The sequence below is a fragment of the Octopus bimaculoides genome, chromosome 1 (assembly GCF_046866305.1).
Source record: "Octopus bimaculoides isolate indiv1 chromosome 1, ASM4686630v1, whole genome shotgun sequence".
In the NCBI taxonomy this organism is placed as follows: domain Eukaryota; kingdom Metazoa; phylum Mollusca; class Cephalopoda; order Octopoda; family Octopodidae; genus Octopus; species Octopus bimaculoides.
In genome coordinates, this window is record NC_142928.1 from 1,136,833 (window position 1) to 1,207,160 (window position 70,328).

The 70,328-nt window shown below is 40.2% G+C and overlaps 2 protein-coding genes and 1 non-coding gene across 3 annotated transcripts in view; 1 reads left to right on the forward strand and 2 right to left on the reverse strand.

Moving 5' to 3' along the window:
* Positions 1-8,930: 8,930 nt before the first annotated feature.
* LOC106878069 (acetoacetyl-CoA synthetase) lies at positions 8,931-60,375 on the forward strand. The gene is made up of 18 exons (XM_089347412.1): positions 8,931-9,183; positions 15,315-15,418; positions 17,756-17,873; positions 27,421-27,534; positions 27,908-28,005; positions 29,199-29,313; positions 36,609-36,684; positions 40,806-40,962; positions 41,100-41,180; positions 41,853-41,977; positions 43,594-43,658; positions 46,738-46,860; positions 50,860-50,973; positions 51,574-51,699; positions 52,134-52,203; positions 53,895-53,953; positions 55,134-55,339; positions 58,232-60,375. Exons 1-18 carry the CDS (start codon positions 9,069-9,071, stop codon positions 58,367-58,369), a joined length of 2,004 nt encoding a protein of 667 aa, XP_089203538.1. The 5' UTR covers positions 8,931-9,068; the 3' UTR covers positions 58,370-60,375.
* Positions 30,365-30,474, reverse strand: LOC128250142 (U6 spliceosomal RNA). Its single transcript, XR_008266266.2, has one exon. It is a non-coding gene; the product is annotated as a U6 spliceosomal RNA (small nuclear RNA).
* Positions 60,376-62,704: 2,329 nt separating the features above from the next.
* LOC106878070 (endoplasmic reticulum resident protein 29) overlaps positions 62,705-70,328 on the reverse strand; it is a 15,430-nt gene continuing 7,806 nt past the window's right edge. Inside the window, exons 2-4 of the mRNA XM_014927163.3 lie at positions 68,886-69,024; positions 67,120-67,284; positions 62,705-64,606 (exon numbers count right to left, since the gene is read on the reverse strand). Coding sequence (XP_014782649.1) covers positions 64,278-64,606; positions 67,120-67,284; positions 68,886-69,024 — 633 coding nt within the window. The 3' untranslated portion in view covers positions 62,705-64,277. The remainder of the gene's footprint in view (positions 64,607-67,119; positions 67,285-68,885; positions 69,025-70,328) is intronic.

Genomic DNA, 70,328 nt, shown 5'->3' on the forward strand with positions numbered 1-70,328 from the left:
ATAAGAATTTCTAACTTCCGGTCAGTCATTGTTATGATCGGCCATTATTATGATTGACCGTTGACTGAACACTATTCAATTTTTTTTCTCCGTGTTTTTCTCCTTGTCTCCGTATTCTTTCTGTTGAAGAGCGTAGCTCGAAACGTCAAAGACTTTCCGTATTCCCGAGCGTCATACTAATATATACTTTTGTTATTTACACCACCTGTCCTCGTCTATTGTTATTATTTGTATATTCTCCCATATATATATATATATATATATATATATATATATATATATATATGGGAGAATGTACGAAAAAACAACAGACGAGGACAGGTGGTGTAAACAACAAAAGGATGTATTAGTATGACGCTCGGGAATACGGAAAGTCTTTAACGTTTCGAGCTACGCTCTTCAACAGAAAGAATACGGAGACAAGGAGAAAAAACACGGAGAAAAAAAATTGAATAGTGTTCAGTCAACGGTCAATCATAGTAATGACTGACGGGAAGTTAGAAATTTTACACAGGAGAGCTAAGAAAAGGGGGATATAACAAAGGGGGATATAACAAAGGGGGAGAAAGAACGGTGATCGAAGAACGAGGGGCTGTGTGTGTGAGAGATAGAATGCTGGTGATCTTGACGTACGTATGTATGAAAATGGGGAAGGGAGAAAGGAGTTGTTCAGTTGTAGTGTGTGCGTGGTGTGATGTGAGGGTGTTGGGAGGTGGGGAAGGCATGGGTGGAGTGTAGGTTAGGCTGAGGGTGGGGGTAGAGGTCGGGGTATGTGGGTGGGGGTGTAAAGAATTGGATGGGGTGGAGTGGGAAGGTAGAGTAGGAGTGTGTTGGGGTGTGGTGGGATGAGCTTATGAGGGGGGTTGACGATGAAGGGGAAGGGGAAGGTGGATGTAAGAGAGGGGGAAGGTGGGTATGGGAGGGGGAGAAAGAGAGGAAGAGAGGAGAGAGGGTGGGTATAAGAGAGGGAAGGTGGATGTAAGAGAGGGGAAGGTGGGTATGGGAGGGGGAGAAAGAGAAAGAGAGAAGAGAGTGAGAGAGAGGGAAAGAGAGAAGAGAGTGAGAGAGAGAGAGAGAAAGAGAGTGAGAGAGAAGAGAGTGAGAGAGTGAAAGAGAGAAGAGAGTGAGAGAGAGTAAGGGTGAGAGAGTAAGAGTGAGAGAGGGGAGAGTAAGAAAGATGAGAGTGAGAGAGAGTAAGAGAGAGGAGAGAAAGAGTAGGGGTGAAGAGAAGTGGGAGTGAAGAGAAGTAGGAAGAGAAGTAGGAGTGAAGAGAAGTAGGTGTGAAGAGAAGTAGGAATGAAGAGAAGTAGGAATGAAGAGAGGTAGGAGTGAAGAGAAGTAGGAGTGAAGAGACGTGAAGAGAAGCAAAAATGATCTAACAGAGATTACTGAAAGCGGCCAGTGACATGTATTTGAAAAACAGCGAAAGATACAGGTGTATCAAACACCATACAATATAAATTTTTGATTTATCAAAACTATCTTCGCTCCTAGATGTATTATAATTACCAAATGGCAATTAAAATGCCTCCACTTGAGAAGAGGAGATAATTTGGATATTTTCTATTTGGTTGTAGTGATGGATATAGTGGTGGTGGTGGCGGCGGCGGTGGTTGTGATGATGATGATAGCAGTGGTGATGTGAGAGGAAGGGGTGACGGTGGTGGGTGTCGTTGTTTGAAATATAAAAGAATTGTTTAAAATGTTTATCAAGTGTACTTAATGACAGGCGGGAAGGAGGAAATTGTCAAATAAAATGCCACGATTTCCAGCCATTCTTAAATGTCAAAGCATCAAAGAATTTCGTGCAACGGACACATGTACAAGTTGCAGCAGCAGCAACAGAACCATTGTCGTCACGTGGGAGAATTACAATGAGAGAGTGAGAATAAAAGAGCAGGAAGGCATTTCATAACCATTCTTATTACCTCAGCCTTCGCTAAGGCGGAGGTATTGTTTTCAGTCGCGTTTGTTTGTGTTTGTTTGTCCGTGGACAAGATATCTCAAGAACCACTGGATGGATTCGGATTCTGGATTATTTTTCCGGACAAAGATTCTGGATTATTTTTCCGGTTTTTTTACTTAATTTTTGAGAGCGGTCGGATTCATTTTTAATATTCTCGTTTGTGAGAGCAATCGAGTTGATTTCAGATATTCTCATTTTAAAATCCTCTCCGGCTAATCGTTGAGAGGACATTAGTGTTGCCTTGGTGGAGGCTTGTGCTCTCTGAGTACTCTTGTTTATTTATAAATTCATTTATTTATTACTATGTCCACCCTGTCATACAGCAATCCCAGGAATTAAATTTGTCGAGGAACCTTTACACCGTAATTCGCAACTGGAGTCCACATTATCCCTGGGGGTCCACATAAGATTTTGTTGTTAAAGTCTACATGCAGTTAACTGGTTATACAGGGTGTTCAAAAAGTCTCTTTGCAGTGATTTTTTTGAAGACACCATCAATCAACACCGAAAGATATTGCTCAAATATTGTCTATCCATTTCTAGGCCAACTCAATGAAAGTGAACGGATTATTTCGAAGGGACTTTGGCCACCAAAATCCCCTGATTTTAACACCGCCAGGTTTTTTGTACTGGGGGAGCAAATAAAGGATCAATGTACAAGAATCGCCCGGAAACCATTAATGAGCTAAAAGACCCAATCATAACTTTCACACGGTCCATACCGCGTCAGACACTCCAAGATGTACCGTAAATCCTCGAGTATAATCCGCACTTTTTTTTCCCCAAAATTTAAAGGTCAAAATTTCTAGTGCGTACTATATACGAGGTTAAAAATGAAAAATATTTTCTAAGCAAAATTTTCTAAGTGATAAATATGTAAAGGCAACTTACTTAATATTTATTTTTCACTGACGTTATTACTGTTATTTCTTTATTTTCTGCAAACAAAGTGCATAAAAAAGCTACACATTTGCATTATGTTATATATATACAATAATAATAAAGGACGTTACCGTATATATATTTACAAACCAAGGACGTTATATAGACCTCCTTGACTCAAGTTAGAGAAGGGGTGCGTATTATACACAAGGTTTAGGTTTTTCAGAGGTACGGCCCCCTAAAAATTCCCCTGCGTATTATACTCAAGGGCGGGCTATACTCGAGGATTTACGGTATTTCAAAACGTGTGTAGAAGGGTCAACTTCTGTATTGAAAATGAAGGACGACACTTTCAACACTTCTTATAAAGTTTTCTAAAGTCTTGTAAAGTCTAATATATTCGTTTGTAGTCTTCTTATACCATCTTAGAAATATTTATTTTGCAATAAAATACTTACTATGGAGAGACCTGCTGAACACCCTGTATTTCTACAATAAACAAAATATTTAAAAAGAATTTTTTTTAATACAATTCCTTATAATATTTTATTAGTTTTTTAATTGTTTCGGTAATTTTGACTGCAGCCATGCTGGAGCACCGAATTGAGCGGTTTTAGTCGACGCCAGGACTTATTCTTTGTAAGCCTTGTCTGACAAAAACAGCTGTAATAGATTCATTTATCTTGTGTCACGACTCAAACTGGGAGATACAAGTGGACCTCAAGGGCAGACTCACTTTTGTAGAAAAGGTGGCAGTAACATCACTTTTATCCAAGATCACAAAATTGATCAACATGGCCGAACTCGTAGATGATACCGACTAATCCCATTCTCTCAAAATGACTGGTCTTATTCCGAAATGTGTGTGTGTGTGTGTGTGTGTGTGTGTGTGTGTGTGTGTGTCTGAAAAGTGACAGAGAGAATACAAACACGGCAGCAATTGTAAAGAATGTATTTATATGAGAAGGTGCGTTTACAATTTACATGATGTAATCAACTCTTATCTTTACAACTGTTTCGAATAGTCGATAGCTGGTTGTTATAACGAAGCAAATATATGTGTGTGTGTGTGTGTGTGTGTGTGTGTGTGTGTGTGTGTGTGTGTGTGTGTGTGTGTGTGTGTGTGTGTGCGCGTGTAGCAGGGAGGCTGTCAAATTCTTTATTTAGTTATGTCATTTCCTGTTCGTTATGATATCATGATTTATGCGTGTGTGTGTGAGTGTGTGTGTGTGTGTGATGTAATCAACTCTTATCTTTACAACTATTTCGAATAGTCGATAGCTGGTTGATATAACGAAGCGACTATATGTGTGTGTGTGTGTGTGTGTGTGTGTAATGTAAGTGTAAGTGCAGTATGGTCGAACGCTTAAGAAGTTTGTTTCACAACCACGAAGTCTCGGTTTCGATCCAACAGAGTAGCACCTTAGGCAAATATTTCCTCTGCACTCGTGATTGAAATTGAGTAACCGGACACAGTACAAACACCTGTCGGGTGAATCATACCTGTAATTGAAAACATACACACTGTCACGCTCATCCTATCATGTAAGTGATGTTAAGGATATAACATGTCTGTCAAATACCCAACCACTTTGTCGCTATGGGTGTTGGCCATGTCGGGTTAAATGCTATTGTCTCTTTGGTTGCATGAAAAAGATAACTGAACACCTGGGAATATTTAACCGAAGTATTTATAGACGAACGTAAAGACAATCTGTGTCCGCCATTTACAATTAACAATAGCAATAATTACAGACTGGGAAAGATATACTGTTCTAAGATTACAGAAAGCTTCCGGTACGGTAACATGTGGTCAGCCCAGCATAGCTGAAATCAATCCAGTTATCTTCGTGTTGACGGAAGTCCTTGGTCGTCTGTCCCAGGCCGTCTACGTTGGTCGTCTACCGTTTAATGGCAAGAATGGAAGCAAATGTCGTTCAGCTATTCTCAACATTCTGTAATTAATTACCATCAGAAGCAGCTTTTTAAAGGGTACAAGCAAATTCTTGAAGACTAAATCACTCCATAGCTTGACGCTGATTAACTGCTAAATAAACCGATCACATGACACTGTTGTGACTCGAGATTTTAGTAAAGGAACCCGCCAAAGATACCACGCAGGATCGAACCAGACACCTCATGAGTGACAAGCCAACTTCTTCAATATTCAATATTCAATATGGCTGAGAAATTATATGTGTGGTGTCTACAAGTGCAGGCGTGGCTGTGGGATAAGAAGCTTGCTTCCTAACCACGTGGTTCTGGGTTCAGTCTCACTGCGTGGCACCTTGGGCAAATTGTCTTCCACTATAGTCTCGGGCCGACAAAAAAACCTTGTGAGTGGATTTGGTAGACAGAAACTGAAAGAAGCCCGTCGGGTGGGTGTGTGTCTTTGTGTCTGCGTTTGGACCCACCCCACCCCACCATCGCTTGACAAACGATGTTGGTGTGTTTACATCCCCGTAATCTAGCGGTTCGGAAAAAGTGACCGATAGAATAAGTACTAGGCTTACAAAGAATAAGTCCTGGGGTCGATTTGCTCGACTAAAGGCAGTGCTCCAGTATGGCCATAGTCAAATGACTGAAACAGATGAAAGAATATGTATAAATGAAGGTAGTTATATGCATCAACATATATAGATATGGCAGGAGACAGACAGACAGACAGATAGATAGACAGACAGATATCAACATATAAAATAACCGGCCATAGCCAACAACTATAATATATATATATATATATATATATATATATATATGTGTGTGTGTGTGTGTGTGTGTGTGTATATGTATATGTATATATATATATATATATATATATATATATATATATATATATATATATATATATATGTGTATATATATATATATATATAAAAGGATAAAGAGAGCAATGGTAAGGTTGGAAATATATTTTATCCTCCAATAGTAATAACTCACCCACCAGCATACGCAACCCTCAAGCCTCCTACACTTGTAACTGTCGCTCCGGGACTATCTGCCCGCTTCAAACACATTGCGTAAGATACAACGTAATATATAAATGCACCGTGAGAAATCTATTACATAACTCTACTGCTACATACATAAGTGCAACTAAAAACTTCAAACATCGGTACGCAGCCCATTTGCACTCTTTTAGATACGACAAACAGTAAATCTACAACATTAGCCAATCACATTCATCACCTCAAAAGCACAAATACCCAATATACTTTAAAATGGTCCATCTTAGATTCTGGAACTCCATACCAGGGCCAGCGCTCCAACTGCAAGTTTTGCCTAAAGGAGGCGTTCCATATTTTAAAATACAATTCTCCCACTCTACTTAATCGATATAATGAAGCATTTAGCAACTGCAATCACCGCTCTTTCCATACATTTAAATTTTATCACAAGCAAAATTGCACAAACGATCACGCAACATAATCGCTCGGCTCCCCATAGGCAACCTATTCGACCTGGCAAAAACATCCATCTTTTACCATCTTTTGAATAGACTTATTTCTTGTTCGATCCTATCACCACTATATATATATTCCCAAAATCTACTTTCTCTACACTATACTTGACAATAACATCACCACCACATACAGGCTACTTGGTTACTTTAAATCCCAATTCCACCGTCTATAAATAGGTTTAGCTATCTTTTAGAATATGATACTACTAACTACCTATCCCAATCCTCTCTCCCTCTATTACTGTTCCTGGTTTGTCACCCATACCCCCACCACCTTTATACTACCTCTGCGCATTCCTTCCTCTTCACTAAACCATCCCCCTCCCTCATTCCCTCACTATACTCATCCTCTCTATCCAGTCAGATCAACTGACCATAAAAATATACCACTACCATTCTACACCTGAATCTTTCCTCTATCCCCTTCCCACTCTGTCTTCAAGACTTGACCTACTTACCCTAGACACTCTTCTCACTTGACCTGGGCATCCTTCAAGTGAACACAAGCAAAATACATCGGACACAATATGGCATATATTCACCTCTGCTATCTCAGCCTTTGCTGCAGCAACTATTTCCGGATTATACCCACAGTGATTACTTTACACAGATACTGACTACTGGAATGAAACTACACTCCAAGTACTGTTCTCTCTTTCTTTCTTTTTTCAGCACATCACTCTCGCTATCACTTCATACTAAAACTCTCCGCCTATGGATATAATAATCGGTTCCTTTACTATTTCTGTCTCCGATGAAGGGAAGTACTGGATCTTCCCAGAAACAGCTGTAAGACTCTATCCATAAAATATATTTCCAACCTTACCATTGCTCTCTTTATCCTTTTATATATTTATATATGCACTCGCTAATACACGACTTATAATCCCCAATCCTGTTTATACAACGACTGGGGCAAAACTAGTCGGTATACAGCACTTACTCGGTATTACCTGTATCCTTTTGGGTTTGGTTAAATCCAATACCCTCCTCAACCTTATATATATATATGTGTGTGTGTGTGTGTGTGTGTGTGTGTGTGTGTGTGTGTGTGTGTGTGTGTGTGTGTGTGGAGAGAGAGAGAGAGAGAGAGAATTTTGCATGCATGAAGTGGATTAGATCCACCATAGCCAAATTTAAATTAAACTGCAATAGAACTTCTCCCACGATAGAACAATGGTTTTTCTCTGACAGCAGTTTTGCATTTTCCAGATGCCTTTAGCTAGGCCGAAATAATGTCTTCACCACTTGGCCGTTTCTAACCTCTTCTACTCCACCAAAAGCTAGAATAGAGATAACATAGTCTCGGGTTCGGTCCCAATGCGAGCCAACCTTGGGTAAGTGTCTTCTACTATAGCCTCGGGTTGACCAAAGTCTTGGGAGTGGATTTGGTAAGCAGAAACTGAAAGAAGCCCGTCGTATATATATATATATATATATATATATATATATATATATATATATATACCGGAGTAAGCACATGAAATGTGCAACAAGGTGGAAAAAAGAGTACTCAAATACCAGAGGTAGAGTAATATGCTTTATTTAAAAGCAGCAGAAATATGACAAAAGACTTACTCTGAGTTTCACGTTCCCGTTCATCGGACATAACAAAACTGTTCGATGAACGGGAACGTGAAACTCAGAGTAACGGTTTTTTTGTTATATTTCTGCTGCTTTTAAATAAAGCATATATATATATATATATATATATATATAACATAATAGGGTAAAAGTTTGATATTAATTAATATCAATTTAATACCAGGAAATTAGCACATTAAAAGAATCAGAAGGTTCAGTTTTTTCTGAACCTTCTGATATATATATATATAAGTATATATTTGTGCGTGTGTGTGTGTGTATTTGTGTTTGTCCCACCACCACCACCACCGTCGCTTGACAACTGATGCTGGTGTGTTTATTACCCCGAAACTTACCGGTTCGGCAAAAAAAACGATAGAATAAGTGCTAGGCTTAGAAAGAATAAGTCCTGGGGTCGATTTGTTCGACTAAAGGCGGTGCTCCAGCATGGTCGCAGTCAAATTAATGAAACGTGTAAAAGTGTGTGTGTGTGTGTAATTATAGAATTATAGGCGGTGTGTTATATGCATTGCGTCTCCTATATGTATGTGTGTTATCCGCAGACATGCGTGCGCACACGCACCGTCCACTCCACTCCACAAGGAGTCATGAATGAATAAAACAAAGTTAGAAATTCCAAATACACGTTCTGATATGTGGAGTAGGCCTTTCCTTCTGCTCTGTTTAACATTGAAAGGCGATAGAGGATGACTTTTTAACACCCTTGCAACAGTTACATCCGCGTTTTCAGGTTAGTCAGCACTCACGTTACTGTGGGAAGGCTCAAATTTGTTATCGGCGCTGCTCCGTCAACCTGTTACACGACTCATAAAGAGAAAATTAAATTAAAATACCTCGTGCACAAAAAAAAAAAAAAAAAAACCTTATCGTGATATCGAAATAACAGTTGATAATAATAATACGGGTGGCGTTGTTTCGTCAGCTGTGAAAATATAATCTGCAGTTAATTTATTCGTTGTAACTGACTCATCCTTCCATATTCTGCGCGTTCGTTACTTCCCGACAGTAACAATTGTCTGGTGTCGAAAACTGCCGAATGCCGAGCACCGACTGGCTTATAATTGACTTGACTGGTTTGACTTATTTGTCAATATTCAGTGTACTGTCGGACTAACCGGCTCGTGAAGGACGTTAAGAATTCCCCCTCTAATCATGAATAATGACTTACCAAATGATTCCAGGACCCAGTTGTTTAATCCCGGTGAACAAACTACTCAAATGGATCGCCTACGAGAGATTATCAACAGAAAATATAGCGTACAGTTAGGTAGGATGTCGGACCCTTTTTCTTTTTCAAAGCATAAACATGTGTTTTATACATGTTCGTTGACTGTATAAATAATATTGATGTAAGCTAACTATGTTTATATACACACCATAAATATTCATATACATTGTAAAGTATAAATTACTTCCAGTATTCATGGTATGTCACCGTGGTATAATGAAATGACGGGCTGTTTCTTTCAGTAAGGCATGAGAAAAAAAAGTGGGGTCTATTTTAGAGGCAGACAAGAATTAGGGGTACGCTAGTCGTGTTTTTTTTTTTTTTTTTCTTCTTTTTAAGGGTGTAAGTGTAATCGTGTATTGAAACCATGTCGTGTGTTTTACTTAGGATTAGCTCACATCTTACTGAAATTCCTCTATAAGAAATATTTCTCTGCAGACTGAAGGAATTTCAGTTGAAAAAATTTCTCGTGTTCATACACAACTTGGGCAAGTGTCTTCTACTATAGCCTCGGGCCGACCAATGCCTTGTGAGTGGATTTGGTAGACGGAAACTGAAAGAAGCCTGTCGTATATATGTATGTGTTTGTCCCCCCAACATCGCTTGACAACCGATGCTGGTGTGTTTATGTCCCCGTAACCTAGCGGTTCGGCAAAAGAGACCGAAAGAATAAGTACTAGGCTTACAAAGAATAAGTCCTGGGGTCGATTTGCTCGACTAAAGGCGGTGCTCCAGCATGGCCACAGTCAAAAGACTGAAACGAGTAAAAGAGTAAATACACGCGCGTATACGCCTCAGCATACGACCGCACATATACAATAGTTGTCGCTTTCTCTCTTTTTTACTCTCTGTTGATGTTAACGAAGACAAGGCTAACACCTCTTTTACTTGTTTCAGTCATTCGACTGCGACCATACTGGAGCACTGCTTTCACGTGTGTGTGTGCGTTTTTTTATTTTTTTGTTTAGTCGATCATATCGACCTCCCCACCCACATTTCTGCATATTTTATCGAACGCTATTTGTCGGCCTGTTACGCTTAGGGTCAAAAGAGACTCGACATGAAGACAATACCACATTTTAAACAATCTTAGGGGAAGCTGGTTGCTTCGATATTCCTAATGGATGAAACATTTTCAGCTCGTTCTAATTACATGGTACTACTAAAGCAGCGCGGACCCGAACGCGCAGTCGTGCAGTCGCGCACCCGAACGCGCAGTCGCGCACCCGAACGCGCAGTCGTGCGAGCTAGTCTTGAGTGGGCGACCCTAACCCTAACCCTAACCCGCGTGTGCAAATGAATACGTGTTTAGGGTTAGGAATAGGGTTAGGGTTAGGATCGACCACTCACGACTAGCTAGCGCGGACGCGCGACTGCGCGTTCGGGTCCGCGCTGCTTTAGTAGTACCTAATTACATGAGATTTACTACCATGTGTATAGATAGATAGATGGGGGTGGGATCGGGATGCCAACACCCGACCTCCGCCTATATATGTATGTTATACTAATGCACACGTGTGTGTGTTTTGTGTGCCCACACGCGCTTGTGTGTGTTTAATCACATTATCGTGAATGTGGCGGGACCTCACCTACGTTTAAATCGTTATTGCTATCTTCTGTTATGTCAAGCGGACCAATTTACAAAAGCGTCCCAGTCGTGACCATCCCGCCTTCTTCCTAGGTATGGTGCAGATCGGGATAATGTTTTTGTAGCAGGCGAATCCGTCTTCTACATTAAAGGATAGCTAAGTACTTGAATATATTTTAGCAGTGTGTCCCTGTCAGTGACGAGGTCGCAATTGGTGCGATGACAGTTTTGACACAAAGTAATGAATGTTCTAGGGTTAACCTCCAGGTCCTGACCCGGTCACAAAAATGAAAGCAAAAAATTGTGTAGTAAAAAAAATTTCTAGTAAAAAACGTAGTGAGTGAATATGAAAAAAATACGCGCTGGCGAAGGAGGCGGGAGAGGACCAGGGAAATTCACACGATCCGATTTTTTCTCAAGAAAACGGATATTCTTCCCAACCACACGGTTCTGGGTTCAGTCCCACTGCATGGCACCTTGGGTAAGTATCTTCAACTATAGCCTCGGGCCGACCAATGCGTTCTGGAGGCCGAATGTAGCATTTCAGAGGAAAAATTACCTATGCTATATTCGTTTACTACATGTTGTTTTACACCTATTTACACTAATTTTTTTTTTTTGTCCGGGTCAGAAAGTGTAGGTTAACCTGTTCTAGTGAAGTTGTGTGATTTTGAATGGCTAACGTGTCTTCCAAACCGTAATTCCTTTAGTTTCAAAACATGGTCTCAGATGAAATCATTTACCAGACAAGTATATTGCCGTGATATCTTTTCTTTGATCTTTTACTTGTTTCAGACACTAGAATGCGGCCATGCTGGGGCACCGCCTTTAAGAATTTTTAGTCGGATGAATCAAACCCAGTACTTGTTTTTGGCGGTCTTTCGGAGAAAGTCTATCGAAACTGAAAGTATTAGTTCCGCAGTTTTCGTAGTAAATTTATACTTCTTTAATTTTTTTTTCCTCGGTTGAATCGATTTATTTAATGGTTTTTTTGTTGTTGTTTTTTTGATAATTTTTCAGATTAACACCTGCACGATCTTCACTAGGGGGTTAGGGTTTAAGGGTCAGGGTTAGTGTTTAAGGTTACGGTTACGGTTAGGGACGGAATTCCCTAACCCAAACACTGAAATCCTAACCGTAACCCTAAAACCCTAATCCTGACCCTAACCCCAACACCCTAGTGAAGATCGTGTGGGTGTTAATCTGAAAAATTACCTTTTTTTTTTTTTCGTATGTATGAATTTATGCGCAAGTATGTCTATTTGTGTATGTATGTGTTAACGCGTACATACACACATATACATACATACATACACATGAACACATACATAAATATATTTACATTCACAAATATACATACATACAAGCACATAAACACAAACGTACACAAAAAAATACACAAACAAGCGATTGAGCTGATGAAAAAAATTAAAGAAATAATTTTTAAAAATTACGGAAATTGTCGAACAAATACTTTCAGTTTTGATAGACTTTCTCCGAAAGACTGCCCCCCACCTTTTTTTTTATCCTGGTACTTATTCTATCAATCTCCTTTGGTGAACCGCTAAGACATAAACACACCAACACAAGTTATCAAGCGGTGGTGGAAAACACATACGCATATATATACGACGGGCTTCTTTCAGTTTCCGTTTACCGAATCCACTTAAAAGCCTTTGCCCAACTTTTCATCCTTTCCAGGTCAATAAAATAGAAAATAACAGGGATCGATGGTGCCAATGGACCCTTGCACATACACATCTCAAAATTCCAGGCGTTGAACCTTAATCAAACACTCCTCCCCCCCCCCACGTCTTTTATATAAAATCTCACAAATTGTTGACTGTTCTTGGGATATCCCTCTCATCTATGCCCTCGTGGCAAATAAATCATCACCATTATTATTATTATTATTATGTAAGGCGGCAAGTTGGCAGAATCATTGACCCGCCGGGCGGCCGCTCCAATCTGAGTTCAGATTCCACCACGGTTGACTTTGCCTTTCATCATTTCGGGGTCGATAAAATAGGTACCAGTTGAACACTGGGTCGATGTAATCGATTCATCCCTTCACCCCAAATTGCTGCCCTTGTGGCAAAATTTGAAACCATTATTATTATTATTATTATTATTATTCAGTGTTCTACGCTGTTTGTTGATATTGTAATAAAAAAAAAAAAATCAGACCAACAGGTGTTTATATTTGATTTATTTGACAGTTTCGTGTTTAAAATACATAAAACTTGCGAAGGGAAATAACTCAAGCAAGCCAAGAGTGTAATATTATTAAGAGAGGTGGTCATGTACAGAAAGACGTATACAGAATTTTTTTTTTTTTTTTTTTTTTGTCTTTGTTGGAATTTCCCCTTTAGCTGGTGAGGTAAATTAAATCGTGGCTGTCATTGCTTGTGACTATCAAAAGAAAGAAAAAACCAATTCTTTCAGGTTTATGAACACAAAATGTAATTGAAAAACTATCGTAATATCCTTATTTTTCAACATTGAATCCCAGAAAATGAAAACTTTTCGAATAAAGTTAAAAACAAATTTATGAAGGTGAAGGATGGAACAGTTATACATTTGAAAAGCTTGGGGCTATTGGTACCACGACCTCGTTCACCCACTCAGCCTTCGTTCACGACAGATAGAGCGGCTAGGCTGACACTCTAGGCACCCCACCCAGCACAGCCGCAGTCTAATGACTAGATCAAGTACCAGATAAAAAGATATTCGCGCTTAAATCTGCCAGAACATATTAGGAATGAATAGATATATTATTGTTCTACATGCACCCTGTCAATTATTTATTCATTTGAAGAAGATAAGATTATGAAGGTGTAGGCATGGCTGTGTGGTTGAGAAGCTTGCCTCCCAACCATGCGGTTTTAGGTTCTGTCTCACTGTGTGACACCATGGCCAAATATATCTTCTATTGTAACCCTGGGCCAGCCAGAGGCTTCTGAGTGGATTTAGTAGATAGAAACTGAAAGAGGCCCATCATATATCATCATCGTCGTCGTCGTTTAACGTCTGTTTTCCATGCTGGCATGGGTTGGACGGTTCAACTGGGATCATCATCATTGACATCTAGACTTTCGTGTCTTGAGTACCAGGACTCCTGGGGGTGGTTTCCTGGCTTCCGTGGTATATAAGTGACTGAGATCCTGTTACTCCTGGATGGGACACCAGTCTATTGCAAGGCTCCTCCTTTTCAGCTGAGTGCACTGAAGCAACATGAAATGTTGCATTTGCTTAAGAATGCAATACACCACCCAGCATGGGAATTGAAACCATGACCTTGGGATTATGAGTGCAACACCCTAACCATTAGGCCAGGGGTCACCAAACATTTTTCATCATGGCAAACCAGATAGCTGAGAGAATAATGAGTGTAGGCCACATAACCATTTTGTTCAATTACAGTACAGTGAATACACAAAAAATAAAGACAACCAACGAATTTATTTACCAAAATGTTATCAATGAGGGTGACGTTAGCAAAAAGATAGTTATACCACACCCAGTGTACACATATCTGAATCTCACAAACTAAGCAGCAAAAATGGTGAGGTTTGTGAAACTGGTGTTTAGCTTTTAAGATATCATCAATATTTGCTTTGGAATTGCTGCATCCAACCAAGAGAATTGCTTCCAAATGTTCATCAGTCAACTTCGTTTGATGTGCTGACTTCACATTCTTCATTTTTGGAAATGTTTGCTCACAGACATAAGCTGAATGCAGGTACTTACACAAAAGGTACGAAAGACTGCGAGCTGGCAGAACCGTTAGGGGGCCGGGCGAAATGCTTATCGGTATTTAGTGTGTCTTTACGTTCTGAGTTCAAATTCCGCTGAGGTCGACTTTGCCTTTCATCCTTTCGGGGTCGATTAAATAAGTACCAGTTACGCACTGGGGTCAATGTAATCAACTTAATCCCTTTGTCTGTCCTTGTTTGTCCCCTCTATGTTTAGCCCCCCTGTGGGCAGTAAAGAAATAACAAAAGGTACAGAGCAGTGGAAGGCCAGATGAACTGACCTTGTGGGCTGGATCTGGCACACAGGCCATAGTTTGGTGACCCCTGCACTGGGCCATGCGCCTTTATTCACTGATCCACAAATAAAATGAATTACTGTAAGATGGTAAAGTCTGACTCTGAATATCTAATGAGAAGATGAAATTTTCAAAATGAAATATACCAAAAATGGCCACCCAGCTGATAGACTGATGTCACTTATCAACACACACCAAACTCCTTCATTTAGTTTCTGTGTACCATATCCACTCATGGGGCTTTGATATACCTGTGGATATATATAGTAAGAGGGACTTGCCCAATATGCCACAAAGTGAGACTGAACCCTAAACCACATAATTGGGAACCAAACTTCTTAACCATACAACCATGCTGTGTGTCATCATCATCATCATCATCATTTGGCATCCATTTTTCCCTGCTGGCATGATTGTACCTATGTGTAAGATATGATTTATTAAGATAGGGTTCTTTTTCTTCTTTATAATAATGTCTGTTTCCTAGGTTACACACATTATCAACAATCACTATTCTCCTCTCTTCTACAGCTAATTATGCTGATTTCCACAAGTGGTCATGTGACAATTATGCTGAATTTTGGGAAGAAGTTTGGCATTTTGCTGGTGTCGTCCACTCAAAGACCTATGATAAGGTAAGTTGTGTATTTGCTCCTGTACCCCAGAATCTTAGGATTAACCGGTTAATACAGGGACTTTATTGGTTGGTGGATTGACAAAGTCAGTAGAATTTCGGTCAAAATGCCTTCTGGTCTTTATTCCAGCTCTTTACAGTCTGAGTTCAAATCCTACCTAGGCCGACTTTGTATTTCATCCTTTTGGGGTTTGTTAAAATAAAGTACCAGTCAAACACTGGGGTTGGTTTGTCTCACACCCTCCTTTCAAAATTGCTGACCTTATTCCTTGGGGTGAAGTGAACTAGCAGAATCATTAGAGTATTGGGAAAATGCTTTACAGCTCTTTAGATTCTGAGTTCAAATCTCACCAGAGTCTGCTTTGCATTTTCATCTCTCCAGGTTCAACATTCACACAAATTCTTTTTCTCTCTCTACCCCATAGTGAACACATGTGGCTAAGTGATGGGGATGTTGCACTCACGTGCCAGGTGATTAGAGTGCTACGAGATCGTGGTTTCCATTCCTGGCATGAGCAATGCGTTGTGTTCTTGAGCAAAACACTTCCTTTCATTTTTGCTCCAGTCCACTCTGCTGTAAACAAATAACCTTTATCGACCCCGAAAGGATGAAAGGCAAAGTCGACCTCGGTGGAATTTGAACTCAGAACATAACGGCAGACGAAATACCTCTAAGCATTTCACCCAGCGTGCTAACGATTCTGCTAGCTTGCTGCCTTTGTTGTATTTTCTGCCTACCCTATTAGCAGAACATTGTCAGACTAAACAATCCGTATTTGAAGTTGAACTCATAATTCAATGAATTGATGACAATAAAAAGCTTTGCAGTTTAGAGAAGGAATAGTGATAGGGTTAATCCACTCCCTTGTTTTAACACCACTGCAACCTTGTCCTTGCTTCGGTCCCTGGCCACATTGCCCTGCAAATGTTCAGCCTGGGCACTAGCTGCCTCAGCACCACACCAGATCTGGGGACATTGTTTGCAGGTAATCAAAGGGACGTTGTTTGCAGGTAATCAAAGGGACGTTGTTTGCAGGTAATCAAAGGGACGTTGTTTGCAGGTAATCAAAGGGACGTTGTTTGCAGGTAATCAAAGGGACGTTGTTTGAGGGTGATCGAAGGGACGAAATCTCCCTGAGACCTACATTAAGGGCAAGCATGTCTGTGGAGTACTCAGCCACTTTCAAGTTAATTTCATGAGCAGGCTGTTCCATTGATCAGAACAGCTGGAGCATTTGTCATCATAACCAACAAAGTGCTCGTTATAAAACTGTTATATTTTGTAGAAGTAAATGATTTTTTCCCAAATATTTATAGAATATGTTGTTTACTTGTTTATGCTGTTGTACAAATGACTCATTTTAGATTCTATTAAAGGTCATGCATGGGCACTGCCCCTTCCTTCTTTAAAAAACTTTTTTTAAAAATAAAATGATTTTTGGAAATTTATTATTCAACACATTGGACATTTCCTTGACTCATCTCAATTATATAATAATAAATTTTCATCAACTGACACAAGATCACCTCCTCCAATGCCCCCTCCCCTCTCAAAAGAGGTTTTTTGCTTTGTCAGTGCCGGTGCCACTTAAAAAGCATCTGTTTTGGCTAGCTGCTAAGTTAGGGGATGTAAACATACCAACACCAGTTCTCACATGGTAGTGTCACACACATAAAGATATACATTTGTGTGTGTGTGTGTGTGTGTGTCTACACACATCAGACTTCTTTCAGTTTCCATCTTCAAAATCCTCTTGCATGGCTTTGGTTGGCCTGAGGCTGTTGCAGAAGACACTTGCCCAAGGTTTGACACAGTGGAACTAAACCTGGAACCATCATCATCATCATCATCATCATTTAATGTCCATTGTCCATGCTGGCATGGGCTGGACAGTTTGACACTAGAAGGCTGCACCAGACTCCAGTCTGATTTGGCATGGTTTTCTACAGCTGGATGCCCTTCCTGACGCCAACCACTCTGAGAGTGTAATGAGTGCTTTTATGTGCCACCGGCACAGGTGTCAATTTGCATGACACCGGTTTCTGCCACAACTACGATTTTTCTCAACTTAATGGGTCTTCTTCTTAAGCACAACATAATGCCAAAGGTCTTGGTCATTGCCTCCATGAGGCCCAACACTCAAAAGGAACTCAGGCACTATGCCCCCGTGATGCCCTAAGCTCCCAAGCAAACTTCCTACCACAGAGCCAGGCTTGTGCTGTGTATACTTTATTCCAAGAAACTTGGTTGAATTGACTTTAATTGATGTTAAGTCTTTTTGTCAAACTCTAAATATTATTTTTTGTTCTTATTCTTTCACTCATTCTAATTCAACAGGTCATTGACAAACGTTTAAAAATAGCAGACATCCCTGAGTGGTTTTCTGGGTCAGAGCTAAACTATGCAGAAAACCTGCTGCGCTTCAACGACGACAGGATAGCAATATATGCAACAAGTATGTTATTATTATTATTATTATTTGCATTTCACTCGTTTTCATGTTTGTTTCTTGCTAACCACCTTTTCCAATCTCTCGTGAAGCACATATTTTTCTCTTTAGGTTTTAATACAAGAGCTGTGGCAGTGAGGACACTGGCAGTTACTCATGTCATCTGCCATCTGTTCTTCAAAAGTAGCATGAGTTAGATTAATATTTCATCATCATCATCGTTTAACGTTTGCTTTCCATGCTGGCATGGGTTGGACGATTTGACTGAGGACTGGTGAACCAGAAGGCTGCACCAGGCTCCAATCTGATATGGCAGAGTTTCTACAGCTGGATGCCCTTCCTAACGCCAACCACTCCGAGAGTGTAGTGGGTGCTTTTACGTGCCACCGGCACAAGGGCCAGTCTGGTGGTACTGGCAATGGCCACGCTCAAATGGTGTTTTTTACATGCCACCTGCACAGGAGCCAGTCCAGCAGCACTAGCAATGACCTCGCTTGAATGTTTTTTTCACAGGCCACCGGCACAAGTGCTAGAAGGCAACGCTGGTAATGATCAGTATACCTTAAATTTTTCAACAAAGCCAGACCCCACTCAATACTACTGCCCCCCCCCCCCCCGCCGACCCTCCCAGTTAGGTATGGTGACGGTCTAATGACTAAAACAAGTAAAAGTTAAAAGAAAGATTTTAAAGGAGAAAGAATCTGAGAGGATTTGGCTTCAACCCCAGTTTCCTCAGGAACCACGTGGTTACAGAATAGGGAACTCTGTCAGAAGCCCTTTTGAAGTTGAAGAATGCTAGGCTAGATTGTAAGGGCCTACTCCTACTTAAGTACTTTTCCTACAACTGTCTCACTAAGAAGTGGATGGTATCAATACCCCCTCTTTCTTAAACGAAGCCAAAGAGCATCTCGTCCAGGCTAATTATCTTCCTAATCAATGTCAAAACCTTCCATAACTTTCATAACCCACTCTAACAATCTGATACTCTCTCTCTCTCTCTCTCTCTCTCTCTCTCTCTCTCTTTCTCTCTCTCTCTCTCTCTCTCTCTCTTTCTCTCTCTCTCTCTCTCTCTCTCTCTCCTTTGCCCTTGTAGCAGTTGACAATGACACTACTACAAGGGTGTGCTGAAAAGTTCCAGACTTTAAGGGTGTCGCAAAAAGTCTGGTTGGAGGCCCAACCTTCTGAGTTCTTTCACAGGGCTTAGAAAAACTGAAGAACCCCTGCAATACGTGTGTGAATCTCAGAAGAGAATATGTTGAATAAAATCATAATCAACTGATCTTCCTGTATTTTCAGCACCCCCACCCCCTTGTACATCACTCATTGAATGTGACACCTTCCTGTATTACTCATGTGTCTGTGCTCAATTATGTAGCTACATACAATGACATACACACAAATACATACTATATATATATATATATATATATATATATATATTGTTTCAGTCATTTGACTGTGGCCATGCTGGAGCACTGCCTTTAGTCGAATAAAGTGACCTCGGGACTTCTTTGTAAGCCTAGTACATATTCTACCGGTCTATTTTGCCAAACTGCTAACTTATGGGGACAAAAACACACCAACATCGTTTGTCAAGTAATGGTGAGGGGACAAACACACACACACACAAACGCACACACACACACACATATGATGGGCTTCTTTCAGTTTCCATCAACCAAATCCACTCACAAGGCTTTGGTTGGCCCAAGGCTATAGTAGAAGACACTTGCCCAAGGTGCCATGCAGTAGGACTGAACCTAGAACCATGTGGTTGGGAAGCAAGCTTCTTACTACACAGCTACTCTTGCACCTTATACACGAGGCTGAGTCAAAAAGTAATGCCATTTTGTTTAGGACAGGTATAATTACCAACACAGGAACATGTATCATTCATCAAAATGAAGCTGGTCCCCTGTGGATCACATCCCTACTTCTCAACATAGTCACCGTTTCTCTCACTAACAATGTTCCACCTTCAAATGAGAGCATGTATCCCTGCCCCGTAAAATTCTGTTGACTGTTCTTTGAGCCACTTCTTCACTACAGTTTTCACTTCCTCGTCACTGGAATAATGTTTGCCTCTCAAACCCCCTTTCAAAGGGCCGAAGAGATGATAGTCTGAAGGCGCTCAATTATTCCAGTGAAGAGGAAGTGAAAACTGTAGTGAAGAAGTGGCTCAAAGAACAGTCAACAGAATTTTACGAGGCAGGGATACATGCTCTCATTCGAAGGTGGAACATTGCTATTGAGAGAAACGGTGACTATTTTGAGAAGTAGGGATGTGATCCACAGGGGACCAGCTTCATTTTGATGAATGATACATGTTCCTGTGTTGGTAATTATACCTGTCCTAAACAAAATGGCATTACTTTTTGACTCACCCTCATATATATATATCTATATATATATATATATATATATAGGGGGAGAATTTATGAAAAAAACAGCAGACGAAGACAGATGGTGTAAACAACAAATGGATGTATTAGTATAATGCTCGGGAAGTGAGAAAGTCTTTAACGTTTCAAGCCTACGCTCTTCAACAGAAAGGAACAGAAAGAAACAAGGAGAGAAAAAAATATAAATGTATATATATATATATCTGCGTGTGTGTGTGTATATATTGTGTATCATTGTAACTGTTGCTTTCAGTTTCCTTTATGTTAATCTGGTGATTTTTGTTTTCAAATATTTATTAAGAAGACATTTTAATTACGAAAGTAATTAACTTACTATCAGTGAACAAACTGATAAAGCACAACAAGGTGTTATCAAAAATCCTGGACGCTAACTTTCAGGCTGACTTTATTACTGTTGGTGGGGTGGTAACATTAGGGGTACTAGTGATTATAGTAGGTTACAGTACGGGTGGTGGTGTCGTGCTTACAATGTTGTAGTGGTAGTGAAATTAGTGTGGTCCTTGTACTGGAGTAGTAGTGACAGAAATAGGGGTTGTATTATAGTAATGTTTAAGTAAAGACAAGGGTCTTTTATTTGTTTCAGTCATTTGGCAGCGGCCATGCTGGAGCACTGCCTTTAGTCGAAGAAATCGACCCCAGGACTTATTCTTTGTAAGCCGAGTACTTATTCTATTGGCCTCTTTTGCCAAACCACTAAGTTATGGGGACATAAATACACCAACATCGGTTGTCAAGTGGGGGGGGGGTCAAATACAGACATACAAACCTCTACATAAATATATATATATATATATATATATATATATATATATATATACACAGTGGTTGGACAAAATAATGGAAACACCTTAAAATTTCAAACAAATTTATTTTAATATGGGAGAGGACTGCCTTTGGCAGTAATTACAGCTTGAATTCTATGAGGTATGGACTCATACGAAGTTTAAATTGTTTCCAAAGGAACTTTTGTCCATTCTTCAGCTAAAACAGTCTCCAGTTCTTGTAGTGATGATGGTGGAGGATATTGACTCCTTACTTGTTTTTCTAAAATGCACCATAAATGTTCAATAATATTGAGATCTGGGGACTGTGGTGGCCAGATAAGATGTTCAACTTCATTAGAATGTTCCTCGTGCCATTCAGTAACAACTTTAGCTGTGTAAGTTGGTGAATCGTGAAAGATTGCGTTTCCCTCCAGAAACAGTTCTGCAACCATAGGATGAATTTTATCAGATAAAATGCTTAAATAGTCTTGACTATTAATTCTGCCATGAAGGGAAACCATTGGGCCAGCGGATTTCCAAGATATAACCCCCCAGATCATCATAGATCCTCATCCATGTTTAATAGTTGGAAGAAGGCAGTCTGGGTCAAATTCTTCTTTTGGCTGTCTCCACATGTATACTCGGCTGGTGGTCGGAAATAAGGTAAAGGATGACTCGTCCGAAAAAATGACATTCTTCCACTACTCTAGGGACCAATTCTGTAGGTTCTCGAGGTGGTCATTAAGCTCTGCAGTAATTTTGGGAGCTGTACTTTTGTGATCCTTTCTAACAATTCGCGTAAGAGTCCAACAGTCCCTATCTGAAAATTTTGGTTTTCTTCTGGAGTTTTCTTTTGATGAGGAGGTTTTTCCCTCTTTCTCAAAGGCTGTCATTACTTTCGAGACAGTACTTCTTGATACACCAAACATTTCGGCTGTTTTCACTATGCTAGCACCTGCCATACAAGCACCAACAATTCGACCTCTTTGAAAGTCCAATAGATCTGTCATTTTAATGAATTTTAATTACCTTTTTCTGATGATATCTGGAAAGAAACAGCAATTTTAACAAAACATATTAAGCAACACTTATAATAAACCAAAAAACAAGAATAAACAAGCTTTTGATGGCTTTATAGATATTTCAAAATTATGATGCTATGATGCTAGGTGTTTCCATTATTTTGTCAAAATTCTTTGTTATATTTAAAATTAATTGAAAGAAACCCAGAGCATCTCACAAAAATATGGTAAAAAAAGGATTAAAGTATATAATAGAGAAACAACTCTTAACCCATTTGATACCAACCCACCTGAAACTGTCTCTGGCTCTGAGTACAAATATCTTGTTTTCATAAGTTTTGAATTAAAATCTTCAACTGAACCTTAGTCACAATTTATGTTCCTAACACTAGCTGAATGATAACGGAGTTATTTCATTAAATTCTTTGTTATATTCAAAATTAATTGAAAGAAACCCAGAGCATCTCAAAATAAATATGGTAACAAGAGGGTTAAAGAAATACCACTCAGCATTTCATCTGATATATTAACAATTCTACCAACTCACTGCCCTTAATAATAATTCTTTCTACTATAGGCACAATGCCAGCAATTTTAGAAGGGATTAAGTCAATCACATCAATCCCAGTCCTTGAGTGATACTTTTATTTTATCAATCCCCAAAAGGATGAAAGGCAAAGTTAATCTACGTGGAATTTAATCTCAGAACATAAAGAGCAAGGAGAAATTCTTCTAAGCAGGTGGCAATTGTGTGAGGCATTGACAAGCCTCAAGAAAAGTCAAAACATGTCTGTCACAGCAGTAACACTGTCTCACTCAAATATATATTAGTTTCTTACACAAGTCTATGAAGAGATTTTATATTGGATAATTACACTGCATCATGCCTTCTAATAATATATATACATTTAATATAACACATAAATGGCAATTCTAATTTTGCCTTGATAGTCTTTATAACTCCTGAGGAATTCCTGAGAGTCACAGTTTCTTATTTAAAAATCTTATTCTTCATTCTCTCTTTTAGAAATCATTGCTTTCTCTCTCTCTCTCTCTCTCTCTCTCTCTCTCTCTCTCTCTCTCTCTCTCTCTCCATAATGTGTGTGTGTGTGTGTGTAAGAAGAGAATTCCAGTTGGTTTAAGTCCTTGACCTAATTTTGGTTCCTAGAGGGAATCATCTACCAAATTCTTTCATTCACAACTTCATTGTTCTTCAGAAAAGCAAGAATATTTTTTCAGAAACAGTTTACTCTCTTCTATGTATCTGATTTATTCCTTATATATTATGGGCTTCTTTCAGTTTCCATCTACCAAGTCCACTCACAAGGCAGTGGTCAGCCTGAGACTATAGTAGAAAACCCTTACAATCCTTACCTAAGATGCCATGCACTGGAACTAAACCCCCCAAAGCTTCCCAACGGGCCTGGAAGAAGGGAGTAATGAGACTGACAAGGAATGTCAGTAATATGTAAGGCCCCTATCATAAGTGGCCCAAGGCCCCTTATGACATTATAAATAAACCAACCAGACATGTAAACAAGCACCGTACGACAGAAGGTACTACAGGTGTGTGTGTTTGTGTCTGTTTTCCCCCCACCCCCACCATCGCTTGACAACTGATGTTGGTGTGTTTACGTCCCCGTAACTTAGCAGTTCAGCAAAAGAGACTGATAGAATAAGTACTAGGCTTACAAAGAATGAGTCCAGGGGTTGGTTTCTTTGACCAAAAGGCAGTGCTCCAGCATGGCCACAGTCAAATGACTGGAACAAGTAAAAGAATAACCTGCCAGATAAAACAAAATAAGGGTCGGCAGGTAAATGTTGCTTTTTTTATTCTTCAGGTTTTTGAAAGAAGAGCATCAAACCTTAACAATGCTGCCTCAGATAAGTCCCCCTCTAACCCATGCTATCATGAAGAAATGGAAGTTAAATGAATAAACAAATTTGTTCAGATTGGTCAAGCGTCAGATCAACTGCTTTGGCATGTTGAATACAAATCATGAATTGACAACCTTCCTTCCTACAAAATGTCTGACCTTGTGTCTCGTTTAGAAATCATTATTTTAAATATTGACAGCTGGCTCAACTGATAAGATAAATGAACCAATTTTCTGGGTGTTCCACCTCATCAATGTATATTCTGTTGAATCCTTGACCAAAATATAGAACTCTCCTTCACACTGGTTTCAATCATTGGTCTGTGGCCATACTGGGGCACCACCTCTAGAATTTATTGGTCAATCATATCACCTCCTGATGCTACTTGCTTAAATGATCTCTGTTTACCAAATGGCTAAGTTTTTTTTTTACATAAAGTAAGAACGACATTGATTTACATCCTCACACACACACACACACACACACATTCTCTCTCACTCTGCATGTGGCAGCTGTACAAGAAAGTAATCTAGCTGTCAGAACACTGGTGATATAGATTTTTTCAATGCTCAGAGAACTTCCTAGCTGTAGTTAATAACTTCTGTTACTTGTCATTGCCTTACAGAGGCAATGACAAGTGACCGAGGCCTTTGACTATATACCATGCTTGAGAAAACTCATCAAGCCAAGTGAAATCGCAGTTGTGATCAATACTGGTGTCACATAACTGGTACCTGTGCCGGTGACATGTAAAAAGCACCCATTACACTCTTGGAGTGGTTGGTGTTAGGAAGGGCATTATTCAGCCATAGAAACCAACGCAGATCAGACTGGAACCTGGTTCAGCCCTCCAGCTTACCAGTTCCAGTCAAACCGTCTAACCCCGGGGTCACCAAAGAGAAGAATAATCCAACGCTTTGCAAATTCTGCTTCACAATGATAGGAAGAGCCGACATTGAAGGATCAAAAAGCGACGTCACTGCAAATCCTTGGCCACCACAAGCCAGTTATCCCTGTGGTAACTTTCCTGAGGTCAGTTCATCCGGCCTGCCACTGCACTGTACCTTTTGTGTAAATGCCTGCAATGAGAGGTCATTTGCCTCTGCTGTGGCATCAGTGTTTGGAACAACTTATGTCTGTGAGCAAACATTTCCAAAAATGAAGAATGTGAAGTCAGCCCATCAAAAAAGGTTGACTGATGAACATTTGAAAGCAATTCTCTTGGTTGGATGCAGCAATTCCAAAGCAAATATTGAGGATATCTTAAAAGCTAAACACCAGTTTCACAAATCTCACAAACCATTTTTGCTGCTTAGTTTGTGAGATTCATGTATGTGTATACTGGGTGTGGTATAACTATCTTTTTGCTGATGTCACCCTCATTGATAACATTTTGGTAAATAAATTCGTTGGTTGTCTTTATTTTTTGTGTATTCACTGTACTGTAATTGAACAAAATGGTTATGTGGCCTACACTCATTATTCTCTCATGAAAAAGGTTTGGTGACCCCCTTGGTCTAACCCATGCCAGCATGGAAAGCAGACACTAAATGATGATGATGATGACCTGGGCAACCGAATCAGCTGTGAAGGCAAGTGCTTAGAAAGCACAGGGGCCAGAATATTGGCAACAAGGGAACTCTCTCTTTGAGAAAAGGGTAGACATCACGGTACTTGGGCTACCTCAGAAGAGAGAGATGATGATGGTGAAGATGTAGCCTCAAGTGACAGGAAGTTGAATAAAGAGAAATGATGGATAAGATTAAACAGGGTTAATGACTAAGGAGATACCAAAAGGATGCAACAAATAAGTATAGTGCTGTGTTGAAGAGGATTTATCCAACCCATGCAAACATGGAAAAGCAGACATAAAACTGAAGAGAAGCAGGCTAATGTGATGTGGTTCACATAGTTCCTTTCTGCAAAATCTCATTCTTAATGTATTGGTGAACTTATGGCTACAGTAGAAGACATTTGTCCAAGATACCATGCAGTGGGATTGAACCAGGAACCCCATGGTTGTAAATCGAACTTGCTAACCACACAGCTATGTCTGTGCCTTATATCTATTTCATGTCTGTTGTTAAGATATTATCACTGTCAGCTGTTCTATCCACCGAGAGTCATGTTATCATGTTTCACTCTGGATGTGACAGTCTGCTGTTATCTGATCAAGCTGTGAAAACAGCAGCACCAAAACACATGGAAGAATTTGGTGGGATTAAAATGTTTTTTTATTTTTTTAAATGGTCTCGGTCAGTGAACTGTGGTTTTGATGGAGCATAATCTGGATTTTGTAAGTAATAACAGACACACACACAAACAAAAAAAACAATCTTCCTCTCAGTAATTATTGCTGATTAAGCTGTTGTTGTTGTTGTTGTTGTTTAGGCACAGGTCAGTCCTGGAAGACAAGACGTTCAAATATGAATGTTTTGTCTTTCTGGACTTCAACACTAGAAAGCACATGAACAAACACTAGAGAGGTGTTCTTGGTAGATGGACTGAAACAATAAAAAATTTATTATTGAGATATATCTTGTGTGTGTGTGTGTGTGTGTGTGTGTGTGTGTGGCGAAAAGCAATGTGCTGGAGTAAGTGTCTATGCATATATATGCATCTCACTGATGTATGTATGTATGTGTGTATATATACATATATTTATGCATATGTGTGCATATATGTGCTGGTGGCCTGTAAAAAGCACCATTCGAGTGTGACCAATGCCAGTGCAGCCTGACTGGCACCTGTGTCAGTGGCACGTAAAAAGCACCATTCAAGCATGGTTGATGTCAGTGCCGCCTGACTGGCTCCCGTGCCAGCGGCATGTAAAAAGCACCCACTACACTCTCGGAGTGGTTGGTGTTAGGAAGGGCATCCAGCTGTAGCAACCTTACCAGATCAGAATGGAGCCTGGTGCAGCCTCCTAGTTTGCCAGCCCTCAGTCAAACCATCCAACCCATGCCAGCATGGAAAGCGGACGTTAAACAATGATGATGTATGCATGTATATATGTGTGTGTTAATAAATGTATGTATGTAAAAAGCACATTTACATTTGTGTGTGTTTATAGATCTCACAGTATTGACCAGACCGTCAGATGCCGTTATACACCACTAGTCACAATACGCTTCCAATTCTGTCTCGCTTGTACCATTCTTTTCCATCTTCATCCAAATTGCTTAACTAAATTCTCTTCCCATTGTCTTTGAGGCCTTCTAAGTGGCCTTTTCTCTTCTCTTGAATACCACTCAGGCAACTGCACAGGTTCACCTGTTGTCTTTGAACCTTGCAACATGTCCATTCCAGTGGAACTTGTGCTTTTGGTATTCTGCAATCACGTTGTTCATTTCTCTCCATTCTTGAATTATCTTATCTCAAATGTAGTCTCTCTCTCTCTCTCTCTCTATATATATATATATATATATATATATAAATAATCTGTTTCTTTATTTCCCTATTTCAGGAGAAGGGTCTGATGTAATTACAAAAAGAACATTTGCTGATCTTCATAGAAATGTGGCCCTGTACGCTTCTGCCATGAAACACATGGGTGTTGTTAAGGGAGACCGAGTCGTGGGTAAGCATTCTTTTGTTGTTTCAGTTCTTTGTAGGAGTTTTTTGGGGAGGGGGAGGGCCTTCTGTTTTTCAAAATAGCATTAAATAAACAACGACTTCATCAAAGAACCATTTGATAACACACAAATTTGATAACACACAAAGCTGAAATAAATATAGATTTAAAGTGAATTTTATGGTTTTATGAGTTGTTAAATAGCTCTTTCATGATGTCATGATGTCACTAGTATCATACAATATTAAGACTTAAGGAATAAACACACACACACACACACACACACACACACACACACATATCATCATCATCATCATCATCATTTAGCATATTTTCTAAAGCCCAGTTGTTTTCCAACTTTACCTCTTTTTCTGTGCAGGTTATTTACCAAACTGTTGTGAAGCTGTCGAAGCAATGCTTGCTGCAGCCAGTATTGGTGCAATTTGGAGTTCTACATCACCTGATTTTGGAACTGAGGCAAGAAATCCTTCAGCTGTTTCCATTTTTCATACATATCACTTCTCCTTATGTTAGAGGAGCCATTATTGGCTTTCCTATTGGACATGTGTGCATGTCACTGCTTCATCATCATCCAGTGGTTTAAATCCGAGTTTTGTCCTCGTTAACTGGGGTGGCTGGATCTACCTCAATGCCATAGCAACTGAGCTAGTACTTATTATTTCTTTTTAAATCTGGTACTTATTTTTATCAGTTTCTTTAACCAAGTTGCTAAGTCATAGGGATGTAAACACACCAATACCTCGTCAAGTGATGGTGGGGGTCAAACACACGGCAGGCTTCTTTCAGTTTCCGTCTATCAAATCCACTCACAAGGCTTTTGTTCAGCCTAAGGCTATAGTAGATGGCATGCAGTGGGACTGAACCCAGAACCATGTGGTTGGGAAGCAAACTTCTGACCACACCTTAGCAATATTCCACTGCAAAAACACTAGAAAACACCTTTCCACAGCAGCTGAATTCCTCATCTACCTTTCCTTTACCGCTTCCTTTCTATTTGTCCATTTCCTGTCCGGATCCATTCCATTTTCTGTTCCTGTTTGATCCTTTATTCTCCCCTCGTGCTCTGGGATCATGGGGTCATGGTTCATCATGCTTACTTGTTGCAGCTTTACCCTGGATCGGGCTGCAAGCCCATTTGATCCTTCATTACTCTGTCGTACTGTCAAGTATCTCTCCGCTTTGTCATCCCGCTTTCTGGATTGTCAGCAAGTCCTTCCCTGCAGTCAATATCTGAGGAATTCCAACCACATTTCGTGGTTCGCTACCCCAGCAGCTCCTTGATAGGATCCAGTGGCTAAAGACATCATTAATATGTATGTTTAATTTGTTCTAATTCAACAGGCGTAGGAGTGGCTGTGTGGTAAGTAGCTTGCTTGTTTGTGTGTCTGTGTTTGTCCCCCCAACATCGTTTGACAACCGATGCTGGTGTGTTTACGTCCCCGTAACTTAGCGGTTCAGCAAAAGAGACCAATAGAATAAGTACTAGGCTTCCAAAGAATACGTCCTGGGATCAATTTGCTCGACTAAAGGCGGTGCTCCAGCATGGCCACAGTCAAATGACTGAAACAAGTAAAAGAGGGAGGGAAGTAAAACGGTGCCACTGAAGAATTTCATTCAAAACTTTTCCCCTTATTCTCTTTTTTCTACAGGGTGTTCTTGAAAGATTCTCACAAATTGAACCAAAGCTTATGTTTACCGTGAATGCTGTGTTTTACAATAATAAGGTCCATGACCATTTGAACAAGGTCAGGAAAGTTATTCAAGGTAGGAATATTTTCTTTATTTTAATTTTCTGAATGTTATTAATTACCTCTGCCTTAATCAAAGGCAGATGTATTGTTTTCAGTCATGTTTGTTTGTTCATGGACAAGATATCTCAAGAACCACTGGATAGATTTGGTTGAAACTTTCAAGGATGTTTGGCCTTGTGACTGGCACGAACTGGTTAGATTTTGAGATCAATCCGGTACCGGACAAAGATTCTGGATTATTTTTCCTGTTTTTTTTTTTTTTACTTAATTTGTGAGAGCAGTCGAGTTTATTTCAGATATTCTCATTTTAAAATCATCTCCGGCTAATCGTTGAGAGGACATTGGTGTTGCCTTGGCGGAGGATTGTGCTCTGTGAGTGCTCTTGTTATTATTATTATTATTATTATAATTAAGGTGGCAAGCTGGACAAAATTCTTAGCAATATTTCATCCATCTTTATGTTCTGAGTTCAAATTTCGCCGTGGTTGACTTTACCTTTCATCCTTTTGGGGTCAATAAAATAAGTACCAGTTGAAAAAACTGGGGTCACTATAATTGACTTATTCCTTCCCACTAAACTTGTGCCAAAATTTGAAACCAATATTTTTAAGATGATGAGCTAGAAAAATTGTTAGCTGGGCAAAATGCTAAGTGACGTTTCATCTGTGTTTATGCTAATCATCATCATCATTTAATGTCTGTCGTCCATGCTCACATGGGTTGGATGGTTTGACAGGAGCTGGCATGGCCAGGAGCCACCCTTGGCATGGTTTCTATGCCCTTCCTAATGCCAATCACTTTACAGAGTGTACTGGGTGCTTTTCACATGGTGCCATGTAAAAAGCATGGGTGATGGTGCCATCATCCATGCTTTAGACATGGCACCATCACCCATGCTTTAGAAATGGCACCACCATCCATGCTTTTTACATGATACCATCACCCATGCTTTAGACATGGCACCGTCACTTGTGTTTTCGACATGGCACCATCACCCATGCTTTAGACATGGCACTATTGTCACTGCTTTTGACATGGTGCCATCAAGCATTCTTTTTATGTGATGAAGTATAGAATGCTTCAGAAATGTGCGTGTCCTCCTTGCACCAGGCCATGCTAATCATCTCGGTATCATTCCAGTTTTAGAGATATGATATATATAACTTCCAATAACTGTCGATATCAGTGAGTCGCCTTCGATAACTTTTATCAAACTTCCCTGTTTCGTTATTTTCAGTCTTTTTCTCTGATAAGTATTTCACTATTTTTATTGATTAATAAACACTATTTAACTGTTTCGGTGTCAAACGTGTATATACGTGACTTTTTCCATGTTTGTGTCTGTATGAGGATGTTTGTTTATTCTTCTTCTATTTTCAGCCAGAGCCTGAGGCCATGCTGGAGCACCACCTTTCTATGTTATTGCTTTTCTTTCTTGTATTGTTACTGGTGAAGTAGCGAGTCAGACACAATTGCACTTCTTTGTGTCTCCTGGGTATATATATATATATATATATATATATGGTGCAGCCATCTGGCTTGCCAGTCCCCAGTCAAACCGTCCAACCCATGCCAGCATGGAAAGCGGACGTTAAATGATGATGATGATATATAAATATAATATATGACAATTACTTGGTTGTCATAATAAAACTCAGAGTTTCGGATGCCAGGGCTGAAGTCTACTCCAGCATATATATCTATGTATATATATATCTATATACATACTCACACACACACATGTACGTGTGTGTGTGTGTGTGTATGTGTGCATATGCGGATTCTATGAATGAAGTATTACTTTCCCCATGCCTATTGGAGTAATTTCCCTTTATTCAATGTTTTTTTTTTTTTTCAAAGCATCTGTCTTAATAACTGATGAGATGCCGGAGCAGACTTCACCCCTAGCATCCGAAACTCTGAGTTTTATTATGACAACCAACTAATTGTCACATATCATATTTATAGATAAATTCCTCTATTTTACATAATATCGAGGTCTCATTCATTCTTCTGTTGTCATATTATTATTATTAATATATTTATATACATTTATATAAATAAGGATAGGATCGTTATTTAGAACATCGATCTTATCAGGTGGCCAGCATGGGAATAAAAAACCTCAAAAGGTAATAATTATTATAAAAATTATAATTTAGGGTATCTAAGAGATACCACCATGCTTGAAATAGCAGTCAAAACCTTAACTCCAAAACCACATTAAATGTTCATACAGCACCAGGAGAGAAGACAAAGAGACAAAATAAACTAGCAAATATATATGTGTGTGTATGTGTGTATATATGTATGTACCTATATGTAGGTGTGTATGTGTTTGTACATCTGTGTGTAGGGGGTTACATAGGTGTGGCTGTGTACCTGTTGCATCATCATCATCTGTTCTGTATTTTAGAAATAAAGATGATTTACAATGGATGGATAGGTCTCCTCGTCTTGTTTGTTGTTATCATAATATTTCAACTGATGTACTCTCCAGCCTTCATCAGGTGTCCTGGTGGAATTTTAAACCCAACCATTTATTTGAATGAAGGGGTACACTATGCTATATGCCCACAGGCAATATTATGCAGCAAAAAAGGTGGCAAACTGGCAGAAACATTAGCATGCTGGGCGAAATGCTTAACGGTATTTCATCTGTTTTTACATTCTGAGTTCAAATTCTGCCGAGGTCAACATTGCCTTTCATCCTTTCAGGGTCGATAAATTAAGTACCAGTTGCACACTGGAGTCAATCTAATAATGCTTTTTATGTGCCACCAGCACCAGAGCCAGTCAGGTAGCACTGGCAATGACCACGCTCGAATGGTGCTTTTTATGTCCTACTGGCACAACACCAGTTATGCAGCGCTGGCATCGGCCATGACAACGACTTCACTTGACTCAATAGCTCTTCTCAAGCACAGTTTATTGCCCAATGATTGAAGGGTACTCTTAAATGGGCCAGTTATGCAGCACTGGCATACGCCAAGGTTACAGTTTCACTTGGCTTGCCAGGTTTTCTCAAGCACAATATATCTCCAAAGGTCTCAGTCACTCCTCATCGTTTGAAGTTCGTGCTTCACCACCTCATCCCAGGTCTTCCTGAGTCTACCTCTTCCACAGGTTCCCTCCACTGCTAAGGTGTGACACTTTTTCACACAGCTGTCCACATTCTGTGAAAACAAATTTAGCTATGTGGAAATATTACCTTACTTGAAAACAGATGAAGGTTAGTGACAGGAGCAGCATCCAGCCATAGAAAATCTGCCTCAACACTCAGTAAATCTTTGGTCTTATTCCATTGTTTTCACTTCATAATTTCTAATTTGTAGTGGCTTTCTAAAACATGCATGCATGCACACACATTGGGTATATTCTTTTATACACTGGCAATATATATATAATATTTATCTTATTCATTCTTATTCAGAGAGCTAAGAGTGGCTGTGTGGTAATTAGCTTGCTTACCAACCACATGGTTCCAGGTTCAGTCCCACTGCATGGCACCTTGGGAAAGTGTCTTCTACTATAGCCTCAGGCCGACCCCCCCCCCCCCTCCCAAGCATCACTTGACAACTGATGCTGGTGTGTTTACGTCCCCGTAACTTAACAGTTTGGCAAAAAAGACCGATAGAATAAGTACTAGGCTTACAAAAAATAAGTCCTGAGGTCGGTTTGCTCGACTAAAGACGTTGCTCCAGCATGGCCAAGTAAAAGAGAGTATAAGAAAGGTTGCCCTGATTTCAAAGGTTAATAAAAAACAAACACATGAAGATGCATGGAAAAACTTTGTACTTCTATGAAGTTCATTAAATGCCATTTTTGTTTCTGTCTCGGGTAATACCCACCAGGGCCCGGAGTGGAGAGTGTCGTTCTTTCTTGTATCTTCATGTGTTTGTGTTTTATTAACCTTTGAAATTGGCAGTGGGGAGGGCAACCTTTCTGCCACACCTTGTATTTAGGTGTCATACTACGAGTGATTCAAGAGAACAGTTCCAAGAATAACAATTATTAAACTTTATATACGTGTGTGTAAATGTATATCTGTTTGTACAGATTATCTTTCAGATATATTCTATTAAAAACTCAATTATGTTCTATTTTTATCTATTTTATCAATTTTGAAAGATTTTTTTTTCATATTTTTCTATGAATTCCTATATGTTTGTTTAGAACAATGAAGTCCCCGAATCCTTCCACAATAATTTCTAGACTTTCTCAGTTTCATCTACAGGATGAACTAATGCTGGCATGGATTACTGCCCCTTTATATTAGGCAAAACTAATGGACTTGCGTAGATATATTTGAATCTTTAACTGTTGGGTTAACATGTCATCCGATAAATGTTTATTTTTGTTTATAAATAAATAAACACACACATATGCTTGGTCACTCACTCTCACACATGGAGTGAGGTATCAGATGAGACATAAGAAGTTAGAAGTGCATAAGAAAGATAAGAGAACAGACACAGAGCAGAAAGATTACCGAATGAGTATGGAAGTATGTTTTGGGGTGGCGTATAAAATCAGGCCTGTTATCTACAAGTTCTCAGAAAAAATTAGTACATAATTGTCATCATCATCATCATCATCATCATCATCCACTGTTTTAATGTTCACTTTTGTTATGCGTGCATGAAGCAAACAGAATTTGTTGAACCAGATTTTCTTCAGTTGGATGCTCTTCCTGTCACCAACTCTTACTTGTTTCTGAGCAAAGTAATATTTTCCTAATGGTGCAGGAGATTGTTTTACATAGGAGATTGCAAGTGAATGACGTTGCATGTGTAATGAAGATAATGAAGTTAGGCATTTACAACCCTTGGGTGATACCAAGGACAAGGGTACACTCATTCACTCACACGCTCTCACTCACACGCTCTCACTCACATGCTCTCACTCACACGCTCTCACTCACATGCTCTCACTCACATGCTCTCACTCACATGCTCTCACTCACACGCTCTCACTCACGCTCTCACTCACATGCTCTCACTCACACGCTCTCACTCACACGCTCTCACTCACACGCTCTCACTCACACGCTCTCACTCACACGCTCTCACTCACACACTCTCACTCACATACTCTCACTCACATACTCTCACTCACTTGCTCTCATTCACATGCTCTCACTCACGCTCTCACTCACACGCTCTCACTCACATGCTCTCACTCAATGCTCTCACTCACACGCTCTCACTCACATGCTCTCAATCACATGCTCTCACTCACATGCTCTCACTCACACGCTCTCACTCACGCTCTCACTCACATGCTCTCACTCACACGCTCTCACTCACACACTCTCACTCACATGCTCTCACTCACATACTCTCACTCACTTGCTCTCATTCACATGCTCTCACTCACGCTCTCACTCACATGCTCTCACTCACACGCTTTCACTCACACGCTCTCCCTTCTCATTCACACACATACATTTGTGTGTATGTGTATCATCATCATCATCATTTAACGTCCATCTTCCATGCTGGCATGGGTTGGACAGTTTGACAGGAGTTGGTAAGCTGGAGAGTTGCACCAGACTTCTGTGTTTGTTTTGTAATGGTTTCTACAACTGGATGCCCTTCCTACCACCAACCACCCTGCAGAGTTTCTGCAACCACCCTGCAGATGTTTCTAAAGCTGGATGCCCTTCCTAAAGCCAACCACCCCGAGAGTGTAGTGGGTGCTTTTTACACGCTACCGGCACAAGAGCCAGTCGGGTCGGTGGGGAGGGGACTAGCATCAACCACGTTCGGATGGTGCCTTTTACATGCTACTGGCACAGGAGCGATTCAGAGGGGGGGGGGGGGGCATCGACCACATTTGGATGGTACACACACACACACACACACACACACACAACTTGCATCTCCCAAATCCTCTCATTAGGCTTTAGTCATCCTGGGGCTATAGTAGAAGACATCATAAAGGGAACATGTTTATTTTGAGGACACATCATCATCATCATCAACTGGTACATTTTCATCTGATTACATTTGGGTATATATCATCGTCATTGTTTTACTTCCACATTCAATCCTGTCATCAGTTGGACAGGTCACTGCTCTCTTAGCTTGGTCAAGGATCACACATTTTTCCAGCCAGCAGCTCTTACTCTGGCTACTAAGCTTTCAGAACACCTCCCCACAAACACACTGCTAACTAGGGGCCCCTAAGTAACAGAAGCTGTCAATTACTTCCAGAGAGTTGGAAAGAGTCTGTTTCATGTGTCCCTTTATTAATTATTACCCCTGTGCACCTGCTGTATATAAAGTTTGCCTTCAGTGTTAGCCTTCCCATGATCCCACCATACCTCATATATATTGTTGACGGCACACATGAGCAGCCTTCAACTTTTGTCTATCCAAAAGGTTTTTTTTTAACCCAATATTTATATGCCATTATTTATAGCTTTATCTGCTTCAAGTTTCACCATTCTGAAAAAATATATAATATAGGCGCAGGAGTGGCTGTGTGGTAAGTAGCTTGCTTACCAACCACATGGTTGTGGGTTCAGTCCCACTGCGTGGCACCTTGGGCAAGTGTCTTCCACTATAGCCTCAGGCCGACCAAAGCCTTGTGAGTGGATTTGGTAGACGGAAACTGAAAAAAGCCCATCGTATATATATATATATATATATATATATATATATACATATGTATGTGTGTATATGTTTGTGCCTGTGTTTGTCCCCCCAGCATCATTTGACAACCGATGCTGGTGTGTTTACGTCCCCGTAACTTAGCGGTTCAGCAAAAGAGAGCGATAGAATAAGTACTAGGCTTCCAAAGAATAAGTCCTGGAGTCGATTTGCTCGACTAAAAGGTGGTGCTCCAGCATGGCCGCAGTCAAATGACTGAAACAAGTAAAAGAGTAAAAGAGAGTAATATATAAGTATATAATTTAGAAAAAAAACCCCACAATTCTTGAACTCATCCATGAAAATCCAGTCACATACAGAAAAATTTAACAAGTAAATACACTAAAAAGAACTATAATAAAAATACAAGATAATAAATATTAGAATAATAAAATTATTTTAATATTTATTACTTTGTATTTTTATTATATATCTTTTTTGTGTATTTACTTATTAAATTTTTCTATATGTGACTGTGGATTTTCATGGATAAGGTCATGAAATTTGGTTCTTTTCTCTAAATTATATATTTATATATTATATATTGTGTAATTTTGATAAATTAAATTAAATTGAGTTCTTACCTGTAAATTTGGATTTTTATCCCTAATATTATAATCATAATTATTATATATATTTATATTTATTTTAGGTCTACCTGATTTGAAGAAAGTTGTAATTATCCCATTTATCAATGCCACATTCTCAATAACTGATATCCCTCTCAGGTATGTGAACCTTTGACCTTGTTTTATTTTTATATTTTGTAATATTTTGACTGCCATCATCTCCTTCAGAATAGTTTATCATCATCATCATCATCATCATCTTTTAACGTCCGCTTTCCATTCTGGTATGGGTTGGATGGTTTGACTGAGAACTGGTGAGCCAGGCAGCTGCAACAGGCTCCAATCTGATCTGGCATGGTTTTCTACAGCTAGATGCCTTTCCTAATGCCAACCACTCCGAGAGTGTAGCGGGTGCTTTTTATGTGCCACTGGCACGGGCGGTGGGGGGGGGGGGGGGGGGCGGGGGGCATAATATTGTCGTTTTGTTTCCTTTTTCATTTTGCTTGTCATAGGATGAGCTGTGTTGTTTGCTGATATCCAAAGGCTGTCTTTAAATATATTAGGATGTACCGTATATGTGTGTGCTATAGAAAATGCATTTGATACCTTTGTTGTTTGTTAATATTTCTGTTGCAGACACACCATGAATGTATATGTGCGTGCGTGTGTGTGTGTGTGTGTGTGTGTGTGTGTGCCAATGCCGCCTGACTGGCACGCAAAAAGCACCGTTCAGTTGTGATCAATGCTAGTGCTACCTGACTGGCTCCAATACCGGTGGCACATAAAAAGCATCCACTACACTCTTGGAGTGGTTGGCGATAGGAAGAGCATCCATCTGTAGAAACCTTGCCAAATCAGGTTGGAGCCTGGTGCAGCCTCCTGGCTTACGAATTCTCAGCCAACATGGAAAGCAGACGTTACACGACGATGATAATGAGATATATATATATAGGTGCAGGAGTGGCTGTGTGGTAAGAAGCTTGCTTCCCAACCACATGGTTCCGGGTTCAGTCCCACTGCATGGCACCTTGGGCAGGTGTCTTCTACTATAGTTTCAGGCCAACCAAAGCCTTGTGAATGGATTTGGTAGACGGAAACTGAAAGAAGCCTGTTGTATATGTGTGTGTGTAAGTGTATGTATGTATTTGTGTCTGTGCTTGTTCCCCCCCCCCCCTTGCTTGACAACTGATGTTGGTGTGTTTACGTCCCCCATTACTTAGCAGTTCGACAAAAAGAGACCGATAGAATAAGTACTAGGCTTACAAAGAATAAGTCCTGGGGTTGATTTATTTGACTAAAGGCGGTGCTCCAGCATGGCAGCAGTCTAGATGACTGAAACAAGTAAAAGACTAAAAGAATATATATATATGTTTCATTTCATTTATATTTTACTTCCACTGCATAATTACAACCAATCACAATAGGTTATTATGCAGACATGGCTGTAGAGTTAAGAAGCTTTCTTCCCAGTCACATAGTTTCAGGTTCAGTTCCACTGTATGGCACCTGAGAGAAGTGTTTACTGGGACCCTAAAACCAACCAATTACACTTCTCCAAAGATCCCACATGAGCAGACTTCAGTTTTTTGGGGTTTTTTTGTATCCAAAAGCTACAAGCAGTGATATTGTTGTTGCTATTTCTGCTGTCAGCAACTCACCTGTTGGCTCTGCACCTTCAAAGGTATGTGAATTAAGAGACCCTTTACTGAACAGGTAAGGGTTAGCAACAGTAATGCCATCTGAGTGTAAAACAATACCTTGATGATGCATTTGTCTAACCCATACTAGCTCAGAAAAATGAACATTCAAGCAAAACAGGCAAAACAAGGAATAAAAGGGTGCATTAATTGCAAAGGTCAAATTGCCCGTTTGGTGTCAAGGACAAATTGACAACGGTATGGTATCAAAGTCAAATTGCTTGTATGATGTCAAGGGCCACTTGTTGTTCATATAACAGAAACCACGAAACAACAACAGCAAAAAATAAACAATACTTGATAAAAATGTGAGTAAAACATTGATTTACAAAGAGTGATTTACACTTAACCAAGAGCGGTTTACACTTAACCAAGAGCTATAATCTCTATATAAGAGCTCTACATATGATAAACAAATCCAGAGATAAGAAGTTTTGCATGTTATAATATACAAGGTGAGACTGATAACTTAGGTTTTGAAGTGACACCTGAACTTCTCTCAATGTTTCTTCTTTGTAGCAGTAAGATTGTCATCCATGGATCTGTTGCATAGAAGGAAGGCATTCTGACAGAGTATTCCCTGCACTAAATGCGTTTCTCTTATCTTATTTAGTATTTTCTAACATTTGTAATTTCCTTAAGGTTTTGCAGTTTGTAAATGATAAAAGTACCTTTAAGCTGTGCAGGTGAGAAGTTAAGCAAAATACGTAAAGTGATGCCAATAAATAAAGACAAAGACAAGATATTGTATCGCTCTACATAAGTTGTTTAATGCTTCTGTTATATTTCAGGAAATCTTCCCTTTATCCAAGAGTTTAGAGAAAAAAAATATTATAGTGTTACTATCAGCAGGCTATTCTGGTATGTTGTGGCCTGCCTGTAATAATGTTCTGCAAAATTCTTGGATTATTTTCTTTCTTATATTTGGCAATCACAGAGGAGTTCAAGACAGGTTGCCCCTGGGAGCTCCTCTATGCTGATGACCTTGCCCTAATTGCGGAGTCACTATCAGAACTAGAGGAGAAGTTTCAGGTGTGGAAGCAAGGTCTAGAATTGAAGGGCCTTAGAGTCAACCTAGCTAAAACCAAAATCCTAATAAGTAGGAAGGTAGATAAAACACAAACCCCTTCAGGTAGATGGCCCTGCTCAGTATGTAGAAAAGGAGTAGGTAGTAACTCTATAAGATGTACCCGGTGCAAGCTATGGACACATAAGAGGTGCAGCAACATCAAAGGCAGGTTAACTAGCAAGTTAGTTTTTGTTTGTGGCAGATGTTCAGGTGCAATAAAGACTGCAAACAAACAGGAAACAACTTCTATCTCATTCCAGGGTGAAAAACTAGAGGTAGTCGATAGCTTCCGCTATCTGGGCGACCAAGTTAGTAGTGGGGGTGGGTGCGCTGAAAGTGTAGCTGCTAGAATAAGAATAGCCTGGGCAAAGTTTAGAGAGCTCTTACCCCTGCTGGCGACAAAGGGACTCTCACTCAGAGTAAAAGGCAGACTGTATGACGCATGCGTACGAACAACCATGCTACATGGCAGTGAAACATGGGCTGTAACTGCTGAGGACATACGTAAGCTCGCAAGGAATGAAGCCAGTATGCTCCGTTGGATGTGTAATGTCAATGTGAATACCCGTCAGAGTGTAAGTATCTTGAGAGAAAAGCTGAACATTAGAAGCATCAGTTGTGGCGTGCAAGAGAGACGATTGCGCTGGTATGGACATGTGGTGAGAATGGAGGAGGATAGCTGCGTGAAAAAGTGCCACACCCTAACAGTTGAGGGAACCCGTGGAAGAGGTAGGCCCAGGAAGACCTGGGCTGAGGTGGTGAGGCAAGACCTTCGTACATTGGGCCTCACCGAGGCGATGACTACGGACCGAGACCTTTGGAAATGGGCTGTGCGTGAGAAGACCCGGCAAGCCAAGTAAGATCGTTGCCAGTGCCCCTGGACTGGTTCTTGTGCGGGTGGCACATGAGATGCACCATTTTGAGCGTGGCCGTTGCCAGTACCGCCTGACTGGCTCCTGTAGGATTTTCGAGCGAGATCGTTGCCAGTGCCCCTGGACTGGCTTGTGCGGGTGGCACATAAAAGACACCATTTCGAGCGTGGCCGTTTTCGTGCGGGTGACACGTATAAGCACCCACTACACTCTCTGAGTGGTTGGCGTTAGGAAGGGCATCCAGCTGTAGAAACTCTGCCAAATCAGACTGGAGCCTGGTGTTGCCATCCGGTTTCACCAGTCCTCAGTCAAATCGTCCAACCCATGCTAGCATGGAAAGCGGACGTTAAACGATGATGATGATGATGATGATGATAAGGGAAATCTTTCCCGAAATATAATAGATGCATTAAACAACTTGTGTAAAACAATACAATATCATGTCTTTGTCTTCATTTATTGGTATCATGTTACATATTTTGCCTAACTACTCACCTGCATTGCTTAAAGCTCTTCTTTAAAATATCATTAACAGTTATCCTAACAATCTGTTGGACCTGTTGTCCCTATTCTTTAGTCCTAACATCTTATTAAATGCGATGTTAGCCAACAATTACTGAATCTCAATATTGTTTTCTCCAGCTGCCTTGTTGAAGATTTCTTACAATCAGCAACAAACGATAATGATAATGGCGTGCCTCCACTACAATTTGAACAACTGCCTTTCAAACACCCATTGTTCATTATGTATTCTTCAGGAACCACTGGGCCTCCAAAATGTATTGTCCACTCTGCTGGGGTAAGCTAAACTTTTCCAAATGTTCCAATAACCAGCTTCAGTCCTTTAGCATTCAGACTATTCTGTCAAATGTAATTCTTGTTCAGTCAGTTTGTTTTGAGTTAATCCCACACTATCTCATAACTGTTTTATTTTAGGGAACACTGTTGAAACATTTGGAAGAACACAGCCTTCAAAGTAATATGACCCAAGATGACATCATGTTCTACTATACAACAGCAAGTAGATTCACCTCCTCTCAGTTTATTAATGCCTGATTTCTTTGTGCGTGCCTGTTTATTGTTTATATTCAAGATATATCCTTGGTGTGAATGACTTTAAACTGCAACCAGTAGTGGGGCCCCTGGTACAAGAATTCCAAGATTTTGCAGAATGTAGAACCACTTCTTGACCATTATTGATCCCAGGTCTACTCTGATTTGGATTAGTAATATTTCTTCTGGGTCCCAGCTATTGGTTAATTAGCATATTAGGGCTTCCCTACCTATGCATGTGAAGACTGGATCCAGTGAACTGTGCACGAGAAGCCTTCATGGTTTAAAGAATAGGAAGGTGTTTGCAGCCATGCATTGTAGAATGCAGAGAGCGAGATGTGGCAAAAGTAAGACATCCTGGTCATCCACTGTGGCTATCTCTGTCTTCAGTCATCTTGACCTGGTCTTGCAACTGGATCGAAGATGGTCACAGATAAGAGAGTAAGATTGACAGTTGATGAGAAAGAAGACTGCAACTTTTCTTCACTTTAAACAGTCATTGCATAAGTCATCAGTCATCTGTCATGATGACTGATGCTCCTTGTCACCCTGACAGATGAACACTTGTGTGATGTTCAATTTATATCTGTAGATTTCTTCTTGATCATTTCCTTATCTTTCTTCCTTGTTCTTTAGGCTGGTTGGATGATGTGGAATTGGTTGGTTTCTACTCTGGCATTAGGTTCTGCAATTGTTCTCTATGATGGTTCTCCGCTGATGCCACACCCAAATGTATTGTGGGATTTAATTGATAATATCGGGTAAGTTTCAGAAATTAATCACATCTATCACCTTATTTAATTATTTTCTACTTTAGGTACAAGGCCCGAAATTTTGGAGGAGGGGACCACTCGATTAGATTGGCACCCAGTACACAACTGGTACTTAATTTATCGACCCCGAAAGGATGAAAGGCAAAATTGACCTCAGCAGAATTTGAACTCAGAATGTAAAGACAGACGAAATACCGCTAAGCATTTTTTCCCGGCATGCTGTGGTTTGATAGGATCTGGCAAACCAGAGAGCTGCACCAGGGTCCAATTGTCTGTTTTGGCAAGGTTTCTATGGATTGAAGCCCTTCCTAATGCCGACCAGTTTATAGAGGGAATTCCTGATGATAGCTTTTGACTGTTGGTTGAAACTGTGACCTGGCTATGTAATAGAACAACTCTATTGTACAATAGATGTTGGTTTTATTGTTACCAAAGAAAATTTGACCAGTTTGAATAAACTGCTCCAATGAAAAACATTTAAATGTTTTTAGTTTTTCCTAGTTAATATCATCATCATCATCATCATCGTTTAACGTCCGCTTTCCATGCTAGCATGGGTTGGACGATTTGACTGAGGACTGGTGAAACTGGATGGCAACACCAGGCTCCAGTCTGATTTGGCAGAGTTTCTACAGCTGGATGCCCTTCCTAACGCCAACCACTCAGAGAGTGTAGTGGGTGCTTTTACGTGTCACCCGCATGAAAACGGCCACGCTCGAAATGGTGTCTTTTATGTGCCACCCGCACAAGCCAGTCCAGGGGCACTGGCAACGATCTCGCTCGAAAATCCTACAGGAGCCAGTCAGGCGGTACTGGCAACGGCCACGCTCAAAATGGTGCATCTCATGTGCCACCCGCACAAGAACCAGTCCAGGGGCACTGGCAACGATCTTACTTGGCTTGCCGGGTCTTCTCACGCACAGCACATTTCCAAAGGTCTCGGTCCGTAGTCATCGCCTCGGTGAGGCCCAATGTACGAAGGTCTTGCCTCACCACCTCAGCCCAGGTCTTCCTGGGCCTACCTCTTCCACGGGTTCCCTCAACTGTTAGGGTGTGGCACTTTTTCACGCAGCTATCCTCCTCCATTCTCACCACATGTCCATACCAGCGCAATCGTCTCTCTTGCACGCCACAACTGATGCTTCTAATGTTCAGCTTTTCTCTCAAGATACTTACACTCTGACGGGTATTCACATTGACATTACACATCCAACGGAGCATACTGGCTTCATTCCTTGCGAGCTTACGTATGTCCTCAGCAGTTACAGCCCATGTTTCACTGCCATGTAGCATGGTTGTTCGTACGCATGCGTCATACAGTCTGCCTTTTACTCTGAGTGAGAGTCCCTTTGTCGCCAGCAGGGGTAAGAGCTCTCTAAACTTTGCCCAGGCTATTCTTATTCTAGCAGCTACACTTTCAGCGCACCCACCCCCACTACTAACTTGGTCGCCCAGATAGCGGAAGTTATCGACTGCCTCTAGTTTTTCACCCTGAAATGAGATAGAAGTTGTTTCCTGTTTGTTTACAGTCTTTATTGCACCTGAACATCTGCCACAAACAAAAACTAACTTGCAGATATAATAGCTACACTTTTCTTTTTCAGTATCACCATCTTTGGCACTGGTGCAAAATGGCTCTCTTTGATAGAAGAAAAAGGTTTAAAACCAGGTAAGAACACTTAAGTGCAATCGAAATAATGATAATGAATAATCACATATTGTTGTCAGGTGGTGTTTTGTTGTCATTGCTGCCTTTGTCATCAGTGGCAGCCTTGAGTTCTACAGACAAGTGCATGCCATTACTGCCTACACACTCTGCTCTTTTGTTTAATGGCAAGAGTAAGTTTTATTTATCAAGCCTCAAAAAAACAACTTGCTGATAAGATCCTCTTTACCAGTGTGCCAGAGTGGTCACTTTTTTAGTAACATCAGCAGTAGTTGGTGAATTTCATTGTTGTTGTTTAGTTGTTTTTGCATCAAATATAGTGATCCAGATTCAATTTTCTAGATATTTAGGGACTGCCAAATATTCCTGCTACAATCACATCTCCTTTCTGGCTCTCTTCATTTACTCTCGCTTTTTATCTCTTTTCTTGTTCCTATCATCTCTCTCTTTCTCTCTTTCTCTCTCTCTCTCTCTCTCTATCTATCTATCTATCTATCTATCTATCTATCTATCTCTCGAAAGAAAGAAAGAAAGCAGCAAGCAAAAGGAGACAACACAAAGAACACAGGATTCTAGTCTTCTTTGGAACCAGTTATTTTCGGATCATTTTCTTTTGCTTTGTTTGTTTTTAACATTTACAATTTTATATCATTTTGAGAAGTTTATCAAGAAAACTGTTCAAGATTTTTACTCTTTTAAATATTAGTCAGAAGAGAAGGGGAAAATGGCCATGGCTTATGAAGGACATCGTGGAATGGTGAAATTAATCTGGCAGACACCCAGCCTGAAAACACTTGCAGGAAAAAAAAAAAAATTATGGGTAGAGAGGAAAACAAATTCTTACACCCTAAACAAGCTGAGGGTGTTAACCGGGTAGCGTGTTAGGCTAGACAGAAAACTACTGACATAGTTATGAAAATAACATATTTGGTAACCTACTTTACTAACAAGTGATGTTATGTTATGTGACAGCAACGCTGTGCAACATGAGTAGGCCCAGACTAACTATTAAACAATATAAGCTAAGGGCACCATGGGAGTAAGGGGTACCAGAGAGATTTTTTTGCTGTATCAGATTTTCTATACTCTTTTACTTGTTTCAGTCATTTGACTGTGGCCATGCTGGAGCACCGCCTTTTAGTCGAGCAAATCGACCCCAGGACTTATTCTTTGTAAGCCTAGTACTTATTCTATCAGTCTCTTTTTGCCAAATCGCTAAGTGACGGGGACGTAAACACACCAGCGTCGGTTGTCAAGCGATGTTGTTGGGGGGGGGGGAGCACAAACACACAAACATATACACACATACATATATATATACGACGGGCTTCTTTCAGTTTCCGTCTACCAAATCCACGCACAAGGCTTTGGTCGGCCCGAGGCTATAGTAGTAGACACTTGCCCGAGGTGCCACGCAGTGGGACTGAGCTCGGGACCATGTGGTCGGTAAGCAAGCTGCTTACCACACAGCCACTCCTACGCCTATAATACAGAGGAACAGGGGTTGGGGGTTAAATAGTTTGAAATGTGCTGAAAATTTGCGTTTTTCCTGTGATCCTAGTTATAATTTTATTATCCTATTATGGGTTTCAGCCAGAAGTTGTGGCCATGCTGGAACACTACCGTTAAAGTAAATAATCTATTTATATCGTTTACTGTTGTTTAGAGTTAATTAAATCCAATTGATAAACAGGTTGTATTGAATGTACTGTATTTGCACATGTATAAGTTTCACTGTAAAAGTTTGCTTCCCAACCAGATGGTTCTTGGTTCAATTCCGCTATGTGGCACTTTTGGCAAATGTCTTCTTTTATAGCCCCGGCTCAATCAGAGCCTGGTGTGTGTGTGTGTGTGTAATGACCAAATTATCGCAGAGCAACTGGAAATGAAGTGCTTTTCTCAAGAACACAACACAGTGCCAGGTCTGAAAATTGAACCCACAATCTCGCAATCATGAGTGCAACACCCCAACCACTAAGCCTTGTGCCTTCACAAATGCACACGAGCACATGCACACACACACATGCACATGCATGCACACACACACACAATCATCATCATCCTTATTTACATTTGACGGATATTTGTACTCATCTTGTTTGTTGTTAACACAACATTTCGGCTGATATACCCTCCAACCTTCATCAGGTGTCTTGGGGAAACTTCAAACCTAAGATATTTTTTGAGATTATTATTATTATTATTTGAGGTTAGTAACCCGTGCTCTTAACCACTACACCATGTGCCCACGAGTACATGGCGAAGTGGTTAAGAGCACGGGCTACTAACCCCAAGATTCCAAGTTTGCTTCCAGGCAGTGACCTGAATAACAACATCGAAAAATACCTTAGGAATGAGAACCCAGGTTCGAAATTCCCCCAAGATACCTGATGAAGGCTGGAGGGTATATCAGCCGAAACTTTGTGTTAACAACAAACAAGATGAGGACAAATATCCGTCAAATGTAAATAATGTACATAATTCCTCATCTCTCAAATATAGAACTGTATCATCACCATCATCATCGTCGTCATTTAATGTCCATTTTCCAAACTGGCATAGATTGAATGGTTTGACCGCAGTTGGCAAGCTGGAGAACTACACCAGACGCTAATCATCTGATCTGGCATGGTTTCTGTGTCTGGATGCCCTTCCTAATGCCAACCACTTTACAGAGTGGATTTGGTGCTCTTTAGGTAGAACTAACACAGGTGCTTTTTACATGGTGCCAACATGGGTGCTTTTTACCTATGTTAAAAAAAATCAAGTCTCATACAATTGCTGAGAGACCCTAATCTTTATTTAAACATTTCTCTAGAAGGAAAACTCTGAAAGTAACCCCTGTGACTTTGCATCCGATGATGCAGACCGGGTCTTCTTTGGGGGCAAATGTATACATTATTTCAGAGAGTGGGGTTGGCCTTGTACAAGGCCCTTCGTCACTTTAAAAAGCTTCAGACACAGACAGTCAGTCAGATGTGTGCATTTATGATGTGTTTATAATTTTTAATGCATCGGATTCCTGTAAATAATTAAATGTGTTGTTTTAAGATGAAATTTGTATTTTTTTTTTATATTGCAGCTGAAACACACAACCTGAAAGCCCTCAGAATGATTCTGTCAACAGGTTCCCCATTAAAACCCCAAAGTTATGATTATGTTTACAATCACATTAAGAGCAATATTCTTCTGGGATCAATATCTGGTAAGCTACTGTTTTGTCTTTTACTTGTTTCAGTCTTTAGACCGTGGCCATGCTGGGGCATAGCCTTGAAGAATCTTTACACAAATGAATCAACACCAGGACTTATTGTTTTGTTTTATTATTATTTTTTTAAACCTTGTGCTTATTCTACAGCTATAACCTCGAAACCAAAGCTAAGATCAAATCCCACTTGAAAGGAACACAATTTCTAGACATTGAGGAAATCCAAGAGAATGCGATGAGGCAGCTGCTCACTATCCCAAAGAAGGAATTCCAAGGCAGCATCCTTTCGGGGTCAATAAATTAAGTACCAGTTACGCACTGGGGTTGATGTAATTGACTTAATCCCTTTGTCAGTCCTTGTTTGTCCCCTCTATGTTTAGCCCCTTCTGGGCAATAAAGAAATAAGAAATGTTAGCACGCCAGGCGAAATGCTTAGCGGTATTTCGTTTGTCTTTATGTTCTGAGTTCAAATTCCGCCGAGGTCGACTTTGCCTTTCATCCTTTCGGGGTTGATTAAATAAATACCAGTTATGCACTAGGGTCGATGTAATTGACTTAATCCCTTTGTCTATCCTTGTTTGTCCCCTTTTTGTTTAGCCCCTTGTGATCAATAAAGAAATAAATATAAGTAGTAGGATATCGCCAAAGAAGTGTGATTAGAGAGTGCAGAGGGGAAGTGAGTGGTGTAAACCTGGGTATATGGAGAGTGTTGGTGGTGGATCGGTGGGTACCGAATAGCAAGGATACAGAGAAACGGGGCTGGGAGGACAGGATCGGGGAGTGAGAGCCAGGCATAGTGCTTGAAGGAGGAAATGTGAGGAAGAGAAGAGATGTAGATTGGTTTGATGGGGTGGGGTGTGTGAAAAGTTTCCTTGTTATGTGTGGATGGAACACAGGTCAGGGTCAGCAGATAGCAATAATACAGAGAGAGAGAGGGCGTATGGGTGGAACACACAGGTTGGGGGCTAGTGGAGAACAATGATACAGTGGTACAGGGCCAAGAGGACTGGATTGAGGAGTGGGAGGTAAGCATAGTGCAGGAAGTGGTAGGATTAAATTCTATAATGGCACATAAAAGTGCCCGTGCGGTGCCACATAAAAGCACCCTGCACACTCTGTGAAGTGGTTGGCTTTAGGAAGGGCATCCAACCTTAGAAACCATGTCACAACAGATGACTGGAGCCTGGTGCAGTCCCCCTCCTCCCCCCAGCTTGCTAGCTCTGGTCACATTGTTCAACCCATACCAGCGTGGACAACGGACATTAAATGATGGTGGTGATGATGATATATATCGTTACCATCATCATCAGCATCATTTATCACCCATTTTTCATGCTGGCATGGGTTAAACGGTTTGACAACGCTGTAGCATTTCAAGATACAGAGATTTGTGGGAGAAAATGTTGAGGTGGAAAAGATGGCGCTAGATGGGCGTGGCAAGAGACATAGGAGCGAGTTAGGGTCGGGGCTTTGGTGAGTTGGAGTGAAAGCAGGTAAGAGGAGGTGTTTACTAATGGAGTATAGCAGAGGAAAGCAATAGTTAAAGGCACAAAAAGGAGGTGACTGGTGGATTAGTGTGGGCTGGTATGAGAGAGGGAGGGGCAGCCTCTTTAATTTCCCTGACTCCTCATCATCATCGTTTAACGTCCACTTTCCATGCTGGCATGGGTTGGACAGTTTGACTGAGGACCGGCAAGCCAGGAGGCTGCACCAGGCTCCAACCTGATCTGGTGAGGTTTCTACAGCTGGATACCCTTCCTAATGCTAACCATTCCAAGAGTAATGGGTGTTTTTTACGTGCTACCGTCATGGGAGCCAGTCAGGTAGCACTGGCATTGATCACGCTAGAATGGTGCTTTTTATATGCCATCATCACAGGGGCCAGTCAGATGGTACTGACATCGACCACGCTTGAATGGTGCTTTTCTTGTGCCACTGGCATGGGAGCCAGTCAGGCGGCACTGGCATCAACCATGCTAGAATGGTGGTTTTTACGTGTCACTGGCACGGGAGCCAGTCAGGCGGCACTGGCATCAATCATGCTAGAATGATGCTTTTTACATGCCACTGGCACAGGAGCCAGTCAGGTGGCACTGGCATTGACCATGCCTGTCCATCATTAATCTTGGTCAATAATCCATACTTCATTTTTCTATTTAGTTTGCGAGATTCTTGATATAAATTCGTGTTTTGAAACAAATTTTGTTGCGTCTTGGGGCGGGGGGGGGGGGGTCATTATGCCAATAATAACAAGCGCTTCTTTATTAGTCAATTGGCTAAATGTCCATACTGTATGTTTTTTTTCTTTCCTTGCACTACTGATTTTAATGCTTACCATTTGATTAGAACTTTATATATTATAGAAATAAAGAGATCTCAAAGCAATTAGCAATTTAAATCAATTCAATCGTTAAAACACACAAGTATCTCTGATAAACTCAATTATACCGGAAAGCGCTAAATTAGCAAAGCTTGTTTACAGTGGTTTTTGTCCAGAGTTGCTTCCCTTACATCCTCCACACCATAAATGAAAGATTGTGGCACTCCGTCGGTTCCGGCAACGAGGGTTCCAGTTGATCCTATCAATGAACAGCCTGCTCCTGAAATTAACGCGCAAGTCGCGTGTACCCTTAACGTAGTTCTCGGGGGAGATTCAGCGTGACAAGGCTGGTCCCTTTGAATTACAGGTACAACAGAAACAGGAAGAAAGAGTGAGAGAAAGTTGTAGTGAAGGAGTACAGCAGGGTTCGCCACCACCCGCTACCAGAGCCTCATGGAGCTTTAAGTGTTTTCACTCAATGAACACTCACAACGCCTGGTCTGGGAATCGAATCCGCGATTCTATGAGTCCGCCGCCTGATATACCCTCCAACCTTCATCCGGTGTCTTGGGGAAATTTCGAACCTGGGTTCTCATTCTTAAGGTATTCTTCAATGTTATTATTATTATATGCCCGTGGGCCCACGGACATATGGCATAGTGGTTAAGAGCACTGGCTACTAACCCCTAGATTCTTAGTTTGATTCCCAGGCAGTGACCTGAATAATAATAATAATAATAATATCGAAAAATACCTTAGGAATGAGAACCCAGGTTCGAAATTTCCCCAAGACACCTGATGAAGGCTGGAGGGTATATCAGCCGAAATGTTGTGTTAACAACAAACAGGAGGAGGACAAATATCTGTCAAATGTAAATAATGTATAGAATTTCTCTTCTCCTTTTAGAGAAGGCTGCAGAACAATCTTAATAATCGACTTGGCTGACAGCTGTGACTCTCCCCAGCTGTGACTCTCCCCAGCTGTGACTCTCCCCAGCTGTGACAATGCCCCTTTTGTAGAGAAACCCACAGGTCTGAGAAACCTGGACACTGCATGATTGCATGTAGAACAGTTGCGTTGCTCTGCCCGCACGAAGGCACGTTGGCGAAACCGAGACACCGTGCCTTGTGAGTTTATCCCGAACTGGCAATTCCCTCGCTCACGATTCTTTGTTTTATAACAATGGGTCAGTCCACTTTTTAGTCACTTGAGGGGTGGTTGGAATCTTTCCACAACATATATATGTTTGTGTCCACTACAGTCACTCGCAAGACATTGGTCATCCTAGGGCTATAGTAGAAGACATTTGTCCAAGTTGCCATCCAGTGGGACTGAACCTGAAACCCCATGGTTGCAAAGCAAGCTTCTTAACCACACAGCCGTGCACCATGCATAAGAATAGAAAATCATAAAACGACCTCATTCTGCAGACTAAACCATATATACATCATCATCATCATCATCATCATCATCATCATAGGCACAGGTGTGGCTGTGTGGTAAGAAGCTTGCTTCCCAACCACATGGTTCCAAGTTCAGTCCCACTGCGTGGCACCTTGGGCTGACGAAAGCCTTGTAAGTGGATTTACCAGCATGGAAAGCAGACATTAATTGATGATGATGATGAATTCTGAATTATATTATATTATCATTTGATCATGGTTTTATTTTTCAGGTGGCACTGATATAATTGCATGTTTTATGGGACAAAACTGGACAATTCCTGTCTACAGAGGAGAAATACAGTCTTTTGCTCTTGGTTGTGCCATGGAAAGTTGGGACGAAAATGGTAAATCCTGCTTCTTTTTTTTTTTTTCTTTCTCTCTCTCTCTTGTGTTACATATACACCCAAAGACACAGATATTTTTATGCACAAGCATGGCTGTATGGTATGAAGCTTGCTTCCCAACCACATGGTTCCAGGTTCAGTCCTACTGCGTGGCACCTTGGGTAAGTGTCTTCTACTATAGCTTTGAACTGACCAAAACCTTGTGGGTGGATTTGGTAGACGGAAACTGAAAGAAGCCCATTGTATATATCTATATGTATATGTTTGTGTGTCTGTGTTTGTCCCTCCACCATCTCTTGACAACCAATGTTGGTGTGTTTACATCCCTGTAACTTAGCAGTTCAGTAAAAGAGACCGATAGAATAAGTACTAAGCTTACAAAGATTAAGTCCTGGGGTCGATTTGCTCGACTAAAGGCGGTGCTCCAGCATGACCAGTCAAATGACTGAAACAAGTAAAAGAGTAGAGTAATGTAAAAAAGTTTCACTTATAGATGTGTCTCTACATAAAATAAATTTCTCTATTACAGAAATAATTAACAACTAAAATTAATCTTTAATTAATTTAAATCTTATGATATACTTTCTCTTTTTTTTTCAGGTCACCATGTTTTAGGGCAGAGTGGAGAGCTCGTCTGTACAAAACCGTTTCCATCAATGCCAATATATTTCTGGAATGATCCTCAGAATTTCAAATACAAAAAGGCCTATTTTTCTAAATTCGCTGGTACACCTCTTTCATCCTTTCTTTGACTGATTCGTTTTCTGCTTCAAAATACTTCACTCACTCATTCACATTTCTTTCCTTTCATCATCAATCATCAAAATCATCATCATCATCATTGTTTAACGTCTGCTTTCCATGCTGGCATGGGTTGGACAATTCGACTGGTGGGGTCTGGGGAGCCAGGCGGCTGCACCAGGCTCCAATCCGATCTGGCAGAGTTTCTACAGCTGGATGCCCTTCCTAACGCCAACAACTCTGAGAGTGTAGTGGGTGCTTTTTACCTGCCACCAGCATGAGGGCCAGTCAGGCAGCACTGGCATCGGCCACACTCAAATGGTGCTTTTCACGTACCACCGGCATGTATGGTTTAGTATTCATGATTTGGTATCACTCTGTCAATAAACGTTATGTAAATAAACTTCTTTATTCTTCAGGTGTATGGGTACAAGGTGATTTCTGCAAGATTAATCCTGACACTGGAGGTATTGTAATGCTGGGTCGGAGGTGAATAATCACACTTCTTGTCTCATTTTATGTGAATATATATATCTTAAGTTGTAGCAATGTGGTGTAATAATGAAATCAGCTTGCAATCATGAGGTTGTGAGTTTGATTCCCAGGCCGGGCTGTGTGTTGTGTCCTTGAGCAAGACACTTCATTACATGTTACTCCAGTTCACTCAGCTGTAGAAATGAGTTGTGACGTCACTGGTGCCGAGCTGTATCGGCCCTTTTGCCTTTCCCTTGGATAACATTGGTGGCATGGAGAGGGGAAGTTTGTATGCATGTGCACATAATGATCTTATTGTAGTGGAGGTAGTTTGAATTCCAGTATCGATAGCTGAATCAGTTATAAACATCATCGTTGGTTTTCATATGAAATTATTTAGGGGTCAGCATAAGTAGGTATAAAAGGGTTAAGGAACCTGGGTTCTCATTCCTAAGGTATTTTTCGATGTTATTATTATATGCCTGTGGGCCCATGGGCATATGGCATAGTGGTTAAGAGCACGGGCTACTAACTCCAAGACTCCGAGTTCGATTCCAGGCAGTGACCTGAATAATAATAATAATAATAATAATATCAGAAAAATACCTTAGGAATGAGAACCCAGGTTCGAAATTTCCCAAGACACCTGATGAAGGCTGGAGAGTACATCAGCTGAAACGTTGTGTTAACAACAAACAAGTTGAGGACAAATATCCGTCAAATGTAAATAATGTAAATAATGTACATAATTCCTCATCTCTCGAATATAGAACTGTATCACCACAACTGAGGTCCCCATGCAAGACTACAAACCTTGGGAGGTGGTTTTATGCTAGATGATGAGAGAAGGGACCAGAGCAGAACAGGTTTCTTGCTGTAAAGGGACCACATAGCTACACACATTATCATGTGTAAGGGGCAGGCTGACAGAGTTGTTAGTATGCTGGGTAAAATGCTTAGCAGTATTTCATCTTTACATTCTGAGTTCGAATTCTGCCCCTTTCACCCCTTCAGGGTTGACAAAATTAGTACCAGCTGAAGAATGAGATTGATGTAATCGACTTAATGGGGTTCCTCGAAATTGCAGGTCTTGTGCCAAAATTTGAAATCATATATATATAGTGCCCCAGCTTCAGTACTGCAATAAACCACAAGCAGGGCTGGATTAAGACCCATTGAGGCCCTAAGCACTTAAAAGATTTCGGTGCCCCCATAAAAGATTATGTAATTCAAAATATAAACAATAACAAACCATAAAATAAATCCTTATTTTTCAAAATGAAACAAAACAGTAAAAGAGAAAATAATGTCTATTTTTGTTTAATTCCACTTTATTTATATTTGAAAAGTTTCCTCCTACTTTTTTGAATTGCAAAATCTTTGATCAGACCCTCAAAATTAATCTTAGGTAACACATCTGCATCTATGCTTAGTAGAGATAAAGGCATCCTGAATATTATTTTATCAAGTTTAAAGTGATTTTTTTGTGCCGTAAACCATTTACCATTTCTGTGCTGCCCCCTCCTTCCCTTGATGGCCTAAACACCTGCTTATTTTGCTTAATGGTTAATCCAGCACTGACCACAGGCATGCTAGTTCAAATTTTAGCCATTCTAGCAGAGAAATCAAAAAGAAATGAAAACATTCCTTCCTATTACATACATCTTTATTCAAACCTTCCACTTTCCATAATGTTTTTATTGCAGTGATGGTACCTTGAATCCCAATGGAGTACGATTTGGAAGTGCTGAAATTTATCAAGTTGGTAAGTCAGTACAAAAAATTTGACATTATTCTTATTTTTCACTCCAAACTTTGTTGACAGTGTGTATTATGTTCTTTGGGGAATTCCTCAAAACTACATAATACTGTTTTGGTGATGTTCGTCATCATTTAGCATCCACATTTCCATGAATTTGTGGAGATAGATTTCATTTGACCGGAGGCCTTTCCCGTTGCCAACCCTCACCTGTTTCCAAGCGAAGTAAGATTTTCCTAATGGTCAGACATTGTTTTACACAGAAGATTAGAAATGAACGGCAGTAATTGTATAATGGTAAAGTTCTCATGATGTCAAGACAAGGAGACCTACACACGCACACACACACACACACACACACACTCACTCACACCACCAATATATCACCTTAGCATCTGCTTTTCCATGCTGGCATGGGTTGAACAGTTCAACTAGATCCAAAGTGTCAAAGGACCTTACCTTGCTCAAATATCTCATTTTTGGCACGATTTCCACAGCTGGGTGCCCTTCCTAATGCCAACCACTTTATAGAGTGTATTTGGTGCCTATGTGACACCATCATCCGTGCCTTTTAGGTGTTAGGGGATTAAATGGGTGGGGTGAAGGTGACAGGGTAGATCCCCTCATGTGTATGGAAACATTTTGTATCTTGGAAGAGTCGTTATACCAATATTATTATTATTATTATTTTATGTTTGACTTTTGCTTTGCATTTGTACAAGTTGGATCCAAGTCTCATCCAGAGACCCCAAGAGACAACAAGTTAGAAGTTCATGTTGGTGTTATGCCTAGGGTACCATATATTTGGTTTTGTACATAGTATTGTTCTAGAGAATGTTTAAGAAAATTAGGAGTTTGTTTTAAAATTTGAGATTACATAGACAGTATTTTACGTAGGATATGGGCAATTCCCATGAGAATTATCTTTTGAATTTCTGCCATTTTGGGGTTTCCTGGTAACTGAGCTAGGTAGGAATCAGCCCCTTTTGCCAGCATTCCTAGGGCACCTACAACAACAGGTGTTGTTTTAGTCTTCAGGTTCCACATTTTGCCAATTTCTATTTCAAGATCTTTATACTTGCTCAGTTTTTATTATTATTATTATTATTATTATTATTGGCATAACAAAAGAAGTGCAGAAGTATTGACATGGTTTTAAGTAATCCCACTTTTAATATGATTGTAGTTGAAACATTTGTTGAAATCCAAGATTGCCTTTGTGTGGCTCAAAGGAAAATGGATGGATCAGATGAACGAGCAGTCCTTTTTATCAAAATGGCAAATAACCAGCAATTCACTGAGGAACTGAAGAAAGATATCTGTTCTCACATCCGCACATCTTTATCGAGTCGGCATGTTCCTGCTCGAGTCCTTCCTATCAAAGATATTCCAGTAAGTATCTTTTAACCGTTCTTATATTAGTTGCCTCGGCAAACCATTTTCTTTTACTCTTTTACTTGCTTCAGTCATTTGACTGTGGCCATGCTGGAACACCGCCTTTTATAGTCGAGCAAATTGACCTCAGGATTTATTCTTTGTAAGCCTAGTACTTATTCTATCGGTTCTCTTTTGCCAAACCGCTAAGCTACGGGGACGTAAACACACCAGCATCAGTTGTCAAGTGATGTTGGGGGGACAAATACAGACACACAAACAGATATACACACATATATACGACGGGCTTCTTTTCTGTTTTCCGTCTACCAAATTCACTCACAAGGCTTTGGTCGGCCCGAGGCTATAGTAGAAGACACTTGCATGAGGGCCCGTCAACCGGTACTGGCATTTACGACACCTGAATGGTGCTTCTTAGGTACCACCAGCATGGGAGCCAGTCAGGTGGCACTGCCAACAATCACGCCCAAATGGTGCTTCTTACACGCCACCGGCACAGGAGCTTATCAGACAGTACCGTCATTGGCCACAACAATGACTTCATTTGCCTCAACAAGTCTTCACAAGCACGGTTTATTGCCCAATGATTGATGGGTACTCTTAAATGGGCCAGTTATGCAACACTGGCATAGGCCACAGTTACGGTCTCACTTGGTTTGCCGGGTCTTCTCAAGCACAGCATATCTCCAAAGGTCTCAGTCACTTGTCCTCACCTCCATGAAATAGTTTTACTCGTTTATTCTTGTGAGAAAGGATTCAGTCTCAGGATGATGAGGATGATGATTAAACAATGATGATAGTAAATCACCTAAGTCAGTGATTCTCAACCATTTTTTTTATCTATGGACCCCTTTGATTACTATTTTATTCTGGTGGAACCCCATAGCCATTCCATGTTTAAAAACTAGTTTTATAGATACTTCTTTCAAAATTCCTGTTTTTGTTATTGAAACGAAAACTTGCAGAAGTTGAATAATGTAAAACATTAGAGAAAGAAACCTGTTTCTTGCCATAGACACGTTTAAATCAAAACATTGTATCATAGTTGTGGCCATTGTCGGTGTCACTTGTGCCAGTGGCACGTAAAAAGCACCTTTCAAGTATTGGGTCCCACGGAGGCAATGATAAGTGACCGAGACTTTTGGTAATATGCTGTGCTTGAGAAGGAAGATCCGTCAAACCAAGTCAAATTGTAGTCATGGCAGATACTGGTGTCACACAACTGGCACATAAAAAGCACCCATTCCACTCTTGGAGTGGTTGGCATTTGGAAGGGCATCCAGCTGTAGAAACATTGCCAAATCAGACTGGAGTCTGGTGCAGCCCTGGTCAAACCGTCCAACCCATGCCAGAATGGACAATGGACATTAAATGATGATGATGATTTACATGGACCCTTAAAATACTACTGTGGATCCCTAATTTGCTATTTTGCTAGCATAGACACCCCCCCCCCCCCCCCCCCGCCCAAAAAAAAATCTGTGGACCCTGGTTGAGAACCACTGATCTAAGTATTCAGTTTTGTATCACTCACCAAGTCTCTTTGTAAGGAAAAACTTTTTGAGGGGCACTATCAGAAACATCATCATCATCATCATCATTTAATGTCTGCCTTCCATACTGGCATGGGTGGGAGGGTTTGACAGGAGCCAGCCAGCCAGGTAGAAGCTTGCACCAGACTTCTGTGTCTGTTTTGGCAGGATTTTTACGGCTGGATGCCCTTCCTAACACCAACCACCCATCAGAGTGGACTGAGTGCTTTTTATGTGGCACAAGCACCGGCAAGGTCAGTTTTGGCCAGGTTTATACAGCTGGATGCCCTTCCAAATGCCAACCGCTTTACAGTGTGGACTGGATGCTTTTTAAGTGGCACCTGCACTGACAGGGTCGCCAAGTACCTTGCAAGACAAAAAAGAAATCTTTTGAGAGGGGAAGGGGTATTGGAGGAGGTGATCTTGTATCAGATGATGAAAGGTTATAGTGAGACAGAAACAGGTGTCTTGCTGTAGAGGTGGTACAAGGTTACCCAGCCGGAGAGAGAGAGAGGAGGAGAGATTAGGAATGAAGGCAGAAACAGATGTACTGCTGCAAAGGAGATACATGGTTACCCAACCTGAGGGAAGAGCAGGAGAGAGAGAGAGAGAGAGAGAGAGAGAGTGGTAGACAGGAGGATGGAGATGGTGGCAAAATGCTGGGCATACTCACAAGGGACAGGGATCAGAATATAAATGGGTTGGTTGAGTAAAGGAAGAGAGAGATATAGATGGTGGCATACCCTTGAGGTTTGAACATCATAATGTAAGTGGCTCAGAATTCAATTATAGATCTTTCCTGCTTTACTCTTTTACTTGTTTCAGTCATTTGACTGCGGCCATGCTGGAGCACCGCCTTTAGTCAAGCAAATCGACCCCAGGACTTATTCTTTGTAAGCCTAGTACTTATTCTATCGGTCTCTTTTGCTGAACCACTAAGTTACGGGGACGCAAACGCACCACCATCGGTTGTCAAGCGATGTTGGGGGGACAAACACAGACACACACATATATATATATATATACATATATATGACGGGCTTCTTTCAGTTTCCGTCTACCAAATCCACTCACAAGGCTTTGGTCAGCCCGAGGCTATAGTAGAAGACACTTGCCCAAGGTGCCACGCAGTGGGACTGAACCCGGAACAATGTGGTTGGTAAGCAAGCTACTTACCACACAGTCACTCCTGCACCTAAATTTAAATTAATTTCATACAGCTAATCAGTCGTATTTTTTCCTTCATTAATAAACTTGAACTTAAATATTTTCATCTTTGTCAAATCAAAATACCAATATTTACCAATAAATCATTTTTTAATTTTTTTATTTATTTATTTTTTTTAATATTTTCTAGTATACTATAAATGGGAAAAAAGTTGAAATAGCCATCAGCAAAATCATAAGCGGCCAAAATGTGTCACAACGTGGCACTTTATCAAATCCAGAATCCTTGGATCTTTACAGCAATATTGAAGTCTTGCAGAATTATTGACCAGTTAAAAAGTGAATCTGATCTCGTCTCTGAATCCTGAGGAAATAATTCAGCCTAGAATACTTGCCACTTACCGAAAGTGATCTTTATATTTTTGGTGATAATTATCAGGGGTGTCTTTGTATATAGTGATGTATTTATCGAGAAAATTTGAATTTCTGTTGGGTTTTTAAAAAATTTTTTATATTGTACTTTTTCCCAGATTGTTACTGATGTAAGAGCGATTAATTTTTATCTTAATTAATCCTACTAGTTTACCCGCTTTGATCTCTCCGATTCCATAAGAAGAGGAGGCAAGAGACAACTTATTACTACAAACTACTGGAAGGATTGATTTGATTTTATTTTTTTTCCCTCCATGTTTCCCTCTATCGCAGAAAGTTTCTATCAGGTCCAAATACACTTGAAAAATACCATAAATTGCTATTTTTATAAACCTTGCCCTCCACACTCCCCAAATGCTACAGCTTTTACCAGCTTTACTAAAAAATGTTAAAGCCATTTTAAACATTGTAAGTTTTGTTTCCACAAGGTATTTTGTCTGCCCTGTTCTTGTCCAGTCATTTCATCAGGTATTTGTTTCCAAATGGAAATGGTTTTAATTCATACTTTTTATGATGAACTCCAAAAATCCTATTTATGGACCTCAGGGACCCATTCACAGGGCTGCTACTTAATTTGAATCTATCCAACATCAAAACAGATAAGACATATCTTCCTCTATAAGATTCATTAGTCTATTACAAGAAACTTACCCAACAATGAGTTGAACTCGGCAGAACAACCTACAAGCATCCAGTCTTTATGTGCTAGTAACCTAATCATCTAATACAGCAGTTCTCAACCGCGGCCCCAGGGCCACATGCATCCTTCCTGCAAACCCTGACGGTCTTCTGTCTTTAAATATAATAAACCTTTCTTTGACTTGTTTTACCTTTTTTAGTGTGGCCCCTAAAACAATCCAGGCTTTGGATCTGGCCCCTGATATAAAAAAAGGTTGAGAACCACTGATCTGATATCTTGACCAACTGGGTCATTAAAAGTTAAACATAATTGGCCATAGACACAATACGCCTGTTACCATTAGCATGGTACTCACTGCCTACCCTTTGGTAGGCTGTCTGCAGCCTCTGAGTTACTATAGGTGAGGTGAAAAGTGTATAAAATGCTCAACCATGAGAATATACCAGAAAAAAATAATGCCATGGAAAAATAAAGAATAGGTGGATACATGCCACAGAGTGTGACAAGGCTGGCCCCTTTCGAATTACAGGTACTACTCATTTTTGCCAGCTGAGTGGACTGGAGCAACATGAAACAAAGTGTCTTACTCAAGGACACAAACAGACTGCTAGGAATCGAACCCACATCCTCATGATCGTGAACTGAGTACTCTAACCATTAAGCCACACATCTTGTCGATGATTTTATTTATAAATGTGTAAGCAAAATAAATTAGTGAAAGGTAGACCAAGCCGAAAATGAAACAAACAGGCGAGATGTGGTCCTGTCTAGGAGGGCAATAATTCTGAATAGGGACTGACTCGGACTATGACAACCCATGCCATCATGGAAAGCAGACATAATGTGATTATAATGATGAGGAGGAGGAAATCCTTAAGCCATTTGAATATGGCTTTGCATTGAATCATTAGGTTGTTGCATAAAATTCCTTATAGTATTAGTTTAAACTCTCAACACTGAGTTCAAATCCTGGGTTGGTGTGGAACTTGTGAGAAAATCAGACCAGATGCCTTGCAGTCTTTGTTTCCTGGTTCTTTGCATTCTAATTTCAAATCCCACCATGGCCTATCCTTGGGTGGGTAAATTCAATCCATCGTCTTGGTTTCAAACCACCACCTGTCCCCTTATAAAGTTAATCCCGTAACATTGGTGGGGAAAATATTTTGAATCTCACTTGAAAATCTATTTCTTAGAATATTTTAATATTTTTTAATACTCAGATACATCTGTACACATCTAAATAAAGATTTTCATAAAACAGCTGTTTGTTGTTCTTTTACTCTTTTACTTGTTTCAGTCATTTGACTGCGGCCATGCTGGAGCACCGACTTTTAGTCGAGCAAATCAACCCCAGGACTTATTCTTTGGAAGCCTAGTACTTATTCTATAGGTCTCTTTTACCGAACTGCTAAGTTACGGGGACGTAAACACACCATCAGTTGTCAAGCGATGCTGGGGGGGGGGGGGGGGCAAACACAAACATATATATATATATATATATATATATATATATATATATATACATGTATACGACAGGCTTCTTTCAGTTTCCGTCTACCAAATCCACTCACAAGGCTTTGGTGGGCCCGAGGCTATAGTAGAAGACACTTGCCCAAGGTGCCACGCAGTGGGACTGAACCCGGAACCATGTGGTTGGTAAGAAAGCTACTTACCACACAGCCTCTCCTGCGCCTATAAAATATGAGATCGTCTGGGATTCGAACGCGGGACCTCTCTCACTCTAAGCAAAAATCATACCCCGAGACTAACGAGCCAACTTTGTATTATTAACACCATTCTTTTGTTAAGGTTGTTTCTACAGAAATTATTCCCAGTACAGACTTTTTGCTACAATCTTTCATACTGAGACATCAGATGTAAACAAGCAACAAGATCAGAGATGAGTGATGAGTGATGAGTGTATATACCATATTTCAGGTCTTTTTTTTTTTTTTTTTTTTTTTTTTTTTTTTTTGTGCCAGAAACGTTAGCACGCCGGATGAAATACTCAACAGTATTTCGTCTGTCTTTACGTTCCGAGTTCAAATTCCGCTGACGTTGACTTTGCCTTTCATCATTTTGGGGTCAATAAATTAAGTACCAGTTGCATACTGGGTTGATTTAATCAATTGGCCCCCTACCCCAAAAATTTCGGCTCTCCATTAATTATGACAAGAGTTCCAGTTGGTCCAATCAACAGAACAATCTGTTCATGTAGTTAATGTGCAAGTGGCTGAGCGCTACACAGGCACGTGAACCCTTAACATATTTCTCAGGGAGATTCAGCATGGCACAGAGTGTGACAAGGCTGGCCCCTTTTGAATTACAGGTACAACTCGTTGTTGCCAGTTGAATGGACTGGAGCAACATGAAATAAAGTGTCTTGCTCAAGGACATAAACAGACTGCTAGGAATCAAACTCACAACCTTATGACTCATCAGCTGAGGACCCTAACCATTAAGCCATACGTCTTTTCAATGAGTTTATTTATATACAATGGGCTTCCTTACAGCCCCAACTACCAAATTCACTCAAAAGCCATTTAGTTGACTTGGAGCTACAGTAGGAAATACATGCCCAACACTGCACAGAAGGACCGGGCCTAAAACCTCGTGGCTGAGAAGCAAGTTACCACACAGTTGCCCCTGCACCTAAATATAAACCACACAGTTGACTCCTACACCTAAATATAAACCACATTGTTGCCCCTGCACGTAAATATAAACTACAGTTGCCCCTATACCTAAATATAAACAACACAGTTGCCCTTACACCCAAATATAAACAACACAGTTGCCCCTACACCTAAATATAAACAGAGAAATCCAACATTAATAAGAATGATTTCAAATTTTGGCACAAGGCCAGCAATTTTGGAAGGAAAGAGTAAGTTAATTAAATCCATCCTGGTGCTCAACAGCTTATTTTATCAACTCCAAAAGGATAAAAGGCAAAGTCAACCTCTGCAGAATTTGAACTCAGAACATAGAGGCAGACGAAATGTCACTAAGCATTTTGCCCAGCATGCTAATCGTTCTGCCAGCTCGTTACTTTAGTAGCATTGTAGATATCGGCTTCGAATTTTGGCACAAGGCCAGCAATTTCAGGGGAGTGGTACTTGTTTTAATGACCCTGAAAGGATGAAAGGCAAAGTCAACTTCAGTGAAATTTGAACTCAGAATGGATTGCATTCTGTTAAGCATTTTGTCCGGCATGCTAACAATTCCGCCAGCTCACCATGTTAATAATAATAATAGTTTCAAATTTTGGCACAAGGCCAGCAATTTGGGGGGAAACGAGTAAGTTAATTAAATCCATCCTGGTGCTCAACAGCTTCTCATTTTATCGACTCCAAAAGGATGAAAGGTAAACTCAACCTTGGCGGAATTTGAACCCAGAACCTGAAGATGGAAGACATACCGCTAAGCATTTTCTCCAGCATGATCACAATTCTGCCAGCTCATCACCTTATCCTACGTTAATTATTAACTGGAAGGGGAAATATTTAAAGGCTGTTTTCTAACCGAATGATTTGTTGTCAGGCATTTTAACCAACAGAATAATAATAATAATAATCACAAAGCCCAGTATAAAGTAAAAGTTTTAAATAGTTTATTATTGTAAACATAAAGTGTTTTGAATGTTTAGGCAATATAAACTGATTGTGTTACATAACATATATACACCTCCTTCCAAAAATATCTGCTTATAATTGTAATTACTGATAGTTGAAAATGAGATCAATACTTTTAAAGAAAAGAAAAAAACAGCCAACAAAATGGAGAACTGAAAAAAAATGCAGCTTTTTTCCAAATAATTTCGATAATGAATCAACTACAGTGAATAAACATATTTTCCATGCGGAGTAACCTTACTACAACAAATTTCCGTGTTCCTATCTCTCTAGTTTCCCTATATTTCAATACATAATAAGGACTTGCATGTTTATTTGTAATACACTCTGAAACATTCAAACAAAAAATATGTCAATTGCTGTTGTGTTCGTCACAAGAGACTTCTCCTTTTTTGTGACGAATCTGTGTTCATAACACTTTCTGTTCATTAGTAAAAATAGATTCTGAGACACTTATGTTTCGACATGTTGTGTCTCGTCAGACAGAAACATCCAAACTGATGAATTTAACAAGCCTACGGCCTTATAATTTCAGCAAAAGAAATTGATCACCATTCCACTGATTTAATATCTATCATTTTCATTGAAATAAAATTTTTTTAAAAACCTTAAAGCAATGCAACATATTTGGGTGGGGTGAGCCTAAGTTTAAATAATGCATATTTTGTCCAAATTGTATTTAATAAAATCAGTATATGAACAGATCAATTCTTTGAAAACCCTTTTTTTTTTTTCCACTTCAAAACTCAAAAATATACATTGTAAAAAGTAAGGAATTAAAAGAATTTGAAAAGTTAATAAGAAAAATTTTAACCCTTTAGCATTAAACCAGCCATATCCGGCCCAAATATTCTACTTGTTTATTTTTCAAACCAGTCAGATCTGATCTCTCACACCTAACCTACAATGTCATTCTAAAAATAAAATATAAACGATCACTTCATCAAAATCTCAAAACTATGAGATAATGCAGGATTAATCCAAAATACATTTGACTGAGTGATGTGAACACTAAAGGGTTACTTTTCCCATTTTTTTTTTGCCAATTACATTTTAAATAAGATTGTTTGCAGAAAGTCTAAATTTTAGTATAATCTAAGTTAAATTATCAAGATTTTCAAGAATTTAATGACAATTGTTACTCTTTGGAATATGGTCACAAACTTAAAATATGGAACTTCTGAAACATAAGATTAAAATAATCAGCAGCATTAGGGGCATTTATACTTTGCTATGTTCCAAACTTAAATGCGTTTAGTACTATGTCTTAAATTAATACTATTTAATCTAAATGCTTACAACAAACTTGTAAAAAAAAAAAAACCTTTCAAAACAGAAAGAAAAAACATTCTCCAAGAGGTGTAACATGAAATAAAAGTTTTGTTTTACACATTTTGTTTGTTTGTTTTTCTCTAAAAAGAAATATAAAGAGGAATGATGTTATTGATATGGAAATATATTAATCATGTATATGAATAGTATTTCAGAAAAAAAAAAAAAATAATAATGATTAAAACAGCTGGGACCTGTTATAGTTCGTCTTGGAATTTTACATGGAAGGAATTAAGAATGTTTAATCTATCACTAAGCTGCTCCTTCTTTTTGTCACTTACTTTTCCGTCTTTTAATTTCTCTACTCGTTTCATTTCTGATGCCAAGAAATCGTTCTTTTCCATTATTTTTTTCATTGTTTTTACATAGATTGTAGCGTAGGATTTCTGCACATCATTTCTATACTTATTTTTAATTTCTTCAGCTTCGGCAAGAATTGCTTGTCTCTCTTCAGATGAAGCACGGGCAAAGTTCTTCACAAGAGCATCATAGTCTTCTAAACAGCCTGGCATTCCTAGCCAGAGATCTGAAATTTATTAAAAAAAGAAGAAAAAAAACAATAATTAATAGTGACACCTGAGAGGTCTTTGTCTTGCAAGCTACTTGGCAACCCGCCAGATGCTGGTGCCACATAAAAGGCTAGCAGCACATAAAAAGCACCCAGCATGCCAGTGGCATGTAAAAAGCACCCACTACACTCTCGGGGTGGTTGGCGTTAGGAAGGGCATCCAGCTGTAGAAACCTTGCCAAATCAGATAAAAACCTGGCACAGCTCCCCAGTCTTCAGCCAAACTGTCCAATCCATGCCAGCATTGAAAACGGACATTAAATGATGATGATACATTCTGTAAAGTGGTTTGCATTAGGAATGGCAATCTAGCAGTAGAAACCAGGCTAAAACAGACAATTGGAGTCAGTGCAGCTCTCTGGCTTGTCAGCTCCTGCTAAACTGTCCAACCCAAGCCAGCATGGAAAATAGATGTTAAATGATGATAATGATAGTGAATTTAAATAAAATAAATTTATTGCTACTTAAATTTTGTGAAAGAAATTAAAAATCTTTTTTTTTAAATAAGCCAAATTTAGTCTATCTAATCCTTTATCTTGGAGCCCAAATCTCTGATGAAGCCACATTTAAGGAAATTAGGACATGGCTAGCCTTGGCAAGAACATCCATGGAAAAGTTTAATAACATCTAGAACAGCAAAAGTGTTCCAACTAAATTAAAAACAAGGCTAGTGAGGTACTCGTTTAGCCAATGGGCATTTATGGTTGTGAAGCATGGACTCTGAACAAATTTGAAAAGAATATAACCAATGAGTTTGAAATAATGTGGGTGTATAGGAGAATGTTTAGAGTTTCTTATATACACCATCAGACAAATGAATGGGTGTTACAACAAGTAGGTGAAAGACAATTCCTGAACATCATCATCATCATCGTTTAACGTCCGTTTTCCATGCTGGCATGGGTTGGACGGCTCAACTAGGGTCTTGGAAGCCAGGAGGCTGCACCAGGCTCCAGTCTGATCTGGTAGTGTTTCAACAGCTGGATGCTCTTCCTAACGCCAACCACTCTGAGAGTGCAGTGGGTGCTTTTTACGTGCCACCGGCACAGGGGCGACAGGAGGCTGACAACGACCACGATCGTATGGTGCTTTTTACGTGCCACCAGCACGGAAGCCAGTCAAAACGACGCTGGCATTGACCACGTATGGATGGTGCTTTTTACATGCCACTGGCACAGGAATCACAGCTACAATTTCCATTTGATTTTCATTTTGATGTATTTGACTCAGTAGGTCTCCTCAAGCACAGCATGTCGCCCTACAATCCAAGGTACTTTTGAGTGGGCTGGTTATGCGACTCTGGTGTAGGTTACAGCTGTGAACTCATTTTATTAGCCGGGTCTTCTCAGTCACAGCATATCTCCAGAGGTCTTGGTCTTTTGTCATTTCCTCTGTGAGGCCCAACGTCTGAAGGTCATGCTTTGCCACCTCATCCCAGGTCTTCCTGGGTCTCCCTCTATCCCGGATTCCTTCCACTGTTTGGGAGTGGCACTTCTTCACACAACTCTCCTCATCCATCCATTGTACATGACCATACCAGCGCAAACGTCTCTCTTGCACGCCACATCCGATGCTTCTTATGTCCAGCATTTCTCTCAGGGCACTTACACTCTGTCGTGTGTGCGCACTGACATTACACATCCAGCTGATCATGCTAGCTTAAAGCTCATCTATTATGGCAATATTCAAAGAAGCAGAGGTTTGCAAAGCATCATCATGGAAGGAAAAGCAGAGGGCAGTAGATCAAAGGGTGGGCAAAAAAAAAAACACAATGGATGGACTTGGACAAGAGTGGTGCAATGGTGGGAGAACTCCTGCTTAAACAGGAAAACTTTTGTTGCAGTGCCCTCAATGCACTGCAGGCATGTGATACACGACAACAACAAATCATTATCATCATTTAACATCCTTTTTTCCATGCTGGCATGGGTTAGACAGTTCAAAAGGAACTGATGAGCCAGAGAGCTATGCTGAGCTCTAATGCTTGGTTTGGTATGGTTTCTACAGATGGATGCAGTTCCTAACACTAATCACTTTACAACGTACTCAATGCTTTTTTTTTTTGTGGTAACAGCACTAGTGAGGTTACCAAGACAACCTCAACTGAGATGGGTACAGCATTGAGTGATGTGATAGTATGATAGAGGGACAAGAACAGGCGTCTTTTCTATTCTAGGCACAAAGCCCAAATTTTGGGGGGAGAGGGCCAGTTAATTAGATCAACCCAGTGCGTAACTGGTACTTAATTTATCGACTCCAAAAGGATGAAAGGCAAAGTCGACCTCAGAGGAATTTGAACTCAGAACATAAAGACAGACAAAATGCCGCTAAGCATTTCTCCCGGCGTGCTAACATTTCTACCAGCTTGACACCTTACAAGAACAGGTGTCTTTCTGAAGAGGTGAATACATGGCTACCCCAACTAGAATGAGAGAGAGATGGAGGCTAAAGTAAAAAAGCTTGTTACAAACCTGTATTTTTCATAACAAATCTTTTTATTGCTGCAGAATCTTTAACATTTCCTGTATAAGCGATCGGTTCTTTCTTATCCTGCAGAAATAGTTTATAAACAGGGAAATCTTCTTTTTTAACATTAAACCGAGTAGCAAGGTCCATATTTTCTTGTTCACCATAATCTTTAAGATAGATAAAAAAAATTAATTAAAATAGTATTTTCCAGAAACTGTTAAAAAAAATAAAATATTCATATTAAAGACAACAATGAAAAGAACAAACATGATAAACTAGAATCGGCAATTGATAACAACACATTTCTCTGAAATCATTGATTATTTTCTTTCTTCTATTTGTAAAGAGGAATCTTTCCCAAAATAAAGGGTTATTATATACTAATCCCTCAACTATCGCAGGTGTTACATTCCCAAAACCCCCGCAATAGGTGAAAATCTGTTTCAGAGTGGCACTTCTTCACACAGCTCTCCTCATTCATCCGTAGTACATGACCATACCAACACAAACGTCTCTCTTGCATGTTATATCCGATGCTTCTTATGTCCAACATTTCTCTCAGAGCACTTACACTCTGTCGTGTGTGCACACTGACATTACACGTCCAGTGGATCAAAAAACAAAAGCTCATCTATTATGGCAATATTCAAAGAAGCAGAGGTTTGCAAATATTTTTTTATGATTTTTATAATTTGTATATATTTATGTTATTATAAAAGCAGAGGTGCAATGGCCCAGTGGATAGGGTAGCGGACTCGCAATTGTAGGATCACGGTTTCGATTCCCAGACCAGGCGCTGTGAGTGTTTATTGAGCGAAAACACCTAAAGCTCCACGAGGCTCCAGCAGGGGGTTGTGGCAAACCCTGCTTTATTCTTTCACCACAACTCTCACCCTTTCTTCCTGTTTCTGTTGTACCTGTAATTCAAAGGGCCAGCCTTGTCACACTGTGTCACGCTGAATCTCCCCGAGAACTACGTTAAGGGTACACATGTCTGTGGAGTGCTCAGCCACTTGCACATTAATTTCACGAGCAGGCTGTTCCGTTGGTCGGATCAACTGGAACCCTTGTCATCGTAACTGACGGAGTACCACGATTGTAAATGCAAAACACCACCACAGAGGAATGTAAGCTTAAATAATCTATTCTACTCTAGGCACAAGACCCGAAATCTTTGGGGAGGGGCCAGTCGGACCCCAGCATGCAACTGGTACTTAACTTATCCTGAAAGGATGAAAGGCGAAGTCAATCCTGGCAGCATTTGAACTCAGAAGGTAACGGCAAATGAAATACCAGTAAGTATTTCGTCCAGCGTGCTAACAATTCTGCTGCCTTATATGATGATAATAATAATAATAATAACAACAACAAGAGCACTCAGAGAGTGAAAACCTCCGCCAAGGCAACACCAACGTCCTCTCAATGATTAACCAGAGATGATTTTTAAAATGAGAATATCTGAAATAAACTCGACTGCTCTCACAAAGGAGAATACTGAAAATGAACCCGAACGTTCTCAAGAATTAAGTGAAAAAACCGGAAAAATAATCCAGAATCCTTGTCTGGTACCGGATTGATCCCAAAATCTGATCAGTTTGTGCCAGTTGTGAGGCCAAACATCCCTGAAAGTTTCAGCTGAATCCATCCAGTGATTCTTGAGATATTTTGTCCATGGACACACAAACAAACAAACAAACACGACTGAAAACAATACCTCCCGCTTTGCTAAGGCGAAGGTAATAATAATAATAATAACCTTAATACTTACCAGCAATTTGAACTTCAGCAATTAGTAACTCTGGTTGTACGTAAGACGACTGAGCAACCTTTTTAAACTGCTCTTGTTTTTCCCCATAAGGATAAGTTTCATCAAATTTCACCAGAACTGCTTTGTGTTTACTGATTACCTGAAATAATCAATAAATATTTGAAGAAGAAAAAGAACTACCAGGAATTTAGATTATTGGTTTTAAACAGACGGCCAACAATACATATTTTAGTTGAAAGTCTGACTGTGGGTCTTTTAGGAAACCCAGGTAGTAAACGTGTTGTTGTTGGCACTCCATCGCTTACGACATCGAGGGTTCCAGTTGATCCGATCAACGGAACAGCCTGCTCGTGAAATTAACGTGCAAAGTGGCTGAGCACTCCACAGACACGTGTACCTTTAATGTAGTTCTCGGGGATATTCAGCGTGACACAGTGTGACAAGGCTGGCCCTTTGAATTACAGGTACAACAGAAACAGGAAGTAAGAGTGAGAGAAAGTTGTGGTGAAAGAGTACAGCAGGGTTCGCCACCATCCCCTGCCGGAGCCTCGTGGAGCTTTAGGTCTTTTCGCTCAAAAAACACTCACAACGCCCGGTCTGGGAATCGAAATCGCGATCCTATGACCACGAGTCCGCTGCCCTAACCACTGGGCCATTGCGCCTCCACATAAACATAATCTGTATAAGAATTAACAAGTGCTTCATAAAAAATCATTTTATCTTTTATCTTTTATTTGTTTCAATCATTAGACTATGGCCATGCTGGGGCACTAACTCAACGAATTTTTAGTCGAATGAATCGACCCCAATACTTATGTTTTTTAAAAGCACCATTTGAACGTGATCGTTACCAGCGTCGCCTTACTGGCACTTGTGCCAGTGGCATGTGAAAAATACCATTCGAGCGAGGTCGTTGCCAGTGCTGCTAGACTGGCTCCTGTGCAGGTGGCATGTAAAATACACCATTTTGAGTGTGGCCGTTGCCAGTACCGCCTGACTGGCCCTCATGCCAGTGGCACATAAAAACACCCACTACACTCTCAGAGTGGTTGGTGTTAGGAAGGGCATCCAGCTGTAGAAACTTTGCCAGATCAGATTGGAGCCTGGTGTAGCCTTCTGGCTTGCCAGTCCTCAGTCAAATCGTCCAACCCATGCTAGCATGGAAAGCGGATATTAAACGATGATGATGATGATGATGTGGAAACTGCAAGAAGCCTAGAAAGACACATCAAGCTAAGTAAAAGTGCGGTTGCCCTTGCATACATGCTTGTCCCCTCTTCAGCTGGGCATCCTTAACCTTGCAGGCTCATGGGTGCTGGTGCCAGGTAAAAAGCATCTATGTTGGTGCTTCGTAAAAGTATTCAATACCCTCTGCAAAGTGGCTGGCATTGGGAAAGACATCCAACTGTAGAAACCATGCCAAGACAGACATGGAGCCTGTAC

Excerpts from the sequence above, each read along its gene's own strand:
- LOC106878069 (XM_089347412.1), top strand. The coding sequence starts at position 9,069 with ATGAATAATGACTTACCAAATGATTCCAGGACCCAGTTGTTTAATCCC. Across the intron at positions 36,685-40,805 it reads ATAACTGATATCCCTCTCAG|CTGCCTTGTTGAAGATTTCT; the intron begins GTATGTGAACCT and ends TGTTTTCTCCAG. Across the intron at positions 51,700-52,133 it reads CTATTTTTCTAAATTCGCTG|GTGTATGGGTACAAGGTGAT; the intron begins GTACACCTCTTT and ends TTTATTCTTCAG.